This window comes from Pantherophis guttatus, chromosome 8, assembly GCF_059756535.1.
Source record: "Pantherophis guttatus breed Tessera chromosome 8, ASM5975653v1, whole genome shotgun sequence".
Taxonomy (NCBI): Eukaryota; Metazoa; Chordata; class Lepidosauria; order Squamata; family Colubridae; genus Pantherophis; species Pantherophis guttatus.
In genome coordinates, this window is record NC_142070.1 from 72,271,987 (window position 1) to 72,344,075 (window position 72,089).

General features: G+C 41.0%; 1 protein-coding gene across 1 annotated transcript; it reads right to left on the reverse strand.

The window, feature by feature from the left end:
* Nucleotides 1–17,497: 17,497 nt before the first annotated feature.
* CHIC2 (cysteine rich hydrophobic domain 2) lies at nucleotides 17,498–48,225 on the reverse strand. The gene is made up of 6 exons (XM_034411315.2): nucleotides 47,800–48,225; nucleotides 30,549–30,603; nucleotides 30,257–30,412; nucleotides 23,876–23,932; nucleotides 23,647–23,706; nucleotides 17,498–19,468 (listed from the first exon to the last, which is right to left on the reverse strand). The coding sequence occupies exons 1-6, from the start codon at nucleotides 47,916–47,918 to the stop codon at nucleotides 19,418–19,420; spliced, it is 498 nt and encodes a 165-aa protein (XP_034267206.1). The 5' UTR covers nucleotides 47,919–48,225; the 3' UTR covers nucleotides 17,498–19,417.
* Nucleotides 48,226–72,089: the final 23,864 nt, after the last annotated feature.

The following is a 72,089-nucleotide window of genomic DNA, read 5'->3' on the forward strand; positions in this document are numbered from 1 at the left end:
TTGGCCCCACCCACGCCCGGACGCTCCCCTCTCCCATCCGCTCGATATTCCACAGAATTCAATGTTAAATGCAGCAGAGAGAATGCTAACTTTTCTCCCTCCATTCAGAACGGAACTGCTGCAGCCTGTCCCTTTTAAGGTAGTCCCCAGGAGGGAGGGGCACAGGGGACGGGGAGCATCTGGAATGGAGCCATTTTTGTGAAAGGCAGGAAAATGGGGAAGGGGATTTTCCTGTCTGTCATCCATTCCTCAATCTCAGCACAGGCTGAGGGAAGAATGGTAGGTAGGAATATTCCCCTCCCCATTTTCCTGCCATTCGCGACAAGGAGTGGCGGGGAGGGGCCGATGAGGAGCCCCTCGATCTGATGCCGAGTTGGCCATGCCCACCCAGTCACATGACCTGGTGAGCCTGGTGGCGTAGCTGATTAAGCACTGTTACAGTGCACCAGCTGCCTGCAATTACTGCAAGTTCAAATCTCTCCAGGCTCAAGGTTGACTCAGCCTTCCATCCTTTCTAAGGTAGGTGAAATGAGGACCCAGTTTGTGGGGGCAATAAGCTGACTTTGTATAAATATACAAAAGTATGAAGGCTATTGCTTAACGCATTGTAAGCCGCCCTGAGTCTCCGGAGAAGGGCAGCATATAAATCAAAATAAAATAAAATTTTAAAAAATGAAAAGCAAGCCACGCCCACAGAACCGGTAGAGGAATTTTTTTAATTTCACCACTGACAGAATCAAGATGCCCTGTGCAAATAATATTAAGAGTCTGGATGAAGATGATCACTATAAATACCTGGGCATCCTTCAAGCTGACAACATCAAGTACCATGAAGTCACGAAAAAGATTAGAAGTGAATACATTGAGAAAATCCCAAAGGGAGGGAAGGAAGAACCTTCTCTCTTTTTGTCTTTTTCTCAGCTGACAAGGATGAATTCTCTTGAAGATGGGTAATGCAATGTTGTCTAAAATTAAATCTTGTTACGTACAAGAATGACGCATGCCTTTGCTTACGATTTCCCAGAAGTTTGAGAAAGCTGCCTGAAGCACAATGGTGCAAACGGTCTATTCATTTTTATTGACTCAACTGACTTTATCAAAATGCAGGACATCAATATACAAAAAATAAAATAAATGCAAATATACATATATATAATAGCAGTCTCTCCCCACACCCCACCAACTGTCTTTCTGGTTGTGCTGAGTTGCCACAACTTCAGCCAGCATGGATTTAGACCAGTCCTAGCTAAGAGATGGGGGAGGGATGGAAGCCTAATATGTTTGGAGGCACTGAGTTGGACAAGTTGTCCTACATTCAAAAAGCATTCCCAAGTGTGGAGAGCTTTGCTTCAAAGAATGGAGGCAATCAAGCACTTTCATTTTTAAAGTAACATAAGACTATCCAAAAGTGAAACCATAGAACATAGTTAGCAAAAAGAAAACATTTCAAAAGACGAACTTGCAAAAGGCCTTGTATTGTGGGATAAAACCACAAGGTGTTGTGGCCTGCCAGCAGCCTGCGCGGATCGTGGCTGATCCCGACGACAAGGAGGCTGGTGTGATGTCGCGCCAGTAGCCTGCGCAGCTGGCTGCTGGCGCGACACAGGGGGGGGGCGACACAGGAGGGGGGGGAGAGAAGAGTGTGTTGTGGCCCGCCAGTGGCCTGCGCGGATCGTGGCTGATCCCGACGACGAGGAGGCTGGTGTAGTGTCGTGCCAGCAGCCTCCGCAGCCGGTGCTCACGTCGGACAGCGAGGAGGCCGAAGAGGATGTGGTGCCAGAGGCAGAGACTCAGCCAGGGCCTTCAGAACCTCCAGAGGCTCCTTCAAGTGGAGAGAGCGAAGTGGAGGAGCCTCTCCTCAATACTCAGGCACGCAGGGCTGCCAAAAGGCAGGAGTGGCTACTTAGGAGGAGGAGGTCTCCTCGAGAGTAAGGCTTGAGGATAATTGGCCACTCCCTTAGCCTCTTTCAGTCACACGCCGTTAGTAACTTTCTTGCTAGAAGCAACTTGTAATTATCATCAGAGCATTTTTGGAAAAGTCTTGGTTTATTCTTGCTACTTAATAAATTTGATAAGGACCGTTGGTATGTGTCAATATCCTTGGAAATCCGGAGCTGGGGCAGAACCCAAGGCTTTTGAATTGGAAGAGCTAGGAAAAATGTTTAATCTTACAGAGTTGGCTCTGGAATAGTTCTGGAAAAGCATGCGAATGTTTTGTGATTCGCTAAGTGCCACCTATTTAAAATGATTATGTATCAGTACAGTTATGGCTTCCAAGGGTGGCTTATTCCAGCTTCTCATCCTCTTCTTCTCATTGCTTTCAATGGATAGTATGTATGTCGGACATTCCCACTGAGATACTAAGAGCTGCAATCCAGATTCGACCCTCCATTGCCCAACCGCCACTCCCTTTTGCTTGCTTTGTTTTTTTTCTAATGTCTTACAATGGTTGGAGTTTTTAAATGGCAATTGCTCGTTTGAAGAAAACCATTGAAATCTCCTGTAGTGGGTTGCAGGATCAGGACTTTTCTAGAGAGAGTAGAACAATTTATTTATATTATCAAAGTGTACCACAGACTTTGTTTCGTGTACTTTGAAAGCCATTCAGAAAGATTATCTCTGCATATGGAAGGGAAGGTCCTTAATTAATGCAATCAACATGCTAATGGAAAGGGTGGAATAAAGGCTGAGAATAAAAGCTAATGGTAAAATTATGTTGGCAGTGGTTTTTAATGGAACATTTACCTCCTTGCCTTTTGTTCAAATCAGATGAGTCATTTAAAATGACTACTTTCAGAAATTTATATATAGATAGTTAGCGTGATCTGTTGCCATTAAAGACTCACCTCCGAATTCTGGAAAGTCCAGATGTTACATTTCTTAACTAGAGCGTGGAAACTTCAGTGTGACACACACGCTAGAAAAGTAAGATTTGTAACTGAACAAGAGAACAAGAGCGGAGTTTGAAAAAAATCTTGCACAGATTGTAGAGAGTAATTTAGATGCTACCAGATTATTAAGAAAAAAAGATGTGTGACATTATAAGTGTCCCCTATGTATTGTATAGGGAGGCGGTGGCTCAGTGGCTAAGACACTGAGCTTGTCAATCGAAAGGTTGGCAGTTCAGTGGTTCAAATCTGTAGTGCCGTGTAATGGGGTGAGCTCCTGTTACTGGTCCCAGCTTCTGCCAACCTAGCAGTTCGAAAGCACGTTAAAAAATGCAAGTAGAAAAATAGGGACCACCTTTGGTGGGAAGGTAACAGCGTTCGGTGCACCTTTGGCATTTAGTCATGCCGGCCACATGACCACGGAGATGTCTTCGGACAGTGCTGGCTCTTCGGCTTTGAAACAGAGATGAGCACCGCCCCCTAGAGTCTGGAACGAGTAGCACATATGTGTGAGGGGAACCTTTACCTTATGTATTGTATCATGCACTGAATTCTCCATACAGTATTGGATGCTTTTCTGTCATACTGTAACTGTATTGTCTGAATTGCAAGAAATGTCAGTAAATTAGGTGGCTCAGGGTTTTTTTTTCCCCCCTGAAAAACAAATCCAGTTCCTGGATTTGCGAGAGGGCTCGCAATCTGGGTGTCCTCCTGGACGCACGGCTGTCTTTAGAAGAGCATATGACAGCCATGGCCAGGGGGGCCTTTTATCAGGTTCGCCTGATTTGCCAGTTGCAGCCCTTTCTGGACCGGGACGCCTTGCGCACGGTCACTCACGCCCTTATCTCCCAGCTGGACTATTGTAATGCTCTCTACATGGGGCTCCCCTTGAAAAGCACTCGGAGGCTCCAGCTGGTCCAGAATGCGGCCACACGGGTGGTTATGGGCGCAACCCGTTGTGCCCACGTGACACCCCTCCTGCGCGAGCTGCACTGGCTCCCAGTGGTCTTCTGGGTGCGATTCAAGGTGTTGGTCACCACCTTTAAAGCGCTCCATGGCACAGGACCCGGGTACGTTCGAGACCAACTTCTGCCACCAATAGCCTCCCACCGGCCAGTTCGCTCCCACAGAGAGGGTCTCCTCAGGGTGCCATCGGCCAAGTTATGTTGGCTGGCGACACCCAGGGGGAGGGCCTTCTCTGTGGGAGCCCCAGCCCTGTGGAACGAACTGCCCCCGGAAATACGTAAGATCTCCGACCTCCGGGTGTTTCGTTGTGCACTCAAGACCCTGTTGTTCCGCCAGGCTGGTCTATCAACATAACAATTTTAAATTGGGTTTTAAATTTCTGGAGTTTTAAATCGAGCCGAATTTATTTAATAATTTTAAACTATTTTAACTGATGTTGTCTTGTGTTTTTAATAGGCTGTACTCCGCCCTGAGTCCTTCGGGAGAAGGGCGGTATAGAAATAAAATTATTCTTATTCTTATTCTTAACCTTCTTTCAGGAAATATTTTTATAGACAAGGAAGAAAAAGCACTTTTGGAAAAAGGCCACAGGTGTGCTAGTTAGAAATACATCCATAAAAATCCTTTTTTAAAAAAACATAGCCGCGGAATTTTTCAGTGCTTAAAATCTTCTTTTCCCTGACAAATTAAGGTCCCTCTTCAACACCTGTTTCTTGGGTGGAGCCCCAAATAATAATTACTTCAAAGTACAGCCATGTTAATTTGAATGTGTTTAGGAGGAACCTAGTTGTAGAACTCAATCCCTTTTCTTAAATGCTTGTTTGGATTTTAATTTGCCAGACATATATTTAAAAAAATGTTGCCTGTTAGAATCATCTTCACTTCTTCTGGTAACTCATCTGGTTTCTGGCAGTCCCAAAGGTGCCTTTTCAAGAGGCAATTGGACTTTGTTTTCCTTTGAAGAGGTTTCACTTCTCATCCAAGAAGCTTCTTCAGCTCTGACTGGATGGTGGGAAATGGAAGGATTTATACTCCTTGCAGACCAACTGTCTGCAACTGGTTATTTGCATTCTTTTTAGAGAGCCGTTGAGGCCACTTGGACATTTGTGTCCTCAGGGTCTCCTGAGCGGTAAAAATGGGTGTGGAGCTTTCTTGGAACTGCTGAAAGGACTGTGTTGTAGACTGGAGTTAGATGATGTCATATCTCTCCACGCTGTTGAGAGAGGGCTGCTCGATTTTGATAGATGGCCTTTTTAACCCAGCGGTCCTCTTTCAAATCAGTGGTCCTCTGTCCAAAATGCAGACTTTGCTGTCTTCAAAAGACTGGCCTTTGTCTTTTAAATGCAGTAAATCTTGTCCTGATGGGTTTGTTCTCCTATGTTGGGCCATGCGATTATGAAGTGGTTGTTTTGTTTCCCCAATGTTCAGATCTGCACACGACTCACTGCATTGAACTGCATATACCTTGAAAAAGCATCTTTGGGACAACCATGACTTGGATCTCTGAGAATCTCCATAGACATCTGGTTTCTGGTAGTTTCAACCCACTGGTACTTCCAAACTCCATTCCCTCATCTACACAACCACCCTTTAGATAGATGAAGATTACAATCGTAATTCCTCTCAGTCCTCCTTTCTGAAAGCCAAACACAACCAACTCCTTTCATCATTGTTTATAGGACCCGATTCCTAGTCCTTCACTATTGAGGTAGTCCTATTGTATTTAAGGGACCAGTTTGAGATACTCTCCACCCCATCGCTAATAACTTTTCTACATTAGCTAGTCCAGGGCATGCTTTTCCTAGGCTGAATGGGAACATTCCCCCCCCATTAATCTGGATTTTATCCTCATTAATACACCCCCAAATTACCATTTTAGCAGCTGCGTCATGGCCTTAGCTCATGTGGTAAAATGTCGCCTGGAATATTTCATTATTTGAATGTATCGTATTTTTCAGAGTATAAGACACACCGGACTATAAAATGCACCTACTTTTTTTGGTGACGAAAACAAGAAAAAGAAATCTGCCTCTGCCTCCAAGCAATTTTGCCTCATTGCAGCAAACAGCCTGCTTTACTTTCATTTTCGTTTTCAGCATAGTTTGATTAGCACAAGGGGGGGGGGGGAAATCTGCTCCAGCAATTTACCTCCTTGCAGCAAGCAGCAGAGGCCCGGAAGGCTGATCCAATCAACTTGTGCTAATTAGGCTGTGCTGAAGCTGAAATGGGCTGTTTCTTCTTGCTGTTTGCTGCAAGGAGGTAACTGCTGGGAGGCAGAGACCAAAGGGTGGGGGCCAGTGGGTGGGCGGGGCTACATTTGGTGTATAAGATGCACCTAAATTTTCACCTTTTGGGGGGGGACAGATGTGTCTTATACGTCAAAAAATACGGTATGTTATTTTTACCCAAATAAACAAAAGATCCATTATCCCCAAATTTTTAATATGTCAACTGAAATACTCTAAAATAGTTTTAATATGGTGTTAAATCCAACTTCATACTCATCAAACTTCTACAAGGCGCATGTTGTGTAACTCCTTCCTTCTTCACACCACGTTAAGAATATTACAAATAGTGAATTTGCATGATCCCCTTTCCCCATCTGTTCTCTTTTTAGAAAAGATGTATGTTTCTTATGTATGTTCTGGCACAAATTACGTTTCCTGTGTCCCAGGTAGATTCCTGAAAGTGTTTATTTATTAAATTTATTTATTTATTTATTAAATTTTTATGCCGCCCTTCTCCCAAAGGACTCAGGGCGGTGCACAGCCAAAAAATAAAACCAACAAATATATAAAAGTTAAAAAAAAACAGTTTAAAAAACATATTAAATAATTTGGCCGCCACGTGTTAAAAACAGAAACAACCCGTTAAAATCTAATATTTAGGCCAGCCCAGTTTGATGAAATAATAGCGTCTTGAGGGCCCGGCGAAAGGTGCGTAGGTCAGGGATCATACGTTATCTCCGGGGGCAATTCATTCCAGAGGGCAGGTGCCCCCACAGAGAAGGTTCTCCCCCTGGGGGTCGCCAGTCGGCATTGTTTGACCGACGGCACCCAGAGGAGTCCCTCTCTGTGGGAGCGTATTGGCCGGTGGGAGGCTCTCGGTGGCAGAAGGCGATCTCGTAAGTACCCCGGTCCTAAGCCATGGAGCGCTTTAAAGATGGTAACCAGCACCTTGAATCGCACCCGGAAGACCACCGGAAGCCAGTGCAGTGTAGAACCAGGTCAATATTCTGACCTAAGCCTCCCAAGATCATGACGCAAACTCCTCGTCCCGATAAAACCTCCTTTATTTAGGTTAAAGGGAAATTCCTCTCCAGCAAAGTCCCGGCAAAAAGTCTTTCGTGAGATTTCACAACTACAGACCTTTATCAAGTTTGGAGAGTTGCCAGACCGATATCTTCGAAATGCCACGTTGTAGCAACAATTACTTGGCAAGAAGTCAGGAACAGATCTTCACCCTAATGAATCGAACTAATTGTCTCCTGGAAACTGCCCTCCCCTTCGCTCCTCTTTATTCCCTATGGGAAGGGCCATTCACTGTTGACCAGTGGTGAAATGTAAAATTGGTTACTATCGGTTGTCTGGGTGTGGCTTGGTTGGGGGAGGGGTTAATGTGACTGGGTGGGCATGGCCAACTTTTTTTTTTTTTAACTTTTAAAAGCATTTTTTTCTACAGCCTTAAGAGGTTGCAGAAAAAAATGCTTTTAAAAGCCTCTGACGATCAGGCAATTCAGCTGGGATCGCCAGAGGCTTTTAAAGGCATTTTTTTTCTACAAAAAAATGCTTTTAAAAGCCTCTGACGATCCCAGCTGAGCCACACGATTATCAGAGGCTTCTTCTTTTTTTTTTTTACTTTTAAAAGCATTTTTTCAGCAGAAGAGGTTCTGGAAAAAATGCTTTTAAAAGTTTTTTTAAAAAAACAGCCTCTGATGATTGTGCGACTCAGCTGGGCATGGCGGGGGGGCGCAGGGATTTTTTGCTACCGGTTCTCCGAACCACCCACCATCGCTACAGGATGAAATGATCCGGTCCTAACCGGGAGCATTTCATCCTTGCTGTCGACCTGTGCCTTTACTGTCGAGTCAGCCCTTGTTCCTTAGCTGTTCCCTTCTCCTGGCAGCTCTGCGCATGTGTACATCAGGAATCCGGCTCCAGCTATTCTTCTGCCTCACTGATATCTGACTCCGAAGGCAGCTGATAACTGTCGGACGGCCCTGGCCCCCTCTCTGCCTCCAACGCAGAGCCCTCATCAGAACCTTCCTCAGACTCCAGGACTGGCCCATGTTCCTCCCCAACCTCACTGCCTGAGTCTGCCACCAGCTCCACTGGCTGCTGGTGGGCCACAATAGAAAGTTACAACTGAGCTGTATTGACGCATAACAGGTACTCATTAACAATACAGGTAGTACTCGATTTAGGATGACAATTGAGCCCTACATTTCTGTTGCTAAGTGAAACAGTTATTAAGTGAGTTTTACCCTATCACAACCATCCTTGCCACCGTTGTTAAGTGAATGACTGCAGTTGTGAAGTCACTAACATGGTTGTTAAGGGAACACGGCTTCCCTATTGATTTTGCATATCAGAAAGTCGCAAAATGTGATCGTATGACAACGGGACACTTCAATTGTCATAAATACACACCAGTTCCCAAGCGTCCAGAATTTGATCACGTGATTCTGCAACAGTCGTGTGGAAAAGGAAAAAAAAGGTCTTGTCACTTTTTTTCAATGCTGTTGTAACTTCAGTCACTAAATGATTGATTGTAAGCCAAGGTCTATCTCAGGGATCCTCAAACTTGGCAGCTTTAAGACTTGTGGACTTCAACTCCCAGAATTCTCCAGCCAGCTATGCTATGGCTGGAGAATTCTGGGAGTTGAAGTCCACAAGTCTTAAAACTGCCAAGTTTGAAGACCTCTGGTCTACTTGTACAAACTTCTCTTCTAGATCGCAGACAATCTTCACAATCACAATGTTACCTAGCTAGGGTAATGAAATATGCAAGCTCAGAGAGCACCAAGGACCCCTCATTTCAACTCTGAGCTACAAATATTCTCCTTTATTAGAATCACAATCATTTTACCCATCTACCAAATGAAGGCAATAATTTACAAGCAAGTGTTCTCCAAAACTAACTGATTTTTTCCATTTTTAAAGGAGGGTTGAATTCAACCCGTGCTCCATATTCCCCTACCATCTTCTTGCTTCAAATGCTCTACTATCATCCCAGTGCCGAAGAAGCCCACACCAGAACAACTAGACACAAGGACAGTTTTTTCCCAAACACCATCACTCTGCTAAATAAATAATTCCCTCAACACTGTCAAACTATTTACTAAGTCTGCACTACTATTAATCTTCTCATCGTTCCCACCACCCATCTCCTTCCACTTATGACTGTAATTTTGTTGCTTGTATCCTTACGATTTATATTGATATTGTTTCCTGATTGCTTATTTGTACCCTATGGCTATCATTAAGTGTTGTACCTTATGATTCTTGACGAACGTATCTTTTCTTTTATGTACACTGAGAGCATATGCACCAAAGACAAATTCCTTGTCTGTCCAATCACACTTGGCCAATAAAAAAATCTATTCTATTCTATTCTATTCTATTCTATTCTATTCTATTCTATTCTATTCTATTCTATTCTATTCTATTCTATTCTATTCTTCTATTCTATTTCTATTCTATTCTATTCTTCACTACAGGTAGTCCTCAACAACTGCAATTGACCCCAAAATTCCTGTTACTAAGTGCATCTTGCCCCATTTCACGACTTTTCTTGACTTGGTGATTAAGTGAAATCACTGCAGTAGTTAAGTGAGTAACCTGGTTGTTAAGTGAATCCGGCATCCCCATTGACTTTGCTTGTCAGTCGGTCACAAAAGGGGATCTCGCATGAGCCCGGTATGCTGCAATATGACTCAGTTGCCAAGCATCTGAATTTTGATCGCGTGACAATGCTTCTGCAAACGGCCCGTAAATTCCACTTTTTCAGGGCCACCATTGAAACGGTTGCCAAACGAACTGCGTTGTAAGTCTAGCGTGCTAGTCCACACTTCTCAAGGATGGGCCTTCAGGGCTGAGCTGAAAAGCTCAACAGTCTTCCTTGGGAGGAAGAGGAAGGTGGAAGGCGGTAAGCTCTCCTCTCCTCTTTCCCAAGTTCCTACTCAGGCCGTTTGCTTTGTGAGCGTTTGTCTTCAAAACCAGTGAGGTAATCCACGGGAAAGCTGGCGCTTTGAGAAGTGGGTGGTCTCTGCAGATTGGAGGCACTCTCTCGTCACCCTGTGCATCTCTCACCCAAGTCCAAGCCAGATCCTGCAGCTGGAGCAAAGGCAGGCCAGACTGTCCCCGGCCCATTGCTTCATTTCTCACTTGAGTGGCCTTCTTTGGTTGCTTTTCAACTGGCCACTTTCTATCGGCTTCATTACACCACCGCTCCGTTTTGTCATGTAAATGGGGAAACTGGGGGGCGGGGGGGAAGTTTTTCTTTTGGCCTTGTCTACGGAAGAATGCCGAGAGGTATTCAAAACGTATTAACACAAATCAATGGCACCAATAAAAGCAAGATCTCCTTAGCAACATAATCTTGATTGCAAAGAGAGAACTGAGAGCATTTAGCAGAACAGTAGTCCGCACGGAATACGCATTTGTCTGGAAGAATGTGGCACAAAGCCTAAAAAGAGAGAGAGAGAGATGCTGGAGAAGAAGGGGAAAAAGAAACCCCCCGAAATTAACTCACACTGAACAGTTACTTTTTTTTTTTTTTAAAGAAGCGCACAATTGGCTACATTAAATCTATTCTGCTTAGCAACATTGTATCATACTGCTTTGCAAACCGAAAATTACAACACCCTGCACGGTTCAGGGTAGCTCCAGGGTATGGTTTTTTAATTATACATATAAAGAGACTGTTAGCTGGGTTTTCTTGCCGGTTCTTTTTTTTTTTTTTCTTTTTTAAAGGCAACATCTAAAGACCCTCTAAAAACCGTAACGTGCACACAAAGAGTTTAATGCTAGATTTTGGAAATGCTGAAGATAACTTAATTTCAGATGCCCTTGGACTTCTGCTAAGAGGAGATCCCTGTGTTTAAAAACATTCAAAGGTCTCAAGTTTTAGATAGTAACTGGCAGTAAAAGCTTTTGTTGAGGCTTGTGTTTGATTACGTACTTATTCACGTTTTCTAGCTTGGAAGTCAGAATTTGGCAAACTCTCACCTATGAATTAATTTTACCTGTCTTCTAAAAAAAATTTTCAACACAATTTTCCTGGCAGGATGGAGCAGCATGTGGCGAAACCTAGGTTTAAAAAAAAGAACAGGAAACTAAATGGTTCTTAGGAAAAGGAAGATACTTTCTTTTTTTAAAAAAAAAAATTACTTTCAAGGCCACCCAATCAGAATATCCTTCTTTGAATTTTTAACATACATTTTTCAAAATTGAAGATACTCACAGCCTTGCAGTATTAATGTACATTAAATTTAGTTCCATTAATGTGCATTAAATTTCGTCGCACACCATTATGTATGAATAAGTATGAGATAAGGGAATCCTCTGTGTATCTACTGACAATAACAGCCACTGAAATTCAGCAAGGCTCAGACCTCCATTCAAGTCGGTGAGGTATCTTTCTACCAGGAAAGGACCACAGCACGGTGGTAGAGCCTCTAATTTAATTTTTGGCATCTCATTAAGGTTGGGAAGCCATGCAGAGCTCCAGCCAGACTACACTGAATTATCTGGACTAAAGGCTTAGCTGAGAAGAAGGAAGCTTCCTATGTTCTAAAGAATAAAACTGTCGATTAAAAGCATTCTGGTGAAATCATGCAAAGTTCATTCAGTTAGGAAAGGAAAACAAGTCTTTGTAAGATAGCTTCACAATTTTATTCCTTTGTAACACATAGTTTTTCTCTCGAGAGATTTCGGACTGGAATACATTATTTAAGGCTGGGTCAGGTCAGGAAAAGATATTTGATAAAGAGACAAAAGTTATGAAATGTTGGCGAGTGGATAAACTTAAAACAACCATATCAGATTGGTTTTAAAGTGTATTTTGTGCGTTTTAAAAACCCACCCTATGAATCGTTCTTTCCATGTCTTTGAATATACATACATTATCAAATACATGTTTTAAAGTACTTTAAAAGCATTTTTTTTTCCAGGAGAAAGGAGATTAACCAATGCTCTTATTTTATTAAGACATCCGGTTTTATCAGACCTCTATATAATAAGCTGTAAATAAAATTGTATTTCAGCTAACATTGATTCACCTCCTATCTTTTACACGAAGCTTTTTATTGGCCAGGGATAGATGTATTTCATACTAATGCTCTAAAATATATTAGAATATTACGATTAATTCCAGATTGAAATGATTTTCCACAAATAGTCAAATGTGCCCTGTTTATTTAGAAAAATCAACAGTGACATACAATGAGGACCATCCAGAAGGCCACAAGTGTAGAGCTCCCATTAGCTGGGTTAAGCGGCATGGCTGAGATCCAGAAAAGAAAACCACCACTACACAAACACATGCCCTCTTTTAAAAAGTCCTCTCTGAATAGCAGACCACCAAACTGGATTAAGAAATGGTTTTTGAAATTCTACTTCCAAGTGTTTGCCATTTTGCATGAGATGGGAGGCTACTCTTGAATTGACAAGTTGGATTCTTTGAGAGTACTTATAATGAAATGAAACTACCTTTCATTCAGAAGGGCTTTCTGAATTGCATTAAAATCCAACTTTAAGCGGCCTAAAGATTTAATAGTCGATTCTGGGTTGGTTTATTCAGAAATAAGTCCTGCAGTGGATTGCTCTTCTGCTGAATGTACTTTAAAATAGAAGTATATTATCATAGTATATTTGACTGTTAACACTCCTATCTTCAGGAATTCTGCACCAACACTTCACTGCAACGAAGGTCTTAAATAGAAAGCCCTTTCCTAATTTATCCTTGTTACCAAGGTTTTCTTGCTTCTGTTCCTTTATTTCTATTCCAAGAACTACCCAAGTTCTTGCTTGCCACCTTTTGCCTACATCTAATTGGCAACTCACTCGGTTTCTTTGTCACAGGAATGCCTTCTGAGATTGCTAAGTGGCAGTTTTACCCGTGATATGCTGAATTAAAGGGTCTGCTTTCATGTGGAAGTATGAAGAGGAAAAAGAGCTGAAGGCAAGGATAACTGGGCCCTACAGTGCGGTGGAAAATTTAATCATGTAACAGCTGCATTTCCCAACCTGATGTCTTTCACAGAGGTTACAATACCCAGAGCTGTTGGGACGGCTACCTTGCCCTTTGATTCTTTTCCGAGAGGTAATGGGAAACAGCTTCTCATTCAACTGCTACAGGAACTGACATATCTAAGGATCAAGCTATTTGGTCCAGTTTACCTGTTGATAGGTAGGGGTGAGAGCAAATACAACATGGTAGTTCCAACTCGTATAGCATTTGCAACACAACCAAGTCCCAAAGGTGCTTTTTTTTTAAGGAGGCAACTGGACTTTCTTGTTTTTCTTTGAAAAGGCTTCACTTCTCATCCAAGAAGCTTCTTCAGCTCTGACTGGATGGTGAGGAATGACAACTATGACCTGGATGACTGAGAATCTCCAAATACAACCGAGACAAGCATTTGGCCGTGGGAATGCTGACCTCAGCAGTCAAGCTCAGTGTCAAGATCAGGTAGTCCACAGCATTTTTCCAAGTGATCCCATGACATTTCATCATTTTCCTTTATTTGGCCTGAATTGGTGCGTGCCTTCAGAACCTAGCAGTGCCAAACCAAAACTTCCTGGTCTAGATAACTCCGTATAAAATAGTTTCATTACAACCTTAGGATAAGAAGGTCTACAATGACCAGGAATAAAGTTATAATGTGGCAAGACCTGAGACTGTATGCTAAGAATCAGTTTTCAGCTTTACTGCAACTTTTTTTTTTTTTTTTTTTTTGGCCATATGACAAAAGTAATATAATTCATCAAAGGATGCTGGTGAAACTTCTGATATACAATTTTCTCAAAATGGTTAAGAACTATGGTCCCCCCAAACCTTGATGTCAAGCCAAAAGCCATATTGTGAAAAAAGATCTCTTACAAATACACTTTAACAAGCTAGGAATGTATCTTAATATCATTTTAACTATGTAACAATTGAGGAATTAATCAAGCAGTATACAATTCAGTTCCAGAGACATCTTCAAAGGACATTCTGTCAGTGTATTTGACAAAAGTATTAAGGCTGTATCTTTGTTTAAAGGTACATTTGAAATATGAGGTTAAATTCAAAATAAGCCAATGCAGATACCCAGAAACGAAGAATTATTTCAATTTTTTTTAAAAAAATGTTATTCACTACCTCCTTTATATAGACAAGGCAATTTTATTCAAAACTTAACATTTTTTTAGCAGAACATGCTCTTAGATTTCCTATCTAAGAGGAGCAATCTGGACAGCATTTAAAATTACTTTGGAAAGACGGACAGGTTACATTTAAAAAAAAAACAACTAAAAGCAGATCATGTGTGTAATGTAAAAGTTTGTTCATGTATTTGTTCGTGTAGCATTTGATCAACTTTTTGTGTGTATGTCTGTATATCATAGATTTCATGGTGCAGAATGGCATTCAGTCTCTGGACCAAATCAGCAGTTAGTGGACAAGAAACTTAAGGAAATACACATATACACATGCACGCACGCACACAAATGCTTGATTAGGCAGAGTTGTGTTTTCTTAATCCTCGAAAGAGGTTTTGATTTTCTTTATTAGCTGTCCAAATGGTTAGGGTTACATTACAGTCTTATGCTTTACTAAACATGTTCAAGACTGCTTACTCTTCAGTAAGATCACTCTTGGTACGTACAGTATAGCCTTAAACGTTTCGGGGATGATTTCCTAAAGAACATATATTTCTAAATGGAGACCTGCATAATTATAAAAGAGTTTCATTTTAAGGATTAAATTGTAAGGATTAAAGTATCAGTTCATGATACTGGGCCATCAAGGAGCCGGTGAAACACTTTTTCCTTACTTGTCTTATACCGTAAAACAAGGGTACTGACAAGCACTTAGTGGTTAGTGGGTTTCTTGCCACTGTTAGTACCTTGAGGTACATCTAGTTCAGAGGAAAATTACTTACAAGCTGGGAGAGCATCAAGTAATTTGCATATCGAAAGGCATGTGACCAGAGGATTATTTTAAACGAGCAATGTAAATGCAACATAATATTTTGAGGACCAACTGTAATTCTGTTACACTCATAAGTGACTAAATGTGAACTCTCTGAAAACTCTTTCCAAGGTTTTAGACAATAATATTATACTTTTTCTGGCCTCATTAGTCTTCATACTTCCAATATTTTTATTATCAGCTTTAATATGCATATTGCTACTGCCATGTGAGATGTAAATCTGTTATCTAATACATAGGCATGCATGAATAAATTAGCAATTTCTTAAGTTTTGTGCTTGCAACTCAAGTAAATCAACCCAGCCCACCACCCCCAGATTTCCTTAAAAATCCAGTACATACCAGTAGAGAAAAGACATGGTGGCAAATGTATATAAAGCAACCCAAATCAAAGGAGTGGACATGCTTTTTTAAAAAAATTGTTTTTGCCAAATTAACACAGTTGTATAAACAGTTATCAAGTCTACCAAGTGTATCCATGGGCGATCAGCCAACCTCAGTTGCTAAGTTCAGGGAAATCATTATTATGGAGAAGATCTACTTATTAGAGCATTTTTAAAAAGTAAGATTTTTTTCACAAGCTCACTTCGCCCTTCAATCTAAATTGAAATCCTACATCATTCTCGTGACTCTAAGCATCTGCAAAGTGAGCTTCAGCTCATGAGAATTTATGCTGTTTAACAAAACTTGTTAGCTGGACAAGATTTATTGGGTTATACCACCATCCAACAGATATTACCTGAGCTAGCTCAGACATATTATTTAACTAAGAGAGAAATATAATATTGGAGCAGTTCTCGTTTCATTAGTGACTTTATAACCCTAATGATAGTTGCCAAGCTATCCATGTAAAGTTCTGACTGACAAAAACTTTTGAGGAAGAAAATATTTATAAGCCAAGTTTTTCTAATGGAACAAATCAAACATTCAACCTACTCAGCAGTTATATCCATATACAGGAGCTCTAGAATGCAGGCCAAGCTTCTTGCACATGCAAGAAATTGCCAATTTCTTTCCCCAGGAAAACTAAATAATGCAAAACGGATCGTTGGAAAGAGGTCCTACCTTCACAGAAGTAAAGAGAGAGACCCAAGAAGCGAAGGGTGAATAGCAATTTTCTCTCCACTTTAGGGACAGAGGTGAATTTTACATCTTGTGTACTTAAGACCCCACGCCAACAACACAGATATAAGGACAATAAGCCCATTCAAATCAATAAGCACACTGTGTTGGAAAACTGCCCAAGCCATCATTATTAATATTTATGTTCTAAGACATTATGGAAATTTCACAGAAGAGGAGAAAATGCTTTATATGGTTTCTTTTGTTAAGGAAAAAAGCAGATCATGAATGATAGGAAATAGTTTTGGAATACCTGAATAAAACTATATACTGTATTTTTCAGAGTAGAAGACACACTTTTTCCCCTCCTAAAAGAGGCTGAAAATTTGGCTGCGTCTTATACTCTGAATATAGCTTTTTCAAAGCTATTTTTCGCTAGCGAGCTAAGCTTTTTTTCAGTGAAGTGATCCTGCTTTGCTTGCTCCCTCCGACTCTCAGCTGTGAAGTTTTTTTTCAGCCCTAACGAGGCGCTAGCGAGTCAAGCGATCTCCGTGGTTTGCCTGCTTTTCTCATTGCTTCTCTCTCCAAAGATCAGTTGTGCTTTAGAAGTTGTTTTTTATTCCCAAGCAGGGGATAAAAACCAGCAAAATAATGTGCTGAAGCTGACGAGACTAAGGACGCTCGCCAGATGAATACCTGGTAAGCAGATTTCTCCCCCCCCCCATTTTCCTCCCCAAAAACTAAGCTGCATCTTATACTCTGGTGCGTCTTATACTCCGAAAAATACGGTACATATTTTAAAGTTCTTTCATAGGCTGCATTCATGTATCCTAATCAACCATGGGATAAACTTAGTGTGATTTTTTAAAAATCAAGTTAGAATCAGTTTTGCAGATGGGCAAAGTACTTTTGGCTTTGGGCAAATTTAATTTGTTTTTCTTCTTTTTGGTTACCCTTCTTTCTGAGGCCCAGTTAAAGTGATCCTTGGTAGGGTACAGAATCAAACCAAAAGTCAACCAGAAAAGAATCCAACCCATACATATCTGTTCATTTTCCACATTAGCTCAATCAAGGTTGCAGTCAGCAAGCCAACAACAAACCATGGTTTCAAACCCTAGTTTAATGCCCTAAAATAAACCATGATTCATTCACGCAACACGCTCAGCCCCAAACAAGCAAACTCTATCATGGCTTAAAGTAATAAGGAACCTTATTACTTCATTTTAAAGAGAATCCGGGGGTACATATGTCAAGCAAAATGCATGCCATCTAATCAAAGCCAGTTGTATTGATTTCAGTAACAGAAGGGCCTACGCAAATGCTCCGTTTGTCCCCCATTGAGATTCTGAGATTCAGAAAGGCCAGACTCTGGATGAACCACAACAAGATTAGCCAATGAAAGTATATTGGAGCCACTATATGGTGTGATATGCAAGCAGAGCTTTAAATTGTCACAAAATATATTCAAAATATATTAGCAATCTGTTGTGAGTAGCGAACATTGGCAAATACACAATAAACGTATCTGTATATGACAATAAAGCAAAACACATATTTAAATGAAAAGGACTGATATTGTTGTAGTAGTGGGATAAACATTTCATTAATACAAATATTATGCAAACTGTATTTGTTGGCTATTCACATTATTGCTCTGCTACATGAAGAACAGGCCCTTAAAATATGTTATATTTCACCTACATTAAAATCCAGAAACAAATGTTTCAGAAGTAACTGCATACAACAGGCATTGAACTTAATACATGAAGATATGCGCAGCCAAGAAACTAAAAACTGGCCTGACCAAAGCATATTATTACATACTCATATTTTTTTTAAATGTTTCCTTGTGCAAACAATAAAATAAAACAGAAAGCTAACCATGTAAACATAAAATTTAAAAGTTAGAATGCAGTATTTACTCCAGACATTCAGTAAACTATTAATTCAAATAACCATTTTTTAAATTCATCCACCTGAAATACAGATGTAAAAATCAAGACATTAACGACACATCTAGCATCTGGTACAAATGCTGTTAATGTTTTACACACAAAGGCCCCAACCCAAGGGAAAGCTTCAAAATAAAGGAGAATATTAGTTGCACTTAAGTCCTAATGAAATAAATAGAACTTGAGAGCATTAGAAACCAATAAAGTAGGCCCAAGTGATTTTTATGGGATTTAAATATAGCTTTCTATGGGTTGGAGCCAAACACTGTAACATTCAATAACTCAAAACTACTGAAATATTTAACAAATATATTTCTGCCCATCTTGCATCCTCGTGTACTATTCAATCGGGTAAACAATAAGAAAGCTGTTACATGGCATGAACCACAATCCTTGCTGGCTTGCACGCCGACAGACATATCACTCACTCATTCACTCTCCCCTCTCTCACAAGCACCCACACAAACACATATGGAGTTGGTATAAACAAAATATCACTTTATTTTTTTTATTTTTTTCACCATGATTAAGAGATTAGGAGTAGAACCCTGGGTTCTCTTCAGTCACTTCGAATCTCTTAACCACAGGAAGATTATCTACCGTTGTCCATGCAGCAGCCCTCTTAGGAAATACTAGTCAATTTTACAGTCCTGAGCAGGATTAGCCATTAGACACCTGCAAATCTGCGACTTAAGTCTTCTAGTGGAGAAATAGCAATCCATGTTCAAGTTTCTGGAGGAGGAACATCTTCTGAGCAGACAGGATTTTTTTTTTTCCAAGATACAAGAAAAGGAATGGATGCTAGGGCTATGAAGGAATACTGCTTGTTGGCTCAGAAGAGACTGGTTTTACATCCCAGAGAGGAGGAGAGGGGGAAAAAAATCTGATACAAACAGATATTGTCATCAGCCAAATATGGTGAGATTTAGATGTAGAGATGCAAGTGCATAGGTTAAAAATGATTGCCAATTTTCATGTCTATCTTGGGGTTAGAATACTTATAGCTATTTTCATTTGTATATAATAGCTATGCATATATACATATAGACACACACACATGTATGTATGTGTGTGCATATTCAAACACATACCCACACATATTACCCATACCTCAAGACCAGGGTTCATTAACAGAAAGGGGGAAGGTAATAATTTAAATCACACAGAATGCTATGTGCCAAATTTGACAAAATGAACTTTGAACATGTTGTTCAAAAAAAAAAAAATCGGAAAGAAAAAGAACGAAGAACACCACAAGATCCTGTAGAACCAACTCTGTATCATTACGAGGAGAGCACCAAGGAAGGCACCATTGGAAATGAAACATACTCAGGAAGTCTCTAGGTAAAGCAAATGCTAATCTGGTTGGAAAATTGGTGTCTTTGGTAAAAATTCTATAAGAATGACCTGTTAAAACAGAAAGAGAAAGAAAAAATGAATTATGGACAGCATTGTTATTTTCAAAGTTTCTTAGCAGACGTTTTCAGCATGACAAGGCAATAACCCATAGCCAGGATCCAAATGACTATAGGCAAAGCCAAGAGAGCTTTTAATTTTGCTTTTATGCTGCTCCCTTATTGTACATAAGCAATTGTTTTTGAATTTCCTCCCGGTTTAAAAACATTTTTGCAACTGACATGTATATGGTCGGGAATAAAGGAAGTTACTTTTTCCTAAGTTAAATCTATTTGTTTAAGTACCTCATTTTTCGATCTATAAAACGCACTTTCCTCCCCCCCACAAAAGAGGGTGGAAATGTCTGTGCGTCTTATAAAGCAAATGTTGCCGAAGCCCCGCCCACCCACCGGCCCCCACCCTTCGGCCTCTGCCTCTCAGCAATTTACCTCTTTGCAGCAAACAGCCTGGTCAGCTTCAACACAGCCTGATTTAGCATGAGCATCTGATTGGCGGTTGGATCGGCCTCCTAGAATACCGCCAGGAGGTATTCCTGTTCCAGGCTGCGGAGATTACCGCTGCCTCTGCGCATCCCATTTTCAGCCTCCACGTGCCCCCCTTTCGGCCTCCACACATCCTGTTTTCGGCCTCCGTGTGTCCCATTTTTGGACCGTTCTAGGTGGTGAGGATCACCGCCGTCTATCGCCGCTTGGTGGTAATTCCCCCATCTGGAACGGGCCGAAAACAGGACACGGGGAGGCCAAAAACAGGATGTGCGGAGGTCAAAAATGGGGTGTGTGTAGGCGGCGATTGCCGCAGCCTGGAACAGCTGATCAGCAGTATTCCGGGAGGCCAATCCAACTGCCAATCAGCTGCTCGTGCTAAATCAGGCTGTGCTGAAGCTGACCAGGCTGTTTGCTGCAAGGAGGCAGAGGCAGATTTTTTTTTCGTTTTCCTCCCCAAAAGCTAGGAGCGTCTTATAGTGTGAAAAATACAGTAAGTAGTTTGCGTTTTTCTTCCTAGGGCTGAGAGTGAGTAGTCCAAAGTCAGCCAGCTGGCTTCGTGACTAAGGCAGGACTGGAACTCATGGTTTCTAGCCTGCTTTCTAGTCTGATGCCTTAACCACTACCCTGAACTGGATCTCCTATCTGTTTTAACTATCTCAGCATGTTTTCAGCTGCACAACATCTCTCCAAGGCCAATGAAATATATCTTACACATCGATTCTAGTGTGATAATTTTAGCTGGAAACAGGAAGAAGGAACCTGAGAACTCATGCATATAAAACACATCAGTTCTGCGACCCAGCTATTTTGTGCTTGCTGCTCACTTGGCAACTGTGATCCCCTCCCACTGGTTGCTTATGGTGGGTCAAATATTTCTCTTTTCTCAGTGTCCAGTGAAGAGAGGGGGATGATGGGAAGCTGAAATAATGGTAATCCTACAATTGTGAACTCCCTGAAAACATACATCTAAAGACTGAGAAACCCATATTCTATGTAATAAAGGCTGCAACAAGATAGGGCCTACTTAGAAAATGCAGGCTGTGTGTAAATGCCCATTTTATCATGCCTAAAGTCTCTTTGTTGAAGAGCAACTAACCATTTTGGCACAATTAATTCTGAAGGTTAACTAAGAGGAAGAAAAATGGCTCCAGTATAAATCTGTTACCATTCGACCCAAAGTAACTTCAATTACAACATCTTTCATCAATATTTTCATATTCCTCTTGGCTTCTCTTTCCCACTGGTCTCTAAAATCTACTAAGTTTCCAGTAGTAAGTTATTCATGGAAGAGGGAAAGGCAACTGATCTAAAAGAAATTCATTTTAAGAATTAGCTTGGATGGAGGGCAGCAAATATTACAACTTAGTTTAGCGAAAGTACTGCCTTATTAAAACGTATATCATCACATATAGGGGAATGTGTTCTGCAATATAAAAGAACTAAAATGAAATATTAATTTTAATTGTTAACAGTATTTATGTCTATCAGGGTAGTTAGTCTTCCTAGACAGGCCAAGTGAGCTGCTTCTTTCAGAGTATTTTATCTCCCAAGAAAATACAAATTCTGAAAATATTAAGGAATATTTGCCATATTGTTCTTGCAACAAGCATGCTCTTGTAAGACTCTTGTCTGACTGAAACGTTTACTACACCTGAAGAGATTGTCAAAGATTATGCTAAATTAAAAATGTTCAACTTCTGCATATCAATTTTATATCTGAGAATAATCTGCATAAGTATTACAATGCGACTGTACGATATTGAGAAATTGCAGAAATTTATAGATCACCTCCAGCCATCTACTGGATTAGAGGTTACCTAGAAACGGGCCCCACTGCAGTTTGGGGCTCCTTTTGCCATTCAAACATACCTTGGAGTACAAATATATGTGGCCACCAGTTAGGTATGCGTAGTAAAAGTGCAGTCTAAGTTATGCCAATATAAAAATCAATGAGTGGTGTCGTTCACTGTGTTCTCGTTTTTAATACTAAACACTGAAGTATTTTAATAGTAAATACTGGAGCTGGGCAGCATTTCATATTCAATGCTAAACTGGCACTTTGAATCAGGTAGTAGCCCTCTCATACCACCTACCAGCAACTGCTTAAAGCAGCTGCATCTTTTCTCAGGAATGGTGTGGCTGCCTCCACCACTGCAGCATGATCCTGTGAAAATAGGTATGTGGTTTATGGGAGCTGCCATCAGGGGCTGCGTGCATACTCAGGTGCCCCTCTTCAAATCTGAAAATTCTGCACAGGTGCTTTCTAAACTGACCTGAATTTTGTTGTGTGCATTACAATACTATTACAATAGGCTCAAAGGCTGGGATATTAACTTATTACCCTCTGAACATGTTACTGGAAAGCGGTAATTGTAATCAGAGTAGCTCTATATGAGCATGCAAAAAGTCTATTATTTTTTATTATGGTCTTATAAAGGCCAGAAGCTTGAAGTAATTATTAAAATAAAGTGCTGAATTCTTTACATAGCCAATCTTAAAAACCAGTGCCAAAAATTCTTTTCTTGCCTTCAATTATTGCAAAGTTATCATGTGTCTGCTATCATAAATTAACATGTTCGCTATAATAGATGATCATAAATTAACATGTTAAGTATAATAGATGTTAAAAAGAAACAGTTTGTTGAATAGAGCTACTCTGTAAAAAGGGCATTTTAGGCAGTCTTTTATGTTTTAGGCTAGATATAGGCCTTAGTATTTCCTCTTTTTCAGTGCTAACAGAAAAGATGATTTTAAGATAATTTGTAACTATTTAAGCACTGTTTTAAATCAATCTTCTAACATACTGTCTATAATGCGTGCATTGTGTTAAATAATAGACAAGATATATAATTAAAAGGCATGGATGTGTTAGAAATAGCTAAAGCAAGATACTTTTGCAGGTTCGTCTTAATTTTTTAACCCCTGCTTATATCTTAAATTTTCATAATGCTGGTATATTTTGCAATAGTATATTTGTTAGAGGGGGTTGATTTTATGACAGCCAATTCCCCTGTGTGCCCCAGAAAAATACAAAGAACAATAAAGCAGAACGATTTCGATTGCAAAGACTGCAAAAGGAAGAACTTCTGCATCTTCAGAAGGCTTTATAAAAAATATGCAAAGTTCTGTTTCAGAAGCAGGAAGAAGACCTAAACTTCCTTTCTTACAATCAAGGCTTTTAAAACATTAAAGAGTGAAGGCAGCATTTTCAGGGCTGCTGAGATATGGGAGCAGTTAAAATCTACAAAGTCTTTATAGAGTTCCTAAGCTCCAACCGCTCAGTTGAAAGGTCTTTTCCATACGCCAAGGCTTGATTAGCATTATATAAAACAGCCCACGTCTAATTCACTGCGTAACCAAAGTTGCAGTTATTCTTTTTATACAGCATTTGAAAATTTCACACCCCATCAGCACATGTGCAAGCCATTTTATCTTGGCAATTAATTTATTATTTTTTTTCCCCCTCCAAGGACACAGTGAAGCCTTGTTTTCAAGTCATTCATAACTTTATAAATCAGCCCTGCGCATGAAACCATGCATCTGTGAACCGTAGAAAATCCATGCCACTCAGGCGATTAAGCCTCCTGACACCTTTGCTGATTAATAATCGTGGAAAGAATAAGATCAGAAGCAAAATAAATGATCATTTAATAGAGAAACGCACAAAACAGCCCTTTAACTTACATATTCCATCATGTTATTCGATTCACATTTCCTTTTGCTTAGCCTCCAATGCAAGCACAGCTAGACAACGGAGAGAAAGGAGAAGAAGAAAAATGAGCGATGTTTTATTGCCGGCATTGAGACACCCCCGTTTGTCCACTTTTCATATTTGGCCTTCAACAAAAGCATCTGTTTCCATACTGAGCCACTCTAGCCCCAGCAGTACGAAGCTGCTCCCTGCAGTACTCACCTTGTGGTATAATCTATTGTTTTCCCATTCTAATAACTTCTCAATCGATCTTCGTGTCTAGAAGGCAAGTAAAAAGAATTTTTACTCCCGAGTTGCTTTAGGGGGGGGGGAAAAGAAAGTTTCTTTTGCAACCGCCTTTATGTGAAAATGTTTCGGCAGAAAAGAGACCCAGGAGGGGGAACTCAGTAATGGGTAGTTTGTTGTACTCTACTTTTACTTGCTGGGATCGTAGTAATAAGAGGTTATGTATGCTTATAAAGAGTAAAATGGAAGCAAAACAACTTTTAAGGAATATCCAAATAGTTGGAAAACTTATGAAGCTATGCATTAACAAAGGGTTTTTAGTCATTAATTCACAATCCACTGAATCTAATCTAATGGGATGCGTTTTTCAAGCAACCTACACAAGAACAAAAGGGATTTTCACATAAAACAGATACGAGTTGTAAATCTATGCTCTCTCATTTAACACATCGTGTAAAATTATGCAAAAGCATTTGATCCTTAAATCTCTTGCACCGAAATTCTCAGTTCTAAATGCAGGAATTAAATCTTCCTGCAAAACCCGCAACTTTAAACACTCGGTAAGCGTTCTGATTGAGTCGTAATAGAAATAGATCCTACTGTTTATAGTCATTTGATGGCCGTGCCATCAACCACACAACAATAAGACGGGGTTTATAGTCTTTATGCATAAGGAAGGATAAATCATGACACCAGGTGTTGAGATGAGACTAGTGTTGCAGGTGCAAAGGCATGGATCACTGAGCCTTGTGGCAAATTCAACTTTGTACAGCTGCAGTTTCCTTATAAGGCAAAGAGAAGGGGGGGGGGACTTGAGGGAGAGAGGGGGGTGGTGGAAAAGCATCTTGCACTTCAACTGAAACTAAACAAGAGGTGTTATAAATTGCATCCCTGAGTCCAGTAAGATTTTTTTAAAAAATTATTTAAACTTATTCTCCAAATTTACTGAGTGTTGTCAAAAAAAAAAAAAAAAAAAGCAGCAGAAAACAATATGTGAATTGTTCTATAGGCAAACATATTTGTGAGTGAACGTGTATACACACAAGTATGTATGGACTAATATTAAAGGGGGGGAGAGATTCTATGCATTTCCAAACAATACAAATGCACAAATCTTAGTTGTGCCTAGATGAAAGAATCAACTATTACAGTTGAATTGTAAGATTCTGTGCCATCTTTTTTTCCTAAAAAGAAGGGATTCCAGTCACCTTTTAATAGCGACGACTAAATTACCGCATTGTAGTTTTTGAAGTTCTGTTACTTTTGGCTAATACTTTTTATTTTATTTTATGAAAGACGGGGCCTGCCCTTTAACAATGATCAGCAGACCTCTCTTGTTTCTTTGTAAAGATAGCCTTTTAGAGCCTGCTCTCCTTTTAAATGAAAATAGGGCAGCAGTTATGGTCACACTTTTGTTAATTTAGTTGCCAGTCAGCTCCAAATCAAAAGAAAATAAGGCTGCAGAGTGTAATTAACATTCAGTTCAGTCGTTTTGTCCCTTGTCTAGCCCCCTAAGCTTTGTTAAAATTGCCATCTGAATGCTGAAGGCTGTAGGGAAATCGATTTGATTCTAATCGCACCATGAAAAGAACATGATCTAACTGCTTTCAGCCCTCAGTAAATCTGTACTAGGTCTTTAGCACAATGCAACTTCCAATTTAAAAAGCACTGAATGTCTCGTCAATGACTTTGTGAAGGAAAAAAAAGAACAAGGAGCAGACATAAAAATTCCAATAGTTGTTTAAGCATTAAAGCTCATTTGCATCACAGCAAACCTGAAAAGGGCTGACCTCTCAAACCGCCTCTCAGGTCTATGAAGTTGTAGCCTTGACAAGCTCACATTGACAGAGCTCATTGACTCTGAAAGGCTACTCTATCAATGGTGAAAAATGGCAATAGGTTCTCCTCCGAGAGGGCATCTGCCTGTGCCCACCCGCTGTTAAACCAATGGCAAAACCCGATTCAAAAAATGTGAAGCTACCTTGTAATCTTTCTTGCCAGAGCCTTTTAAATAATAGATTACGGCTGCTGTACAATTTAAATTTCATTGCTTGCATGGAGGGGAAGGAGAAAGGGTGGCAAAGAAACCAGCTTCCCAAATACTAGTACAATTAAACACTTTACATTATAAATAGGAAACTGAATACGGGAAGATTCAATGCAACCCTCCGAAGGAGCCTTCTGCAGATTAAAAAAAAAAAAAAATTAACATTTAATGACTGTTACTCTTAATTTGGAGGAAATCTTAAGCACAAATTGAACGGCATTCTGATTTAAGGCAACATAAAAACCCATTTTTTAAAAAGAAAATTAAAAACAATATTAAACAAACAACATGCATGTGGGAAACAAGCTTTGTTTTTATACTTTTATGACAATTTATCCGGTCCTAAGGTTCAATGTAGATACCACTGATGTTCCCCTCTATAAAAAATATTCCAGTTTTGTAAATCATTTCATCGTTACTTAAATGCTGCCAAGTATTTAAATCTGCTCAACTCCTGGCCACTAAACAAAACGGGAATGAACGTTTAAATGAAACATTAGCAAGTACCTCAGAAGGCCGAGGAAGAAAAGGGGACTTTAAAGAGCATCACTCAATTCTTAGATCAAGCTTGCTTTCCTCTCTATTTGCCAGGTGAAAAAAGAGACTGGCATGTGCAGTTTAATTAATCATGATACTTGACAGCTCAGTGATTTACAGTGAGGAGCAGGTGAGGACATTCACAGCTCAAGAGGGGCTCTTGATCTGAGAGCAAGACTGGAGATTTTCAATCACAGCCATACAGAAAACTTTCTAAGAACATTTGATAACGCAAAACAAAACTAAAAGGGCAAAAGACATTAGGAAGATTTTGAACACTAATTATCACTATGTGTTTTTCTTTAAAACCAGATTAATACTTATTATCTGGGAATAAGGTATGATTATTTATGGAAACCACTTCAATCTAATAGTTCTTAAATAAATAAAAGGGCCACAGTGGGTCATAAGACTGAAGCCATTTTATCCTATGTGGGTTTACTGAGGAGTAATGGAAGTGACCCCCCCTTTGTGTACGATGGACCACTTTCAAATTTTTTCTATTACTTAGAGAAGCTTAATGAAATAGTTCTAAAATTAAACAATACAAATTTTAAGTACTGGTTTTAATGTAATCCTATCATGAAGATGATCCTTAAATAAAAGATAAATTTTAAGTTGTCAATTTGGGACATCTTTGATGGTCTACAACACATTATTCAAAAAAAGATCTGGGTCTGAAAGACCAAGGGAAATTATGGCCATATGAGGATAAACACAATCCATAAAATTGCACAACAGTTTTACTAACAATAGGAATAACTATACATGTACTGCAATTTTATTTTAAGCATACGAATTATTTCTCCATCAGAAAATCCTGAACATAGAAAGCCCTCATTTTGCTACTCTGAAAAGAGTTTTAACTAAATCGGGGAGAGAGGATTTCTTGTAAATTTAAAAGGAGTAATGTGCTAGGAAGACTTTTTGACTATTTTTGTAATTCATTGTTTAAATTAAAGGCAGCATCTTTTTGGAAATGTTTAAAGCAACAACTCCTGCTGTGCCTTTACAATTGGAGTCAAATTATCCCTCAGAATGGAGATCATGGTACTCTTTCCATGGGCTGTACTAAAAAAAGGGGAAAAAAAGATGTTCTCCTTTCTAATATTTTAGAAAATAATTTTAAAAAAAATATTTAAAACCCCATGGACCATCAGGTATTAATTTAGCTTAATTACAAAATGGAACTTAGTCTGAAAATGTTGTATTTCTCACTGGTTGAACAAGTTATGAACAAGGCAAAATTAGCTCACTCATCAATAGCACCATCAATTACAGAAATAAACACAATGCTTTATTTACTACATTGTATAACAATTAAATGTTCTGCATTAGTTTAGTCCATTTTCTTAATATACCTTCAGTATATGAAGTACTAGGGGATCCTAGAAAACAGAGGCAGTGGGCATGCAGAGGAAGACTGAGGAATGTCTACTAATCCACTGGAGGTATATTCAGGCATTATGTTCTCAACTTTATCTCTGCCGCCCACAATTTGACATATTTGTAATCAGCAGTAAAACAAGAGTCCCAAACTTCAATCTGAACATTAAAACCTGATATTATGGAAAAATGAGACAAGGCACCATGAAACACTAAGGAAGCATAATTTGAGAAAGTACCGAGTTTGCCTGAAAATAAGATCCAATTGGAAAATAAACCCTAGCGTTTTTCCAGATGCTCATATTATAAGCCCTACCCCAAATATAAGCCCAAGTTAAGATTGTCAGCCAGAGAGTTGCATTTAGTACCATATTTGCCCAAAAATAAACATCACCTGAAAATAAACCCTAATATATCTTTTGGAGCAAAAATTAATATAAGACCCAGTCTTATTTTGGGGAAAACATGGATATAACTTTAGGACATTGTGCTGCAAATTTTAGGTAACATATTTTGCACACTGTACGTGAATTAATTTTACAATAACAAGTGATAAGAAGAACTATATTTTATGCCATTTAAAAGGTGGTCTCACAGCCATTACAACAGGATGGTAAATATTACAAAATAATCATGATTCTTATTGCTAAGCACAGAGAGCAGTAGCCAGCCAAAGGAAGGGGATCACCAAAATGGGCATGGTAGTCAAAAATTGCCTTGCCAATAATTGCACAGTACAACAACTTTAGTGCTACATGAGAAAAATTTGTGTGTGTCTAGTGTATGCAATGGGAAGTACGTATGTGTGTGTGTATCTGTTCATAAAATAATCTTGACATACGGATGAAGGAGATGTCACACATCTGAGTATTTGTGTGCATCTCTATGTGCACAAGGAAGTGAGACTGGAAGTGCATGAATTATTCTTAGATGTACCACTGAAGGTCTGAGTTAATATATCGCACAAAAGCTTGCCTTTGCCCGTTTGCGAGAATTTGTTCCTGAAAACTGACTTTGCTATGTCTGTGCCTATGTGAAATTATTACTAAAGTTATACTCTTGGTAAGATAATATCCTGGGAGTTTCTTCTGCTGCATTTACCAACGGGATGGCTGACAACTATGCTTTATTGTTAATTCTGATCATTGTTCCTGTTTACCTTAAGAACAGTGCTTCCTGTATGGCTGGAAAAATTTAGTAAATAGGAAATGGTGTCAGGAAAATTTTACTGGATCCTCAGTATATTTGCTAGGAATAAATTTAATATTAGACTGCAACCCAGGGATATGGTATACATAATATTCTTACACTTCACCAAAGAAGATAAGGCAAGGTTCAGACCACACTAGATATTTCACAAAAACATACTGTAACTCTGAAGTACAATACTCTTTAGAAGGGGGATTTAAAAGTCTAGGTTGCTTTTGTTACCGCTTCAGGTAGTCCTCGACTTACAACAGTTCATTTAGTGACCATTCAAAGTTACAATGGAATTGAAAAAAGTGACTTAGGACCGTTTTTCACACTTATGACCGTTGTAGCATCCCCATGGTCACGTCATCAAAATTCAGATGCTTAGCGACTGACTCATAACTATGATGGTTACAGTGTCCTGGGGTCATGTGACCTCCTTTTGTGACCTTCTGACAAGCAAAGTCAATGGGGAAGCCGGATTCACTTAACAACCAGGTTACTCACTTAACAACTTCAGTGATTCACTTGACAACTGTGGCAAGAAAAGTCGTAAAATGAGGCAAAACTTACTTAACAAAAGTTTCAGTTAACAACTGAAATGTTGGGCTCAGTTGTGGTCATAAGTTGAGGACTACCTGTATTGTAGATCCCAGCTTCAGAAACATTAACCATATACAGTATTAAGTAAATCTATTTTTATTTAGGAATTTTCCCTGCAAAAAAAAAAGGGGGGGGGAAGGATGCAGAAGATACTAGTAACAAAATTTCAACTCATTAGGGTAAGGGTTCTCAAACTGCATCCTCCTAAAATGATATTATGTGAACCCTTCCCCAAGAAAACTAAACATTTCACGGCAGGGTTAGTCAAGACGTAAATATACTATTTACTTTTAATGATTAGATTTTAAATTATATCAATTGTAATGGTATTTCAATGCTCCCTGCACTGTAGACAGGCAGGGCTTGGAGCAAAGCCAGAAACACATTTTTGCAATGCTCACACTCTGCCTATGCAAGGTTGATTGGGATTTAAATAACCAACAACCACACACACACACACACGCCAAGTGCGTGCGTGCGTACACACACACACACACACACACACAAACACACAGAGTTGCTGATGGCCTCCCAGGCATTAAGGCAATCATATGTTCTAGAGCATTTATGATAATAAGTGGGATCTAACTTACTCTTTTACTGAGGCAAATCACGGGCCACATACTACAGCCTAAGGTACAACAGCAGCAAAGGCAGCCGCAGAGTAACCACCGGACATTAACTGGAAGATTCTTCTTAAGACAGCTATTCACTCGGCTGATGCTGGCTTTGAACTCTTCAGGTGCAACCTTCAAGAATGAACCCAGAAAGCAAGATGGTAAATATATTTCTAAGACTTGATATGCATTAAGAAACCCATTTTCCTGCAACGTGTAGTAATGTGTTAGGAGTTTTATTAACTTCACTTGCTTTCAAGATACTTACTTTTCCTGTCAATGAGGAAGGGAACTCTGCTTCAAATTTGTTGCTCAGCCCAAACCTACAAAAAAAATAAAGACATTTTTTTCACTCAACGAATTAGGACAAAGAGATTCTTAATGTTTTGTTAGCATAAAGGCATTTATGGCAATGCCCAAGACATGTTCAGAAAACATTTGCTAAAGAACTACATTCTATAAACTGTTGCCCAAACAGGAGGCCAAGGGAAGACATTTGCCTTCTCTCACATTAGACATATCTTAGCGCAGCAAGTGCAATTATAAAACACAACTCATGCATAAAATTGTGAAGCAATTCTAAATGGAATGTCTTCTCAAGAATCCATTTGAAAAGCATACTTCCAGCTGTTTTAAAGATTTCAGTATCTTGTGTGGCTTCACAAAACTAAGATACACACAGACACACACACACAACCTAAGGGGTTTTGCTAAATTTCAGCTAATGCACCAACTAATCTGTTACGGACAAATCTAAAAATGGTCCAAAATGTATTAGATATATCTTGACTGAATTACTTATAATATAGTCTGTTGCTGCTTATCTTTAGATTGGGTACAAGCACTAAAATCATATTATATACCCATATCAGATGCAGGAACTCTCATTCAATTTTTTTCAGAGTGCAATACGGTATTTTTTTTAAACATGAGATTGGTATTTTTTTTCCTCTTAAAATATGGAATAGTTTGGTTACTTAACTGAATGATTTAGTTATTAAAGGACCACTTATTCTCATGTGGATTACTCTGTCCTTTAAGATCAGTGGTTAGATTCCTGATGGCAGTATCTGAGAGCTATTCCAGTAGAATAGATCAGTGCTTCATTTTATGCTGGCTCCAATCAGTTGCTGAAGAATTATTCTTCAGCAACCAGTTTTTTATTTACAGATCATTAGACCATTAGTTTTCAAAATTAGTTGTCAAAATAGACAGCATCATACATGTCAATATATACCATGTGCACAGAGAGAAGTGGGGTTGAATGAAACGTAATGCTTCCATCGTCATATTTAGTTCCGCCGGGAATTAAAAACTTGGCTTTTCAAATCCCTTGACCTGGTCTGATGACGGGGTTTTAGGGTTTTAATGGGTTAATTTTAAATTTTTTAGATTTTAGTCTCTATTTTTATTGTGGCTTTATTGTGGCTTTATTGTGTTTTATTGTTGTGAGCCGCCCTGAGTCCATTGTGAGATAGGGCGGCATATAAGCCGAATAAAATAAATAAATAAAATAAATAAAATAGTTATATTTAATGTAAATAAAAGTATTTCAATGAATTGAAATGAAAATTTAGGTCATCTGTATTTCTTTCTACCCATAATCATCACCATTTTCCACACAATTTTGCCAATGCTGGACAGATTTCTTAAGAGGCATCATGAAAGAACTTCATATTTTTGTTCCTTCAACCAGGTCAACCATTTCAGTCAAACAAATGCCCTTGAAGGCGTTCTTCCAATTCTGGAAAAGGGTAGAAAATCCATGTGGCTAAGGATAGACTTGTGTGGTAAGAGGATGAGATTCAACCTGGTTCATGAGGTCTGAGGCCTAGCATTACCACGTTGCAGCAAAGTTTTCTTCTTGTGCCTCAAAATTATCCTTAGTCATTGTTTCAAAGTTTTGAGTGTTGAGGTATGATGCTCTGAGCTGCCAGGTTCAAGAACATCCCAGGTTTTGAATCTTTTTCTACAGAGGAAACTTTGCGATGATATTCCAAGGGCAGGCACTTAGTTTCTGGATGGTAATGATTTCCCATCTTCATTCTCATAAATGTGACAACTGATGGCAAATTCCAGCTCTTGAGGGTTTCGTTTCTGCCATCAGTATGTGAGGAGCCCATCTTGCCCAAGCCTTCTGATGCTGAAGATCAATAATGTTACCCATACATTCTTGTGAAATGCCAAACTTGACAACAATGACCCTTTGCTGAATTGCACTTAGCCTCTGCCTCAATCTTTCTTATGTGCAACTCGTTGCCGCTTCGTTCTTGATCACATCAAGCAAGCTCTTCCCAGTTCTCATGTTTACATCAAGACTCACGTCAACACAATCATTACCATAAACCATATGTATCTGGCAGTGAATTCTAATTCAGCAGTCAAGAATTACATCACAGTGTGTTGCTTAAAGCAGAATAATGCGTACTCATAGCAGGATTCCATTTCATGAACAATCGTCGCATAACCATTTCTCACAGCAACTTCCCACTAACTGAAGTCAAGGAATATATAAGATATAAGATGTCAGAACCTCTGTAGAGCTTCAGGACTTCCATCTGTTGGAAAGTAATGTTTTCATCCAAACCTCATCCTTGCAGGGATGCTGTTATATGTCCCTTTACTCATAAATAACTTTCCATATTCCACCAAATTATGTGGCGATTTGAAATCTCATCCAGCCAGCTACATTTCTAATTACTAAGTTTGCCTGGGTTTGCTGCACCTGTCTCAACAGGTGGATGCACCTAGTCAACCTTGCACAATCTTGGCAACTAAGCAGTTTTCGGTCTGGTTAAGTCTGTGGACGGGAAATCAAAACAGAGTAACAGGGCTGTAGGAAGGAGAGGAACAGGACAACTTGGCGCAGCTAACTCGCTGTGACCAACTCATCATGGCCATCTTGCCGCAGCCAACTCACCGCAGGACAAGACATTGTGGAACAATTCAACAATTCAATTTAAGTATTTAAAATTATTTTAACATTATTTTAATTTTTATCATTCAGAGTTCATTTTGTCCCTCTTTTTGCATCCTTTAATGATTCTATTCCACCATTTCTTTGATATTAGTGTAACTCTTGTCCCGCGGTGAGTTGGCCATGGCAATTCCTTTTGTTGTTGTTGTTAGTTGTGAAACTGTGTCTGACCATCACAACCCCATAGACAACATTCCTCCAGGCCTTCCTGTCCTCTACCATCCTCTGGAGTCCATTTAAGCTCATGCCGACTGCTTCAGTGACTCCATCCAGCCACCTCGTTCTCTGCCATCCCCTTCTTCTTTTGCCCTCAATCTTTCCTAGCATGAGGCTCTTCTCCAGTGAGTCCTTCCTTCTCATTAGGTGGTCAAAATATTTGAGTTTCATCTTCAGGATCTGGCCTTCTAAAGAGCAGTCAGGGTTGACCGGTTGGATCGCCTTGCTGTCCAAGGGACTCACAGGAGTCTTCTTCAGCACTCCCACACCACTCAAACAGTGTTCATCCCAAATTGTATAGCTAAAAGTTTGTAGGAATAGCTTTCCAGAGAAAAAATTGCAGATTACGGGAACCAGGAGCACCATTCAGGTGACCCTGAGGACACAGATAAATCTCCAAGTGCTCAACAACCCTCTAAAAGGATGCAAATGACCAGCTGTCTGCAAGGAATATAAATCCTTCCATTCCCCACTATCCTGTCAGAGCTGAAGAAGCTTCTTGGATGAGAAGCGAAACATCTTTAAAAAAAACTCAAGAAAGTCCAGTTGCCTCCTGAAAAAGCACCTTTGGGACATCCAGAGTAAAGCTCAAATTGAAAATACTTTTTTCCTCACCACCTCAACAGATATATAATCTTACTGATTGAAAGAGTTGAGCCTTGAGCAATAGTCTCAAGCAAAGCAGTAACCAGCAGGATGGAGGAGGCAGCTATATGATGACCATGTTTTTCTGGTAGCATCTATTCTATAGAATAGCCTTCTACCAAAAATCTGGATGGTCCCATCATTGCTCGCCTCTAGGAAAGCAATAGAAACAGTTACTCAAGCAGGTCCTTTTGTTAAGATCGGGCCATTAAGGATGCCTAACGGCCAGGAATCAACAATGGTTTAAATTAATGGCTTTACTGGCTTTAATATAGCTGCATTTGCTCGATGATGTTTTGATGCTACGCTAAAATGTTATACATCTACCAATATACACTGCTACACTTCACAAGCACTTCTATAAATATGTAGAGTGCCTTTGATTTATTTACTTTTGTAGTGCTGCATTCTACGACGATGCACCACAAAGAAGAAAGCAGAAATAAATGATTTAAGCCATTCTATAAAAGGAACATTGGATAAGAAATCTTGCTTCGCTAAGCATGTGATCAACACCTGCTAACTTAAGTACAATTTCCCAACATGTGCCTAGCATACTTGTGTTGACAAAACAGGCTTCTCCACTGAGAAGGAAACCAGGAGTACTTGCAACTCCATTTTCTATCCAATTTTTATTAGCTTGAAGTCCCGCTCAGAATACAGCTCTATCTCCTTTATAACTTTCAGAAGTCTGGGATTATTGTATGTCTCAGATTAGCTCACCCAAAAATATTCCCATACGTACCTATAAATACAGGTAGTCCTCCATTTCCAACAGTTCGTTTAGTGACCATTCAAAGTTACGACGGCACTGAAAAAGTTGACTTATGACCATTTGTCACTTATGACTGTTGCAGTGTCCCCATGGTCATGTGATGCAAATTCAGACACAGCAAGTGACTCACATTTATGACAGTTGACATGTCTCGGGGTCATGTGATCCCCTTTTGCGAACTTCTGACAAGCAAAGTCAATGGGGAAGCCAGATTCACTTAACAACGGTGTTATTAATTTAACAACTGCAGTGATTTACTTAACAAATGTGGCAAGAAAAGTTGTAAAATGGGGCAAAATTCACTTAGCCAATTTCTCACTTAGCAACATAAATTCTGGGCTCCGTTGTGGTCGTAAATGGAGGACAACCTGTAATCTAAAGTTCTCCTGGGTATTTTATTCCCGAATAATAGTACACTTAGATGGTTGAGTCCTAATATACAGGGAGTCCTTAACTTACAATCATTCATTTAGTGACTGTTCAAAGTTACTACGGCACTGATAAATGTGTGGGAACATTTCTTTTCATTGCCCACCCACAGCTGTCCTTCACCTTTATAATTTTTATGGGGTAGACACAGACAAGGAAGAATCTTTAAAATGTTAAGATGAAAAGTGTTACAATTGGAACTGTACAGTTTATATTCCTTTCAAAACTCCATAAAGTAAACCCAATTTTAAATAATATCCATCCACTCAGGCTGTTAACCAGACTTATGAAGGAAGTGTCTAAAGAAGAGAAGAAGGAAACCCAGGAACTTCAGGAGAGGTTCTGGAAGTAATCATGTCATCCTTAACCCAAAGTGACTCAGCAAGGTCAAGCGACTTCATTCCAAGTATCTTAAGCTTTTGGGGCATGTGTTATTCTCTCATCTTGACCTCCCTTTTTCTAGTAGGCAAAAAAGGCTGACCTTTTGCTCCCATGAACACAATTAACTGTGGAGAAGAGATTATACCATAATAAAAGATTCATAATGAACCATGATGGCCTGATAATTAGCCACTAATAAGTCCCGTGCTGAGAATAAGAACATAGGAACGATGATAAGTACTTTACAAAACCCGAAAATATGAGCGCAAGGCTTCAGGAACTGGGGCTGCATTTACCATGTCATTATTTTTATTATGATTTTTGTTTTCATCTTCAGACTCCCTGTGTAACTACTGCTCTTAAGGACAATAAGCAATTTCATGCTGTAAGAACTGAGGCTCAGGTGCCTTCCAAGTTTTGAATATATGGTGCAACTCATGTGTCACTAATGAAGTATTAAAAGCTTCTACAGTAGGTACTACCGCGTTTCCCTGAAAAAAAGACCCTGTCTTATATTTTTTTGAACCCTGAAATAAGCGCTTGGCCTTATTGCCATGCGCTCAAAAGCCTGATTGGGCTTATTATCAGGGGATGTCTTATTTTGGGGGAAACAGGGTAATATACATCAATCAGTTTAAAAACCCCTATTTTTCATTTTAAAAAAGATGTATGTGTTTAAAAGGCTAACTGGTCTTAAAATAAACTTGAAATGCAATGCAATGCAATTATGTATGTATGTATGTATGTATGTATGTATGTATGTATGTATGTATGTATGTATCTATCTATCTATCTATCTATCTATCTATCTATCTATCTATCTATCTATCTATCTATCTATGTATTCTATTTCTTAACCACCCATCTCCCTCCAAGATCTATTCAACATCTGTTGAATATTCTATCTTTTTAAAATTCAGTCTACATATTTGACACAAGTAATTTATGGTATATTCCCCAATCTTCACACAGATGCAACCTGGATGATTAGATTGAACATTGTATTTTCTATTCCCTATTATTGAGTTTACTAGCTGAACACCCGTGCTCCGCTATGAAACTATGTGACTGGGCTTGATAAATCGACACTTACAGCTTGAAAATTAATGAGTAGTTATGATCGGCCTCTCCTCTCCCCTTCTTTCCCTCAGCCTTGTCCCACAGAAGCCTATCCTATCCTATCCCCCTTCTCTCCCTCAGCCTTGCCCTACAGAAACGTCTTCTATCCTATTCCCTTCTCTCCCTCAGGCTTGCCCCACAGAAGACTCCCCTACCCTATCCTATCCTCTGCTTGCTGCTGTGAAAGTAAAACTGAAATTGAAACTCCTCTCCTCTGTTTGTGTTTTGCATTTGGAACATATTTCTTTTCAGGTGGGGAGAGGAAGTAGAACTCCTTAGCAGGGAGCTGTTTGGAAAGTGAAACAGTATTTGCTGTGTGAGCAAGAACAGACAGGAAGGAGCTTGGCAGTGGCTTAGCTCAACTGTTCTGTAGTAAAGCTGCTTGCTGCTGTGAAAGTAAAACTGAAACTGAAACTCCTCTCCTCTGCTTGTGTTTTGCATTAATCTGTTAATCATAATATAGGAAATACAAATGCTCTGATTGTCATTTCAAAAAATCCTTTCTTAATGAGCACCTAGAAGCCAAGAGGAACATACGTGGCAAATTTCAAGTTTGTAGGCTTTAAAATTCTGGAGATTTTGTGATGATGGTGAGTGGTATTTCCCTTTTATTTATTTATATGAAGATGTGATTCCAGTGTTATCCATCCAGTGATGTGTAAGGCCTGCAAGTACGTTGCTCACAGCATTGGCAAAAAAGATCTTACTACCTTATTTCCTGCATTAAACTTATATGAAAGAGAACCTGAGAGAATATGGAATAGATAACAGTTCTGCATGGAAAAACTCAAAAGCAGGAGATGAGATAACTGCTAGCATTGCAAAGGAGAAGAGATTCAAATGCTTTCAAAGCAAGCTGTCATGCTACCCAGGGAAAGGTAGAGGACAATAGCCTTTGGCAATAAGAGGCATGTATGATGACTCAACCCAGAGTTCCATAATCAAATAGGAAAAGACCGTAAAAAAAATTTCAGTCCAGAATGTTAGCAAATAATAAGAAAAAAAAATAAGATCTATTTTTAATCCGAAATGAGAACTTCCAAGCAAGCTAGAAATAATCAAAGGTAACAATGAATTGGATATGATAGAAACAAATGAGACTAAAAGAAAAGGAATCGGAAACTGAAGAGAGATGCAAAACACTATGCAGATTGTTTAAGAATTGCACTGATTCCTCTCTTACAAGAAGTTGTGTTGAAGACCTTACAAAGAACTGAAGAGTCAGGTTTCAGAATAAGTACACAGAGGTACACACAACCATGAACTTTCAGAAAGAGGCTTTAGCTACTGTGGTCACTCCTTCATAAAAACATCCACATAGATCATTTGTTGTCACTGTTATATAGAGTATGAAAGAAGAACAGCCAAAGAGCACATGAGTTCAGAAAGCCAAACTGAATGACAGAGCTGTGTAGCATCCTTCAGAAAGATATTATAATTATGCTTTACTGTTAGTTTTCCAGTCTCTTGCAAACACCTGTCTATCTCCCATTTCTCTTGCTTTTTTTTTTAGATTACCGTAATTCAGTCTGAATGAATTCGAGGAAAGGGGGAGGGGGGGTTTGAGGAAAAAAAGAAAGGAGAAAAGTCAAATAAACTGCATTCTTTGAAACATTTGACCAAGATCTACTTCAGAAATAATTTGTGCTTGAGAGGAAGAAGAATGAATGAGGCATGTGAATGAGAGAAATGGAGTTCTCAGGATCTTATTACTGCCGCTCCATCCATTGTCCCCTCGCAAATTGTTCTAACCCCCATCTACTTTTTCCCACTGCAGCCAACAATAGAATAAGCTGCGGAGTTTGATTGAAAGGAATTATCCCCAAGTAAATGAAACTGTTTACATGAATTCCCAATCACTAATTTCATAATTGCTTTACTTTCACAAAGCATTTAGAGCTGTATACTAACAAAAGATTTTGATTTATTTGCTTTCATCCCACCTTTTATTTTTTTTATAAATAACTCAAGTCAAGTACACTTAATATCCCTTCTTATTTTCCTCCCAACAACTCTGTGAGGTAGGTTGAGCTGAGGGAGACTGAGCCAAAATCACTCATCTGGCTTTCATACCTAAGGGACTAAAACTCACAATCTCCCAATTTCTTGGCTGGTGCCTTAACCACTAGTTCAAATTGGCTAGGGAGGCTACATTATTTGCACAGCAATATTTTACTCATTCAGTAAACGTACATTGTAATTTAGTGCTATGCGATCATGCTATAAAATATACGCTCGTGTACGTTGTTCCTGGTTTTATCCAATTCCTGTTCATGTTCTTTAATGTTTTCGTATTTGGACTTTTATTATATTGTAAGCCACCCAGATTCGCTTTGGACAATGGGATGGATGGATGGATGGATGGATGGATGGATGGATGGATGGATAAATAGATAGATAGATAGATAGATAGATAGATAGATAGATAGATAGATAGATAGATAGATAAATAGATAGATAGATCTTTTCATAAAACAAAACACTGTCCCTAAGCCAATCAAAGATATAAGCTATTACAAATTCTAAGGATAGATGATGGGACACAGTGAAGTGATAGTCAAATTAAGATTGATTCTTGTCTCCACATTCATATCACATTGGGTGCTATGAACAACAATATTTATTTTATTACAAAGTTCACTCAATTTGAGAGCAGATTAGTAAATCACTGAATCCAATAGTCCTATACATCAAAGCTAACAAGCACTAAATGATCATGTTTAGTTTCTTTTTTCCCGCTTATCAGGGGCACATCATGCTGCATTTCTATATAGTACATTAAGCTTTCAAGTAACTTATTATCAAAGGGTAAGATTGACAACTCTATTACCGTCCACTGAGTTAACAATCACTCCAAATTGTGCCATTTTGTTTTCGGTTTGTGCTGAATAACAGTACAGCCTTACTTCCTACATTACAAGCACTATTAACTCCATGTTACAAGCCCACAATGTTATTTTTCTGCTTATGTTTCATACCTTATGGTAAAAAAAATTCTAAAAAGCAATTGCATCTAAAGGAAAGCTACATATGCTTTAATGAACTTAGTATGACTTACTTTTCAGTGAACATCTATATGATTGTACAGCATCTTAATCAAATTTATCCAATTCACATCTTCATAAAAGGTTTACCATGATTTATTCAACTGTAACTTGGCCTAACATTTCAACAGTGGAACAACTTTCCAATCTATGAATCTAGTCTATAAAGGGACCCTCCCCCATTCTAGCTACAAACAAGCACACACATACAGTCTTAAGTGTTGTGGCTTGCCAGCTGCCAGCAAAACTGGCAGCAGACTCGGATGATGAGGAGGTTAGGGAGGAACTTGGGCCAGTTCTGGAGTCTGGGGAAGGTCTGATGGATGCTATATTTCTTTTATTTTTTGTTCAAGCATTTTTAATGCATTTCCCCTTTTCTTTGTTAATTTATGTGTCTCCATCATGTTTTCTTCTTTTTTTTCTTTTAATTAAAAAGCAATAAGCATGAAATTTTAAAAAATTATTTTGAAGTAAATTATCAGAAGTAATTCTAATAGTTACCGGGTATAATTTTAACCTATATGTAGTGCTATACATATAACACATGCAGTTATATTTCTTATTTACTTTTGTTTCTTTGAACTGTGTTATCTGTTAACAAACTCCTATTCTGCAAAAGGATCTCCATTGAAAGGGGGAAAAGCCATTTTCTTGCCATACATGTTAAAGTAACATTAGACAGCTAGAAAAATGTAATGTGGCCAAGATTACTATTGTATGTGCTTGCTGCACTTATTTCACACACGTTTGAGCTTCGCAAAACTGTCTTGCAGACTAAACAGCATGGCTCAAAGGCATGAAATATGAAACATTCCACAGCTTCTGGTGTATGTGTGTAAACTTTTGCCAGATGAAAACAAAACCTCTATTTTCATGAGGTGGACTGCAGTCCCCAAAAGTCCCCAATTTGCAATTTTTTTATATGTTGCAAGATACATGTATGCATACTTTACTTCCAGTAAGCCTTTACCATTACCTTTCTAGAATCTGCTAAAATGGTACAATTTATACTGCAAGAAGAGGGTACAAGGACTAAGCCATAACAGGAGACACTGCGAATTTGAGTAAGACCTTGCTTATAGAAAATTACAGCAGCACTGTGATGCAGAATGCTAAGCAATCGAAGAGGTTAAGCAGACTTGGTGATAAAACCTTGCAGCTGCTAATCTACGAGGCTGCAATAAGGGAAACTGTGCCACCGTATACCAGTCTTACAGAGCAGCCAGCTCCTCTCCAGCAACAGTCTCCTGGCAGCCGCCACGTCATAAAGCTTTACCGGAGGGAGGATAGGAAAAAAGGAGGACTGCCTGCACTGCGAGACCAGAGCCAGGCCGCTTAAGCTGATTGCTACAAGAACTTGGTAACTAAAAACATTGCCGCCTTCTCTTCCTTCTCGGTGCCTTTTAAAGTTTTCACCGGTCATCTTGGCTGTAAGGTTGAGGGAAAAGATGTCATCATTACAGGTCATTCTGGAGAAACTTTTTCAATCGAAAGTTGTTAAAGAAATAAATAAGCCCAAAGGATATCCCAACAATTTATAAGGAACCGTTTAGTTTATAAATGACTTTTAAAAGATATCCTAAGGACAAATCCCCCTGAAGACAAATGTTACATTTTATATCAACAGCGAAGTACACAACTAGCATATGCTTACAGTTTATACCTATTCTCAGCCAACGCTGAAACTCGATTCTAGGGATGACCTGGTTCCGATAATCTTATAATTCAAAATTTCCTTACCCACTAAAAACAAGCATCATGATTAATTATACAACATTAGTAATAGAAAATCTTATATGAAAAATGGTATGTGATATCTATTCTTAAGAAAATTGAAGTAGGGCTTCAATTAAAAAAGTATTTTTCAGGTCTTCAATATATTTTCCTCCATGGCAACTTCAAAGAATCAAGACATATATTTGTTGGAGAAAAAATAAGAAATATTTATATACCCAATTAGTGTTGGACAGAACAGTACAAATGCATAACATGGATACAGTACAAAACCTTTATATTGTTTATATTCACTTCTCTTTATATTTCCTTTTTGCAGGAAGAATTTGTGGCAAGCTTTATCATTCCTTTTGACCAAATGTCCAGAAGATAACCATGCTATGGAACAGTATAAGAGAATTTCTCTGGTATCTATTTGCATCCCATGGAGACGTAAGAATAGTTAAGTGTCACATAAACAAACAGTTGTGCTCCAAGACAATAAAGCAGTGATAGGGTAGTAAAAGGAAGGGGCTATTATGTCAAATATAGTAAATACAAGTTTAAAAAAAGATCCTGGTTTGCAATACACTTTGCAAAAATTATCAGGGTAGATAAAAAGAGCAAGTATTCTAGTAATAGATATTTAGGATATTTAAGCATTTCCACCCCTAGAAAGTTGGACAACTACTCAACTACAAAACACATATAATCAAGGATTTTATTCAGCTCAACAAACAGTACATCCAAAATAATAAAAACTGTCCACTTCAAATGTGAAAGAGCAGGGCTTCAAACCCATAATGATTATAAGCCACCTAGTGAGATGGATGACATATAAGTTGAATAAATACATAAATAAATTCTAACTTATAAATATCTGCTTGAACAGCCTGAACCAGACAATTATTGCTAAAGAATGTCATCAAGAACTAGTAGTCTATTCTTCCCATTTTTCACAAGCTACCAAGTGTATCCAGGATCTGAATAATTTCTGGCATCAACAAAAGATGCTGTGGCTAACAGACCAAACTTTTTGTGGAAACTGAATCAGAGAACAGTATTTCAGACTTTTTAAATTGGGGTAGCATTCCCTTTGAAAACACACTTGCAATAAGTTAATTTTTTTGAAATTAAGTTTCAGGTATTAACCTTAGGAAGGTATGTTGAATATATTTATTCTTCATAAGGCTGACACAGTTAAGTGACATGAACCTGAGTTATCTCAAAGTCAGACTACTATCATGAACACTTTTTTGGCTTGCAAAACACTGCAACAAAAATTCCTATGACTGGGTCTCTGGCAAAGTGAGTTCTTTTCTAACTACAAATAAACGCATTTTGGAGTTTATGTTAGAAACCCAAAATGACACCTGGAAGACTTACTTTAAATGTGTTTCTATTTGTAATTCTAGTCAGTGGCCATAGTAAAAAAACATTCTATTCACTTGGAAAACCTGTCTTCCTATCTGCTCTCATTGCTTGTCTTTGAATCAATAGAAAAAAGCTGCTGGGATGCAGGAGAGGCTTCCTGGCCAGTTGCATCCAAGTAATATACCGTATTTTTAGCATTATAAGACGCACTTTTCTCCCCCCCAAAAGTGGGTAGAAATGTGTGTGTGTCTTATAGATTGAATGCTTGGGGGGGTGGAATGTTGCTGTGGTGGCGGCATTTGCTGCCGCTGCCTGGCACCACTGCCGCTTCGGGGAATGCTGGAGCCTTTGCTGCCGAGTAGCTGATTGGCGGTTGGATTGGCCTCCCAGAATACCGCCAATCAGCTGTTCTAGGGGGCGGCAGCGATCCCCGCCCCCTAGAACATCTGATCGGCAGTATTCCGGGAGGCCAATCCAACCGCCAATCAGCTGCTCGGCAGCAAAGGTTCCAGTGTTCCCCGCCGGCAGCGGCAGCAGCTCAGTTCAGTTGACCAGTGGTGGGCGCAACAGAGCGGAGCCCTGATGAGCCACGTGCTAGGGCTGCAATAATGTGCTGAAGCTAACTAGGCTGTTTGCTGCAAGGACACTAGCCAGATAAATACCGGATGGATGCTGGGAGGCAGAGGCAGATTTTTTTCTCTCTTGTTTTCCTCCTCTAAAGCTAATGTGCATCTTATGGTCCGGTGCATCTTATAGTGCGAAAAATACGGTAATTTTAACCTTAAACTTCCTTCACATAATTTTGTGACTCTATTAAGATGGTTTTTTTTTTATTTCAGCGAGCATTCGAGCAAACTATTTTATTATTACTGGGTATTCTTACTTCTTCATTAAAAAAATGATTTCCCCATTTTCACTATTAACCTCCTTGTACATTTTGAAAAACTGAAATTATATAATTCACATTCTCTTTGCCCACTGTCTTGTCAGCCCAGTAACTTCCAGTTTGAAGTTAGTAGCAGATAACTTAGTTTTGGAATATATTACTCAAAATTTTTATTACCATTGTTTTCAGTGTTATCATTCCCTAAGAACTGAACTCTCACATGAAATATCATATTGCATATAAACCATGTATTTTTCTGGACTTTTAATAAATGAATTAGATAAAGATATATGTTACTAGTCACTGAATATATACCCAGCAAAACAGAAAATCATTTTAAGGTAATCCCTCAAACTCACTTTCACAAATATTTTACACAACAGGTAAATGGGCTGCTTACAATGTTTACTATGCTCCTAGATATTAAGAGCATATTTAGTTGCAAGATATTGTACTTTATTTGCAATAACTGTCAAGTACTGCAAATATGATTTAAATCAATAATTTAAATTAGTCATTTTCCAGAATAATTTCAAACAATTCACACTAAATCTATAATTTTGCACTATTTCTTACACTGATTAATTTCCTGAAAGTATTTCAGCTAAGGATCATGAGAAACAATATTAATAAAGCCACAAGAAATAAGTCCAAGTTCATAAGAAAAAACAGATTCCATATAATGAGGGCAATCATGTTGAAATAACCAAGCATGTCCTATTTAGAAGCTATATATTAAAGGGAATTCTTCATGCCTTACAAAAAAGGTCAAACTTGTTATTACATGAGTAGGTCAAGGCTGTGATTAACAGAAGCATTAAGTTTTTACTATAGTAAAGCTATAGTATTGCTGTTGCTATATATTCCAAGCATTCTTTTACCTGACAAGTCCTAATTATGTTGTTTTAATTCTTTATATGCTGCCTTAGTCATCCCTTACTGACCCAGACACTATGATTTCTTGTTTGCTTGTTTGTTTTCTTTTCTTTATATCCTGCTATTATTATTTTTACAAATAAGTCCACACAATGAACATACACAACATACCAAAACCCCAAAAAGGAATTCAATTTACAAGCATAGTAGTAGTGTATAATCTAATATTCCCTTGGCCTGAACTAAACAATCAGACAAATCATATGGTCACTCTTAAAGCTTTGCAGAGGATAATTTGAATGCAAGTGTATATGGGTATATGTAATATATACTCTGAATCTTAAACAAAATGACTCAAATCATTTTAAGTAAAGTTTCCTTCAAGATAAATTCAACATGGACAGATTCAGCAATACAGAAGACATTTACTTCTGCATTGCCTTCTTTTTTTTTTTTTTTTTTTAAACTTTTTAATCTACAACTCTGAAATTCATAATGGTCTTTATCCAAGTACTAGCCCAGTCTGACCCTACTGAGCTTTTTCGGTATCAGCCCAGGTAAGTTAGATCCTGTAATCTACTACATGAGTCTTCACTAGCTATATGAAATAATGTTTTGTATACAATAGCAAAATTGTATACGCTTATCTGCAATTTCTTAAACCAAACACTCTTTTTCCAGGATTTTAAGATAGCATATAGCAAAGGATCTTTTGCCTTCAGGTCGTGAGATTTAATATACTACTGAAGAGTACAGTTAGTGTGTGACTTATGAGGATAATGGAGCCTGGAATTTTCATCATATGTCATGACTGTTATCGGTCAAGACACCTATGTGATTGACATGATCTTACGTTTTTTGCGGCAATTTTTAAGCCAATGAAGCTGTTGTTAAGCAAACGCATTGTCTATAATGGCCTCTTTTTTTTTGCCAAAACTAGAAGTAAATGTCAGTTTCCAGCAAGAAAAAAAAATCATAAATCATAGTCACATGACCGCAGGGCACATGGTCATGAGGACCCATTGCTGAGTTCTCCAAATGTGGTTGCATTACTGTAGGGAGAGGGAAAGCATTGGAACTTCGAATCTAGTTTGCAAGTACCATTTGGGGGGAGGGGTGTCTGTTTTAACTTCGAATGGTTGTTAAATTACTGGTTTTAAGTCGAGGACTATCTGTACTCCAAAACATCCCTACAAGAAATATGAAAAATGTAAGTCCTATGCCAACTAACAATTCTCTATATTTGTGCATCACAATGCACTTGAATAAATTGCCAATTGCCAATTGCATATGGAGCAAATACAATACTCAGTATTTTGATCTAATCTGATTTACCTGCTCTAAAACCAAAGGAGAGGAAAAGTGGAAGACAGGAACAGATAAAGATTCAGCAAATTCTAATTACAGTATTTTATGTTTGATTTTAGTAATTCAAAAGAAGAGATGGAGAAAAATGAGCAAACATGAAGTTTAGGAAGAAAATAATGGAGAAAAATTACACTTTTATATAGGATGAAGCAAGAAGAATGTATGTATGCGGGGATGCTGACATGAGCATTCTATTCCCAGATGTTGAACAACTGACTCACATTTATGACGGTTGCACTATCCCAGAATGTGATCCCCTTTTGCGACCTTCTGACCAACAAAGTCAATGGGGAAGCCAGATTCACTTAATAACCATGTTACTAACTTAACAACTGAAGTGATTCACTTAACAAACATGGCAAGATAAGACAAGAACAACTTTATTGTCATTTTTTTTCCTGTGGTCCCTCTGGCACCCATTGAAAATGAAATTCTGTCGCCTGCTCTCAAAAGTGCACACACACATAACACACCTGTAGACACGCTACATACAGACACATACAACTACCTACACCCTAACGTACAAAGAAAAGCTGTAAAATGGGTCAACACACATGTAGGCATGCTTCATACATATATATCTCCCTACGCCCTAACGTACAAAGAAAAGCTGTAAAATGGGTCAACACACCTGTAGACACGCTACATACATACACATATATCTACCTACACCCTAACGTACAAAGAAAAGTTGTAAAATGGGTCAATACACATGCACACACTACATACATACACATATATCTCCCTACACCTTAACATAGAAAGAAGTTGTAAAATGGGTCAACTCACAAGTAGACACGCTTCATACATACACATGTATCTACCTACATCCTAACGTACATAGAAAAGTTGTAAAATGGGTCAACACATACATCCACACTACATACATACACATATACCTACCTACGCCCTAATGTACAAAGAAAAATCATAACATGGGTCAACACACATGCACACACTACATACATACACATATATCTCCCTACACCTTAACATAGAAAGAAGTTGTAAAATGGGTCAACACACATGTAGGCATGCTTCATAGATACACATATATCTGCCCACACCCTAATGTACATAGAAAAGTTGTAAAATGGGTCAACACACATGTAGGGAAAAATCATAACATGGGGCAGCAGACATGTAGACACGCTTCAAACACACACATATATATCTCCCTACACCCTAAGGTAGGGGGGGGAAAAAGGCGTCACGCGGGGCAAAAACCTCCCTTCCGTCTCCCTTAGCAACAGAAACTTTGGGGCTCCGCTGGGGTCGCAAGTCGAGGACTACCCGCATACAAGGAACAAACAGCCCAAAGAATCAATCCGCTTTCGTGGAGGAATCGTTAAAAGCGGCGGAGGGAAAAAAGGGGGAAGAAGAGGAAGAAAAACAACAACAACAACAACAACATCGCTTGGCAAAAACATGAGGGAAATTCTGGAATGCAGAGGTTTTTTTCCTCTCTCTCTCTCTCTCCTTCTCCGGGGGCTTTTGTAACGGAATGAAGAGCCTTTTTAGCGGGCGGTCCTTCACTACGGATGGCCTTGTGTGGAAAGGAGAGGCCGGTTTCCTCAAACCGGATTAAAAGAAGCCGCATGAAAGGTCGGCTGGGGATGAGGATGAGGAGGAGCAGCAGCAGCCCCGGGAAGGCTCGCCCGCCCGGCCTTCTAGCGCCCGCCGCCCTCTTCGCCCTTCTCCGCGGCCCTTGCTTACACGGTCACATGGCCCGAGCCGCGCACCACCACCGGGTCCGGCGAGTGCTTCAGCAGCTGCTCCTCCAAGGCCCGCTCCTCGTCTTCCTCTTCCTCGTAAATCTCGTCGAAGTCCGCCATGACCGAGGCCGGGCCACCGTGACTCTTCCCGAGGCCCCTTCGGAGGAGAGACAGAGAGCCGGGAAGCCAAGCGAGGGAGACGGTCAGCCCAAGCGGCCACCACAACCGCCGCCGCCGCCGCTGCCCGGGCCCCGAAAAAAAGAAGAAAAAAAAAGAAAAAGACTCGCTGAAATCTTTTCCCTCAGAACCGCCGGGAGGAAGCGCCCGTCGAGCTCCCCCGGAAGGGGAGGGACAGGAACAGTCACAATCACAACATCCGGTCGTCGGAAGCCTCGGCAGCTACTGGCTGGAGGAGTCGAGAAGCCCCGCCTCTCTCGCCGGCCTGCGCGAGAGAGCCCCTGCACGCATGCGCTGGCTGCCGCGTCCGTTGGGCTGAGTGTCTTATAGCAGAGGTCTCCAAACTGGGCAGCTTTAAGGCTTGTGGACTTCAACTCCCAGAATCCTCCAGCCAGCATGAGAGAAAAATCTGTAATTTGCGAGGCAAAGGGGCAGCTGAATGTGGGCATGGAAACCACTTTGGGCAGAAAATTCTCACCGTGGCCTGAGATACTGAAATCATTAACCATGTCCATGATGTATAGACTCTAGAAACTAGAGTGCAGAGAAGAGCAGCCAAGATGTTTAGGGGCAGTGGTGGAATTCAATTTTTTTTTAAACTACCGGTTCTGTGGGCGTGGCATAGCTTGGTGGGCGTGGCTTGGTGGGGGAAGGATACTGTAAAATCTCCATTCCCACCCCGTTCCAGGGAAAGGATACTGTAAAATCTCCATTCCCACCCCGTTCCAGGGGAAGGATAGTGCAAAATCCCCATTCCCTCCCCACTCCAGAGGAAGGATACTGTAAAATCCCCATTCCCTCCCCACTCCAGAGGAAGGATACTGTAAAATCCCCATTCCCTCCCCATTCCAGGGGAAGGATAGTGCAAAATCCCCATTCCCTCCCCGCTCCAAAGGAAGGATACTGTAAAATCCCCATTCCCTCCCCACTCCAGAGGAAGGATACTGTAAAATCTCCATTCCCACCCACCCCACTCTAGGGAAAGGATACTGTAAAATATCCATTCCCACCCACCCCACTCCAGGGAAAGGTTACTGCAAAACCCCCATTCCCTCCCCACTCCAGTGGAAGGATACTGTAAAATCCCCATTCCCTCACCACTCCAGAGGAAGAATACTGTAAAATCTCCATTCCCACTCACCCCACTCCAGGGAAAGGATACTGTAAAATCCCCATTTCCTCCCAATCAACTGGGATTTGGGAGGCAGAGAATAGATGGGGGTGGGGCCATCAGAATTTTTACTACCGGTTCTCCAAACTACTCAAAATTTTCGCTACCGGTTCTCCAGAACTGGTTAGAGCCTGCTGAAACCCACCTCTCATTAGGGGACTGATCATGGCTAGTCTAGTGAAGAGAAGGACCAGGGGAGACATGATATCATTGTTCAAAAACTCGAGGAGCTGTCACAAAGTGGAGGAGGGGTCAAACTATTTTCCAAAGCACCTGAAGGTCAGACAAGGAATAATGGATGGAAACTGAACAAGGAGAGAGAAATTTTCTGACAGTGAGAACAATCAGCCCATGGAACAGAAGTTGCGGGAGCATCATCACTGGAGGCTTTCAAGGAGACTGCCATCTGTCAGAAATAGTGTAGGGCAGGGGTGAAATCCAGCAGGTTCAAACAGGTTCTGGAGATCCAGTAGCGGGAATTTTGAGTAGTTTGGAGAACTGGCAAATACCACCTCTGGCTGGCTCCAAAGTGGGGTGGGAATGGAGATTTTGCAATATCCTTCCCCCTGGGGAAGGAAGGATATTGCAGAATCTCCATTCCCACCCCACTCGGGGGCCAGCCAAAGGTTGCATTTGCCGGTTCTCCGAACTGCTCAAAATTTCTGCTACCGGTTCTCCAGAACCTATCAGAACCTGCTGGATTTCACCCCTGCCTGAAGCCCTGTAACTTCATATTCTCCAGTCCTCCTTAAAATAACAAGAAGACTCATTTTCAAATATTGTAGGACAATTTCCCATCACCATTCTGTAATCACACAAACTCACAATTCCTCTTGATAGCCCATCCTATATTGGTGATATCAAACGTTACAAAGGAAACAAGAAGAATGAACTTTGTCCTAACATGTATGTTATTAGCCGGTCAGAGACAAATTAAGAAATCTTAAAACTAAGAAATCTTGCCTCAGTATATATATTTCACTTCTGCAGAAGCAACTGCACAACTCAGCCAAGTTTATAATACACAATATTCTTTATTGGCCAAGTGTAATTGGACACACAAGGAATTTGTCTCTGGTGCATAAACTCTAAGTGTACATATAAACAACAAACAACAAAGTAATCTTAATCGTAAGATACCAATAGGAGAAGATAATAGGAAAGGATAATAGCAATGCAGCCCTACTACATGGATAAACATCCTTAGTGCTGTGGGAATTAGGTGTTCAGCGGAGTCATGGCACGAGGGAAAAAACTGTCCCTGTGTCTAGTTGTTTTGGCTTGCAACGCTCTGTAGTGGCGCCCTGAAGGGAGGAGTTGAAACAGTTTGTGTCTCGGATGTGAGGGGTCTGTAGATATTTTTTCAGCCCTCTTTCTGGCTTGTGCAGTGTACAGATCCTCAATGGAAGGCAGGCTGGTTGCAGTTGGTTTTTCTTGAAGTCTGTACTGGTCCTGTTTGGGACAGGTACCAAACCAGACAGTTAAAGAGGTATAAATCAGAATAGAGCTGGAAGGGACCTTGGAGGTCTTCTAGTCCATCCCCCTGCTCGAGCAGGAGATCCTATACCAGTGATGGTGAACCTATGGCACACGTGCCACAGGTGGCACGTGTAGCCATATCAGTGGGCATGCCAGCTCAGCTCTGGTGTGCATGCGCGCGCCAGCCAGCTGATTTTCGGGCCTTCTGGGCCCACCAGAAGTAGGGAAACAGGCTGTTTCCTGCCTCCGGAGGGCCTGGAGTGGGTGGGGAAGGCCTGTTTTTCTTCCTCACCTGGCTCTAGATCCTCTCTATGCATCTGGGGAGGGCGAAAACAGCCTTCCCCACTCCCTCGGAGGCCCTCTGGAGGCCTGAAACGGCCCATTTCCCAACTCCCGGTGGGACAGGAAGTGACGTTTTTTGCCCAGCCTCCAGAGACTCCTAGATGGTCGGTGGCCGGAGCCTCCCGCCGGTTTTACTACCAGTTCTATAGAACTGGTGCGAACCAGGGGCAACCCACCATTGATCATGTCCCCCCCTAGTTCTTCTTTTCTCTAGACTAAAGATAAAGGTAAAGGTTCGCCTCGCACATACATGCTAGTCGTTCCTGACTCTAGGGGGTGGTGTTTCAAAGCCAGCGCTGTCAGAAGACGTCTCCGTGGTCATTTGGCCGGCAGGACTAAATACCAAAGGCGCACAGAATGCTGTTACCTTCCCACCAAAGGTTCTGACAGGTTCTGGAAAACCGGCAAATACCACCTCTGGTTGGCCCCCGAGTCAGGTAGGAATGGAGATTTTGCAATATCCTCAGGAGTGGGGAGGGAATGGGGATTTTGCAGTATCCTTCCCCTGCCACACCCACCAAGCCACGCCCACCAAGCCACGTCCACAAAACCGGTAGTAAAAAAAAATTGGATTTCACCCCTGCCCCATTTACTAAAATATTAACTGCAATGGGAAGAAAATAAGGGAGAAAAATTGCATTTTTATATAGGATGAGGCAAGAAGAATGTCTGTATGAGGGGATGCTGACATGAGCATTCTATTCCCAGCCTTTTCAGTCTTTAAAAGGCCCTGTTTAAGAGATAGTTTTTGTTAGTGCTTCATAATACAGGTAGTCCTCGACTTACAACACTTCATTTAGTGACGGTTCAAAGTTACAACGGCGCTGAAAAAAAGTGACATGATCATGTTTCACACTTACGGCCGTTGCAGCATCCCCATGGTCATGTGATTTACGCTCAGATGCTTAACAACTGACTCATATTTACGAACGTTGTACTATCCCGGAATCATCCCTTTTGCGACCATCTGACCAGCAAAGTCGACGGGGAAACCAGATTCGCTCCACAACCACGTTGCCAACTTAACGACCGCAGTGGTTCACTTAACAACGGTGGCAATAAAAGTTATCAAACATTGTTGAAGCCCTTGGAGGTTTTATCTGTGTCCTCGGGGTCTCCTGAGTAATGAGTAGTAGTAGACCCTGAGGAGACAGATAAACCTCCAAGGGCTTCAAGGACCCTCTAAAACAGTGATGGCTAACCTTTTTGCCGTCGTGTGCCAAAAGCGGTGGGGAGTATTGGGCGGGGTCACGTGCCCATGTGCCCACACCCATAATTCAATGCATCCCCCCCATTCATGCACACGTGAACCCCCCCTCCGCTTCCCCCGCCTTTGGCACACGATGGCACAGTGGGCCCGGTAGGCCTGTTTTTTTGCCCTCCCCAGGCTCCAGAGGCTTTTTTGGAGCCTGGGGAGGGCGAAAACAGTCTTTCCCATCCCCCTGGAGGCCCTCTGGAGGCCGGAAACGGCCTGTTTCCCGACTTCTGGAGGGCCCAGAAGGCCTGAAAATCAGCTGGCCAGCACATGCATGTGCTCTGGAGCTGAGCTAGGGGCAACGCTCGCGTGCCCATAGACATTGCTCCACATGCCACCTGTGGCACGCATGCCATAGGTTTGCCATCACAGCTCTAAAAGGATGCAAATTATCATCTGTCTGCAAGGAGTATAAATCCTTTTATTCCCCACCATCCCCTCAGAACTGAAGCTGCTTCTTCTTCTTCTTCTTCTTCTTCTTCTTCTTCTTCTTCTTCTTCTTCTTCTTCTTCTTCTTCTTCTTCTTCTTCTTCTTCTTCTTCTTCTTCTTCTTCTTCTTTTTTTTTTTGCTTTAATTTATATGCCGCCGTTCTCCGGAGACTCAGGGCGGCTTACAAGGCGTTAAGCAATAGCCTTCATACTTTTGTATATTTTTACAAAGTCAGCTTATTGCCCCCACAATCTGGGTCCTCATTTCACCTACCTTTGAAAGGATGGAAGGCTGAGTCGACCTTGAGCCTGGTGAGATTTGAACTTGCAGTAATTGCAAGCAGCAGATGTTAATCACAGTGCTTTAGTCCACTGTACTACAAGCTCTTCTTTGATAAGAAGTGAAACGTCTTCAAAAGAAAAAAAGCAAGAAAGTCCAGTTGCCTCCTGAAAAAAAAGCACTTTTTATTTTATTTTATTATATTTTATTTCGAATTTATATACCGCAACTTCTCCCGAGGGACTCAGGGCGGTGTACAACCAGATAAAAACATACAATACAAACATTAAAAAAACAGTTAAAAGGATATATATTAATTTGGCCCCAATTTAAGATAACAAACCAATTAAAAATTAAAAATATGTTTAAAAATATATTAAGCCAGCCCGGCTTGCTGAAAAAAGAAAGTTTTAAGGGCACGGCGGAAGGCACCGAGGTCTTGGATTCTCCTTATCTCTGGGAGATAACCCAGGTTGTCTTTTGGGACAGCCATGATCTGGATGACTGAGAATCTCTACAGACTTTTAGCTATACAATTTGGGATGGGCACCCTTTGAATGGTGTGGGAGTAGGAATTAATTTCCAGAGGTGGGGGCGGAAATTGCAGACTACAGGAACCAGGAGTAAGCTACTCAGGTGACCTGGAGGACACAGATAAACCTCCAAGTGCTTCATGGACCTTCTAAAGAACGGATGCAAATGACCAGCTGTCTGCAAGGAATATAAATCCTTCCATTCCCCACCATCCCGTCAGAGCTGAAGAAGCTTCTTGGATAAGAAGTGAAACGTCTTCAAAAGAAAAAAAACCCAGAAATTCCAGTTGCCTCCTGAAAAAGCACCTTTGGGACAACCATGACCTGGGTGACTGAGAATCTCTACAGACTAAAGAATTGGTTTGATCCAAAGTAAATCTCTCTCTCTCTCTGTTCTGCCCCAGCTCCGGATTCCCGAGGATATAGACACACACCAACGGTCCTTATCAAATTTATTAAGTAGCAAGAATAAACCAAAGTCTGGCAAAGGTTGGCAACCAGCCCAGAAAACAAGATACGATAAGACTTTTCCAAAAATGCTCTGATGATAATTACAAGTTGTTTCCAGCAAGAAACTTACTAACGGCGTGCGACTTAAATAGGCTAAGGGAGTGGCCAATTATCCTCAAGCCTTACTCTCAAGGAGACCTCCTCCTCCTGAGTAGCCACTCCTGCCTTTTGGCAGCCCTGCGTGCCCGAGCATTGAGAAGAGGCTCCTCCACTTCGCTCTCTCCACTTGAAGGAGCCTCTGGAGGTTCTGAAGGCCCTGGCTGAGTCTCTGCCTCTGGCACCACATCCTCTACAGCCTCCTCGCTGTCCGACGCGAGCTCCGGCTGCGCAGGCTGCCGGCGCGACACCACATCAGCCTCCTCGTCGTCGGGATCAGCCACGATCCGCGCAGGCCGCTGGCGGGCCACAACTCACTCACTCTCTCTCTCTCTCTCTCTCTCTCTCTCTCTCTCTCTCTCTCTCTCTCTCTCTCCCTCTCCCTCTCCCTCTCTCTCTCTCTCTCTCTCTCTTTTTAAGTGAGAGAAAAAAGAGTTGTGATTAACATTGTCATTCTCATTCCCTCCCCGAAACCTTAAAGCTTCCGACTATTTCTTCAGCGTCAGCCGTGTAGTTTTCAGCCCCTGAAACGGTGGCTTCTCTCTGAAGCCCAAAATCTGTGATGATTCAAATGTTGGGAGTGCTGTGAGGAGGGAGAGACAACACTTTGAAAAGCAAGGAAGAAAGCGAGAAAATTAATATTGCAGCTGTTCTTCTGATTAATGAGAGATAATTGCTCTTGAAAAGTCACCCCTGTGGCATTTTGTTGTCTCCTGGATCTTTGTTCTTTTCCCTACTATTATTGAGGACTTTCTGGAAGACTAAGCGGTTCTTTTCAATTTTGGGGTATTCAGAAAGTGTTGCCTGGTTACAGGGGGGGGGAAATGGAGTAATCGGGGGATAGATTGGGAAGAGGTGCCACAGCAGCCATCTCACAATGCCACGCTTAGGGAAAAAAAAGGATGGCTACAAGTCAACGAAGAGTTTTCAATAAAACATTCTGGGGGCTTCTTCACGCTTGGAGAATGGCCTCATGGAAGGGAGGTGGAGCAAGCTGCTGCACAGGCGTGTGTACACGCACACACACACACACAAAAATACACACACACTACACATCAGGGGAATGTACAGTGCAATGAAGAAGAGACAACTACTGGCTTGCAAACTTTCTGGAAAAAAAAATAAAAATAAAACCACCACTATTTTTCCCCGCCGCCACCTTCCGGGAATACAGGTGGTCCTCAGCTTACGACCATAGTTGAGCCCAGAATTTCAGTTGCTCAGCGAGACGTTGGTTAAGTGAGCGTTGACCCCCATTTTTTACGACTTTTCTCGCCCACGTTTGCGAAGTGAATCCCTGCAGTTCGTAAGTCACTAAGAAGGTTGTTATGTGAATCTGGCTTCCCCACTGACCTTGCTCTGAGAGAAGGTCGCAAGAGGGGATCACGTGAGACACCCCCCCGCCCGCCCCCCAGCAATCGTCATAAACAGGAGTCGGTTGCCAAGCATTTGAGTTTTACGCAGCGGTCCTAAGTTTGAAAAGTGGTCCTGTCCCTTTGAAGTTGTAACTTCAAACGGTCACTAAATGAACTGTCGTAGGTCGAGAACTATCTATATGAGCAGCAGGGTCTCCTAGGGTGCATCAACCTTGGCTCTTGGAATCATCTAACTTGGATAGTTTGCAGACCACAGGCAAGCCTGACCGGTTAACCCCAAAATCTTTGGCACCTGAGTCGGTGAGGGATGAGAGTCATAGGGTTTGAAGGATCTTGGATGGGATCTTTGAGGATCTTCTTCAGTCCTATCTTACAATTGTCTCTCTCTTTTTTTTTTTATTTGATTTATATGCCGCCCTTCTCCGAAGACTCAGGGCGGCTTACAATGTGCTCAGCAATAGCCTTCATCCTTTTGTATATTTATACAAAGTCAGCTTATTGCCCCCACAAACTGGGTCCTCAATTTACCTACCTTAGAAAGGATGGAAGGCTGAGTCAACCTTGAGCCTTGGCGAGATTCGAACCTGCAGTAATTGCAGGCAGCTGGTCTTAATAACCAGCTTAATAACAGGGTGCCTTAGACCACTATACTACCAAGGCTCTTACTGCAAGTAAGAGAGACTTCTTACAAGTCTCTTACTGCAGCACTTCCAATAGGTAGCTATTCTGGGAGGTTCCAGAGAGATGATGCCAACGTTTAACCAGTTCTCTCAACTCCTTACTTACAACTAAGTTCCAAATTAGAGTTGGTGACTCTAATGGACTCTGGTGGTCCAGTTTCTTGTTTGAAAAATGTTCATTTGTATCTATCAGGTCAAATTTTGCCGTATGGAAACACGATTTCAGTGAGAGACAAAGCTTTCTCCGCTTTGAACACTCTAATTTAAGAGATACTTAAATTAGAGTGATTAGACAATGATGGCTAACCTTTTTGCCATCGTGTGCCAAAAGCGGACAGAGCAGGGGGGGTCGCGCACGTGTGTGCCTACACCCATAATTCAATGTCCCCCCCGTACCCTGCACATGTGCGCGTGACCCCCCCCATGCGCCGTCCGCTTTTGGCACACGATGGCCAAAAAGTTACCGGTGGGCCCAGTAGGCCTGTTTTCCGCCCTCCCCAGGCTCCAGAGGCTTTCTTGGAGCCTGGGGAGGGTGAAAAAGGTCCCTCCCCCCCCCGGAGGCCCTCTGGAGGCTGGAAGTGGCCCATTTCCCCACTTCCGGTGGGACCGGAAGGCCCGTTTTTCACTCTCCCCAGCAGGGATGGGTTCTAACCGGCTTTACTACCAGTTCTCTTTGTGCGTGCGCTTCGAAGAACGGCAGCAATTGTCCCAAATCACAAAGAGGAGGGGGACCTCCTTCAAAGGCCATTTCCTCACTAGAAATGGGTAGCATCTTATAAGTGGGGCATCCTAAAAGACAAAATATCACACCATTTCTATACCGTGCAAAGATACTTATCCCTGCAAATCACCAGGAAGTCAAACTTGAGGGAAATTTATGTTTAGATAAATGAGGACAGATTTTGTTGTTGTTGTTGTTAGTTGTGAAGTCGTGTCTGACCCATTGTGACCCCATGGACAACGTTCCTCCAGGCCTTCCTGTCCTCTACCATCCTCTGGAGCCCATTTAAGCTCACGCCGACTGCTTCAGTGACTCCATCCAGCCACCTCGTTCTCTGTTGTCCCCTTCTTCTTTTGCCCTCAACTGTTCCCAGCATTAGGGTCTTCTCCAGCGAGTCCTTCCTTCTTATTAGGTGGCCAAAGTATTTGAGTTTCATCTTCAGGATCTGGCCTTCTAAAGAGCAGCCAGGGTTGATCTCCTCTAGGACTGACCGGTTGGATCGCCTTGCAGTCCAAGGGACTCGCAGGAGTCTTCTCCAGCACCAGAGTTCAAAGGCCTCCATTCTTTGGCGCTCAGCCTTTATAGCATCACAATGAAATTTAAGCCCACCACCAAGACTCAAAGAGCCTCCAGCTGTCCTGGAGTTGGCCGAAAACAATACTTATGGATTACTTAATGGATAATGAAATTTTACCGGACAGAATTCTTCCAAAATAAAAATACCCTTGGCAATCTCTTCCCTGTTCCTGTTGCCAAGTTCTCTGACTTCCCTCTAAGATAACAGTGACAAAGCCCATCTATCTTTATCCATCAACAGGTTATCTTTGGATGATATCACCATGAGAACAAAATGTTCCTCCAACATAGGTACAGTTAAGGCTGATTTAAGTCACAAGAGGCGAATAAAGTGAAAGCGGTGGGAAAATGTAGAACCAGGTTGTCAGCAAGGCATGTTTGTGCCAAGGTTAGGTTAGACTCCTGAATCTCAAATCTTGACAGGAATAGAATAGAATAGAATAGAATAGAATAGAATAGAATAGAATAGAATAGAATAGAATAGAATAGAATAGAATAGAATAGAATATTGGAATGAAGAATAGAATAGAACGGAATATTGGAATGAAGAATAGAATAGAATAGAATAGAATAGAATAGAATAGAATAGAATAGAATAGAATAGAATAGAATATTGGAATGAAGAATGGAATAGAATAGAATAGAATAGAATAGAATAGAATAGAATAGAATAGAATAGAATAGAATAGAATAGAATAGAATAGAATAGAATATTGGAATGAAGAATAGAATAGAACGGAATATTGGAATGAAGAATAGAATAGAATAGAATAGAATAGAATAGAATAGAATAGAATAGAATAGAATAGAATAGAATAGAATAGAATAGAATATTGGAATGAAGAATAGAATAGAATAGAATAGAATAGAATAGAATAGAATAGAATAGAATAGAATAGAATAGAATAGAAATCTGGAAGGTACCTTGGAGGTCTTCTAGTCCAGCCCACTGCTCAAACAGGAGAACCCATACCATTTCAGACAAGTGACTGTCTAGTCTCTTCTTAAAAGCTTCCAGTGATGGGAGCGCCCACGATTTCTGGTGGCAAGCTGTTCCACTGGTTAACGTCCTCACTGTTAGGAAGTTTCTCCTTAATTCCAGGTTGCTTCCCTCTTTGATCAGTTTCCAACCGTTGTTTCTTGTCCTGCCCTCCAATGCTTTGGAGAATAATTTGACTCCCTCTTCTTTTGTGGCAGCCCCTCAAATACTGAAACACTGCTATCATGTCACCCCCTAATTCTTATTTTCTTTAGACCAGCCAAACCCAAATCCTGCTCATCCGGTCCTCATCCGGTTTAGCCTTTGATCATCTTAGTTGCTCTTCTCTGAACTTTTTCCAAACTCTCAACTTCTTCTTCTTCTTCTTCTTCTTTTTTGGGTAGCGTGGTGACCAAAATTGGTTGCAGTATTCCAGGTATGTGGACTTCAACTCGCAGAATTTCCTGGGGAATTCTGGGAGTAGAAGTCCATACATCTTAAAGTTGCCAAGGTTGAGAAACTCTGGGTTATACTGAGATGGGAACAGCCCTCAAAACCGAATCCTAGTGAGTTCTAAAAAATAAATCACTTTCATACATGCCTGTTGGCTTATGTTTGCTTTCTTTTTGGGAGGGGGACCCGGGGGGGGAACCATGATTTGTGTGAATGAGGCAATGCAGGAAATTGCTGATGTTCCTTTTAAAAACTCTGGCTCTTTTTTTTCCCCTCCCCTTTTCTTCTCCTTTCTCCTTTTAGTGATTTAAAAAAAGAGGAGAGGTTTTGTTACATTCTCATTTGTTACACCGTCTTGAACTGAAAGCAGACAAAGCTAGATTCTGTCACCCCCGAGCAGGATGAAGGGGAATCAAAGGATTTTCCCTTAAAAGGACTAATTTTCTCCTTGAATTATGAAAGTAATGGCGAGGTAACAACCCAAGCTCTGTACCCAACTGCCTTAATACCTTCTAAATCCTTCCACGTGGCTCAACTAGTCGTAGCAATTAGAGCTCATTATAGGCTCATTTCAGGGATTTACTTAATGGACAATGAAATTTTTATCGGACAGAATTCTTGGAAAAATAAAAATGCCAGGAAGGCCAGTGTGATTGTGGGCGCACGCCTTGCATCATTCCGCCTGGGTTGGAAATACCTTGGGCCGGTTCCTATTTTCTCTTTGGCTCCCTACATTTGATTTGTCAAAGCAATTACCCCCTTCAAATGCTGATGATCCCAATTTCTTACGGCCTTTGAGAAGTCTTTAAGGGAAAGGACACCCTCTCTGCTGATCTGCCTGAATTCAGTTTATTACAGATACATTTCAACTGTAAGTTAAATGTCAGTTTTGAAGTATTTCTAGCAAGGACTACCAGATTCTGGAACAGCTTTGTTCCTTATGCCATCCGTCTGGTAAACTCACAAGATTTGTTTCTCTCGCCATGTACATGTATACATCTGAAATAGACTGTGTTGTTTCTCTGTGGCATATAATATATGTGGGTATGTACATAATTTTGTATTTAATTATTTATCTTGTCATGTTTATGTAGTGTAAAATTGGAGGTGGTGACCCTTTAAGAGCCGTATGCAACGAAATCTCATTTTTAATGTATGCCAATTAGTGTACATTCAGAGTGACGATAAAGTTTATTCTATTCTATTCTATTCTATTCTATTCTATTCTATTCTATTCTATTCTATTCTATTCTATTCAAATTCTATTCTATTCTATTCTATTCTATTCTATTCTATTCTATTCTATTCTATTCTATTCTATTCTATTCTATTCTATTCTATTCTATTCAAATTCTATTCTATTCTATTCTATTCTATTCTATTCTATTCTATTCTATTCTATTCTATTCGAATTCTATTCTATTCTATTCTATTCTATTCTATTCTATTCTATTCTATTCTATTCTATTCAAATTCTATTCTATTCTATTCTATTCTATTCGAATTCTATTCTATTCTATTCTATTCTATTCTATTCTATTCTATTCTATTCTATTCTATTCGAATTCTATTCTATTCTATTCTACTCTACTCTACTCTACTCTACTCTACTCTACTCTACTCTACTCTACTCTACTCTACTCTACTCTACTCTACTCTACTCTACTCTATTCATGACGATTTAAAGCAGACCAGCCTCTGTAAGGCCGTGGACCAGGATGAGTTAGCAGCGTTATTGCCTCTTTACGACTGAGGATGAGTCAGCAGGGTTATTGCCGTTTTAAGAAGATGTCTATATAAGGGAGGCCATGAGCGGGCGTATCTCTCTCTCCTCGTGCATCACTCTCCTTGTTATGTTCTATCTGCATTGTAGTTCTCTGTGTAGAGTTGAAGATTGATTGATTGCCTGGTATGTGCCTACCACGTGTATGTATGTATATAGAAGTCTTGTATATAAACCACTGTTTGTAAGACAAACCTCTGTGTTCTGTATTTTGCTCCTGGGGTGTCTCAAAATAGTAGTCACTCTGTAAACACTCTGACATATTGTATTGTATTGTATTGTATTGTATTGTATTGTATTGTATTGTATTGTATTGTATTGTATTGTATTGTATTGTATTGTATTGTATTGTATTGTGTTCTCTTCTCTTCTAATTCTTCATTCTTCTATTCTATTCTATTCTATTCTAATTCTAATTCTAATTCTAATTCTAATTCTAACTCTAACTCTAACTCTAACTCTAACTCTAACTCTAACTCTAACTCTAATTCTAATTCTAATTCTAATTCTATTCTCCTCTCTCCCCAGGTGTTATGCCTAGCAGAATATATTCTGGGGTAAACCAAGTGAAGAAACACCACATTACAAAAACTGAAAATGCTATTCAAACCAGAAGGCCTAAAAGCATTCTTATGGAATTGGGTAGTTTTTGTTTTCGTTTTTATTGTATAAAGAATTCAGTAGGTGAGTCTAGAGTAGGGACCAGAAATGGAAGACAGCAGCTGCTGGGACCTGTTTCACAAACCACCCTGAACTATTTACTCGACCCAATAGGTCTGAGGAAAGGTATTTAGCTTTGGAAGATCCAAAGGGAGCGGGACCGCAGAAACTGAATGTCTGAATCTGTATTAAAAAGACTCAGGATTCAGAAAGAGCCCTATTCCAGTTGGGGCTTGGCATTGTCAATTTGGCTGAACCTGCAAGGATCAAACCAGTCTTATAAGATGGAGGGGCTCTGTACATCTGAATGCATTGCGCTCAGATCTGAATTCCTTAAAGGAATATCAGTGAGGCTGACCTGCTCATCAAAACCTGAGTGCAATATGGCCAACTTTACCCCAGCTTGTTGTTGTTAGTTGCGAAGTCGTGTCCGACCCATCACAACCCCATGGACAATGTTCCTCTAGGCCTTCCTGTCCTCTAACCATCCTCTGGAGCCCATTTAAGCTCATGCCTACTGATTCAGTGACTCCATCCAGCCACCTCGTTCTCTGCCGTCCCATTCTTCCTTTGCCCTCCATCGTTCCCAACATTAGGCTCTTCTCCAGTGAGTCCTTCCTTCTCATTAGGTGGCCAAAGTATTTGAGTTTCATCTTCAGGATCTGGCCCTCTAAAGAGCAGTCAGGATTGATCTCCTCTAGGACTGACCGGTTGGATCACCTTGCAGTCCAAGGGACTCGCAGGAGTCTTCTCCAGCACCAGAGCTCAAAGGCCTCAATTCTTTGGCGCTCAGCCTTCCTTATGGTCCAACTTTCCCAGCCATACATTGCAACTGGGAAAACCATAGCCTTGACTATACGCCCTTTTGTTGGCAGGAAGGAGCCTAAATAGAGACAGAAGACCTCCTTCCGCTGCTGCTTTGTCTCACATGGGCTTTGCCAGCCATAACTAGGCTCTCCCCGGCTGATCCGTGCTGCTGGGTTGGCCTGATGGTTGTCATAAGACCTGGGATTAGCGCATTTCTGAAATAGCTGCCTGTTTACCCTCCCGGGACCCCTCCGTCCAGGAAACTTTTTCTAATTGAATCCTAATCGCCTTCGAATAGCGGTCTGGCATCCAGCTTTGATTGCCACCCATAAATCGTTCAGTGACCCAGCTTTCCTTTTCTTTTGTGCGAGCAAGTGAAGCGATCGCCCAGGTGCGGGATGGTCGAGAGTTTCCAGAATAGTTTTGAAACCGGCTGCGTGTGTTGTAACGGGGCCTAAGAGGCTGGGAGTAAGATCCCAGGAACCCAAGATCTGGGATCACTTGTTCCTGTGATGCTGAACAACTCTCTGATAAATTGTTTGGAGAATGCAGTCAGCAATGGATTGATTTTCATCTGGCCCTACTTTAGATAGAGATCATCCCAAAGGATAAGGATTTGCATTTATCTTCTGTCTTTCTTTTTGGGGCTCATATTAGGCTGGAGCTCCTGAGCTTTTAAGATGGGGTGTTCAATCTAACAGCCTCCCCAGAACCTTTTCTGCCCTTCCCAACAGTTTTCATACTTCCCCATTGAGGTGAACTCCTCCTCGGACGTCAGGGAGCAAAAACTAATATGCAACATTTACTTCCCAGTGGTGGGTTTCAAATTTTTTTTACTACTGGTTCTGTGGGTGTGGCTTGGTGGGCGTGGCAGGGGAAGGATACTGTAAAATCTCCATTCCTACCCCACTCCAAGGGAAGGATACTGTAAAATCTCCATTCCCATCCCACTCCAGGGGAAGGATACTATAAAATCTCCATTCCCACCCCACTCCAGGGGAAGGATACTGTATAAAATCTCCACTCCCACCCCACTCCAGGGGAAGGATACTGTATAAAATCTCCACTCCCACCCCACTCCAGGGGAAGGATACTGTAAACTCTCCATTCCCACCCCACTCCAGGGGAAGGATACTGTAAAATCTCCATTCCCACCCCACTCCAGGGGAAGGATACTATAAAATCTCCATTCCCACCCCACTCCAGGGGAAGGACACTGTAAAATCTCCATTCCCACCCCAGTCCAGGGGAAGGATACTGTATAAAATCTCCATTCCCACCCCACTCCAGGGGAAGGATACTGTAAAATCTCCACTCCCACCCCACTCCAGGGGAAGGACGCTGTAAAATCTCCATTCCCACCCCACTCCAGGGGAAGGGTACTGTAAAATCTCCATTCCCACCCCACGTCAGGGGAAGGATACTGTATAAAATCTCCATTCCCACCCCACTCCAGGGGAAGGACACTGTAAAATCTCCATTCCCACCCCACTCCAGGGGAAGGATACTGTATAAAATCTCCACTCACACCCCACTCCAGGGGAAGGATACTGTAAAATCTCCATTCCCACCCCACTCCAGGGGAAGGACACTGTAAAATCTATATTCCCACCCCACTCCAGGGGAAGGATACTGTAAAATCTCCATTCCCACCCCACTCCAGGGGAAGGATACTGTATAAAATCTCCATTTCCACCCCACTCCAAGGGAAGGACGCTGTAAAATCTCCATTCCCACCCCACTCCAGAGAAAGGATACTGTATAAAATCTCCACTCCCATCCCACTCCAGGAGAAGGATACTGTAAAATCTCCATTCCCACCCCACTCCAAGGGAAGGATACTGTAAAATCTCCATTCCCACCCCACTCCAGGGGAAGGATACTGTAAAATCGCCATTCCCACCCCATGTCAGGGGAAGGATACTGCAAAATCCCCATTTCCTCCCGATCAGCTGGGACTTGGGAGGCAGAGAATAGATGGGGGTGGGACCAGTCAGAATTTAATTTCTGCTACCGGTTCTCCAGAACTGGTCAGAACCTGATGAAACCCACCTCTGCCTCATTCCTTCTATAAAGGACATTTGGCTCTGCTTCATTCACACATGGGCTTCTCCTTCAGATATGAATGACAAATTGACCACCCACAAACACACAAACACACACACAAAACTTCTGTTCCTATTACCTACTTATCCATGAATAAATGAAGCACCTTTTGCTCCCTTAACCCAATTTTCTGAGTTTGCAGAATAAACTACTGTAATTTCATTGGCTGGGTATGCACCACCCAGTAAGCTAAAATCTATTTAGCCTATTAGTGATTTATTTTATTTATTTATTTATTTATTTATTTATTTAGTCATATTTCTATGCCGCCCGCTCTCCGAGGACTCTGGGCGGCTTACACCAAAGACAGTATACTAAATAGCATATTGCCCCCAACAATCTGGGTCCTCATTTTACCCACCTCGGAAGGATGGAAGGCTGAGTCAACCTTGAGCCGGTGAGATTTGATCCGTTGATCTGCTGAACTAGCAGTCAGCTGAAGTGATGTAGTTTCTCCTGTGGATCCAGCTACCATTCTCACTCTTAAGATATAATGGTATGACCCAGTGACTTAAATAGACTTATTCTCAGAATTCTCAAATACATAAGATAGCAGCGGTTTGAGTTTTATTCGATCCCTATGTCCCAAAGGTGTTTTTTTCCAAGAGTCAACTGGATTTTCTGTTTTGTTTTTTTTTTCTTTGAAGACGTTTCGCTTTTCATCCAAGGAGCTTCTTCACTTTCGGATTTCACTGGAAGTCAGAGCTGAAGAAGCTCCTTGGATGAGAAGCAAAATGTCTTCAGAGAAAAAACAAGGAAGTCCAGTTGCCTCTTGAGAAAAGCACCTTTGAGACAACCAGGACCTGGATGACTGAGAATCTCCGTAGATATTCTATCCCTTTATTTTTTAGCTTCAGGTCATTTCCCATTTGTATCTAACCATGGGACTCCTCTGTCCTGACAACTTTTTCTTGTGATGTGTTTCAGAAGGTTGCATTCTTCTCATCCTCTGAGCCATAAGGGAGACACTGATGATGTTACTTAGTTAGTTTGGGTAATGAAACATCTGCAAGAAAACGAGCAGAGAGCACCAAGGAGCCCTCATACGGGAGAGAGTCTTAAGCCATCCTTAGCTCCATTGGTATTGAAGTACGTAGATCTCCCCCCACACTTTCTCTCAAACAGTCCAAGGATACCCTCAAGGCAGGGGTGAAATGCTCCCGGTTTGGACCGGATCACCCGATCCGGTAGCGATGGAGGTGGGTGGTTCGGAGAACTGGTAGCAAAAATCCCTGCCCCCCCTTCCCCATGCCCAGCTGAGCCACGCTATCATCAGAGGCTTTTTTTAAAAAATACTTTTAAAAGCATTTTTTCTACAACCTCTTCGGCCGAAAAAATGCTTTTAAAAGTATTTTTTAAAAAAAGCCTCTGATGATCACTAGCTGGGCTCAGCTGGGATCATCAAAGGCTTTTAAAAGAAAAAAAAACCCCTTTTTTTCTTTTAAATGCCTCTGACGATCCAAGCTGAGTTGCCTGATCGTCAGAGGCATTTAAAAGGAAAAAAAAGTCTCTGCCGATCAGGCAACTCAGCTAGGATCGTCAGAGCCTTTTGAAAGCATTTTTTTTACAACCTCTTCGCCGAAGAGGTTGTAGAAAAAATGGTTTTAAAAGTTAAAAAAAAATTGGCCACGCCCACCGAGTCACATTAAACTCCTCCCCCCATCAAGCCACACCCACAGAACCGGTAGTAACAAATTTTAGATTTCACTACTGCCTTAAGGTGGCTCTATAAGGGTAGGCTTTGTCATTTAAGTGAATTTAGGGGATTGCAGTGGGTGCACTAATTGAGAATTCCAACAAGATGCATATATTGCAATGGGTAGTCCTCAGATTCAGGAATCGGGAATTTATTTATTTATTTATTTATTTATTTATTTATTTATTTATTTATTTATTTATTTATTTATTTATTGGTTTGATTTATATGCCGCCCTTCTCCGGAGACTCAGGGTGGCTTACAATGCATTAAGCAATAGCCTTCATACTTTTGTATATTTATACAAAGTCAGCTTATTGCCCCCACAAACTGGCTCCTCATTTTACCTACCTTAAAAAGGATGGAAGGCTGAGTCAACCTTGAGCCTGGCAAGATTCGAACTTACTTTAATTGCAGATAGCTGATGTTAAATTACAGTGCCTTTGTCTGCAGAGCTATCCAGGCTCCTTATTGATTGATTGATTGATTGATTGATTGATTGATTGATTGATTGATTGATTGGTTCGATTGATATGCCGCCCTTCTCCGGAGACTCAGGGCGACTTACAATGCGTTAAGCAATAGCCTTCATACTTTTGTATATACCTGCTTAGTAGGGCTTTCGCCCCCCCCAAAGCGGTGTTCTTTTTTTATACAAAGTCAGCTTATTGCCCCCACAAACTGGGTCCTCATTTTACCTACTTCGAAAGGATAGAAGGCTGAGTCAACCTTGAGCCTGGTGAGATTTGAACTTGCAGTAATTGCAGGCAGCTGGTGTCACTTAACATCGCTTTAGTCTGCTGCGCCACCAAGGCTCTTTATTTACTTGACCCAAAGTAAGTTGTACTTCCACTCAAAGAACAGGTGTGAAGCTTGAGGGGGGGGGTTGCCTCTAGAGCCGTGATGGCGAACCTATGGCATGCGTGCCAAAGATGGCGTGCAGCGTCCTCTCTGATGGCACGCGAGCCGTCGGCTCAGCTCCGCTGTGCATGCGCGCGTGCCTCCCGCCAGCCAGCTGGTCTTCGGGTCTCTGGAGGCGTGTGCATGCACGGGGCAGGCTGCATGCATGGGGCCACATGCGCATTGCATTTTGGGTGTTCAGGCACGTGTGTGCACATTCGCGCACGTGCTTTGGTCAGTCGGTCCAGAAAAGATTAGCCATCACTGCTCTAGCGTCATCACCGCTATAAAAGCCTAAGTGATTTTCATGGTGTGTTGACGGCAATGGCAACTCTGTTTTTGTTTACTTTTAAAAAAATAATAATAAGAAGAAGACTTGAATCTGCAAATCCGCTAGAGGAGGAGACTAATCGATCTCATTTTGATGTAATTGTACAACTCAAAGAAGAGAAACATCCCAGCTAAGAACTGAGCTGCAGTTCTAAGTTTGATAGCCTCCATTAAAATACGGTTCACCCATTGTCATTCTACATGCATTTATCTAGGAAAAGACCAACAGCCTTTGGGTAGATTCACACGACATGCTACACTAAGCCCAAATGGCTTTAGGCAATCTGTGGTTCAGCATATGCAGGCAAACCCTATCATTGGTTTAGCCTGTCATTGTTGTGGCTCCGTTATCTGAGCCTGTGTCGTCGGCAGGAGAGGACTCCGAGAGTGAAGGAGAGGAGTTGGCAAGGCCTCCCTCTCTGGAACCCTCCTCTCTGGCAATGCCTTTGGTGTCCGCCAAAGGGCAAGAGATAGGGCCGGGGCCAAGCACGTCCACGCAGCCACAGATGGACAGTGATGAGGGTAATGAGTCTTGGCTGGATCCACGCCAGCGTCGCAGAGATAAGTGCACGCAACAGAAGAAAAGGCGTGCCCGAGATTAGGCTGAGTCACTGGACCATACCCCACAGGATATAAAAGGGAGCGTGGTGGCCAGTCAAACCTTGTGACGAACAAAGCTGAAAGCTTCCACGCCATTCTGCATTGCTGGACTTTTGGCTATAGACTTTGCTGGATTATCTCTGGAGTTGATTGACTCCGTAATTATTGAGCTGTTTCTTTTGATGTATCAGAAGTGGGGAGAAGTTATCTCTCTTCTTTGTAAATAATAAACTTTTGGCAGGCAGCCACTAGTTTGTTGCCAAGTTCCATTATCATAAGGAAAAGGATTTTGCCGGCTGGTTTGGTCTTTAACTCTTGAATGTCTGTTGGTGTATGTGCGTGTGGTTGGGGACAGAACACAGCCCATCCTGCAACTAGGTTAATCCAGTAAATCACAGTTCAGTTAGCATGGGTAACAAATGGTGATGACTTCAAAGTGATGACATGTGAATGTGACACAATGAGGAAACGATACAACTTTTTACTTGCGACACATCGTCTGACACAGTAATGCATGTTAGTTGCATCAGAAGCTCATGGCACACGTGTTGCTGGTTCCCCCCACCAAAGACCTCTGTGTTGGGTGAACACAATCAGTGGAATGTACTTCTGAATAAACTAATGTAGGACTTAGTGGTATAAGTACGTAAGTTTTGACTTTGGATTTAAAGGGGACCCAACTTTGAGACAGCCTTTTATAAGTATCCTTTCAACAGCCAGAATATACAATTAGTCCTCAATTTACAACAGTTCATTTAGTGACCATTTCAAAGTTACAATGGCACTAAAAAAGCGACTTAAGACCATTTTTCACACTTGATGATCGTTGCAGCATCCCCGTGGTCACGTGATCAAAATTTGGATGCTTGGCAACTGATTCATACTTATGACGGTCGCAGTGTCCCGGGGTCATGTCATCCCCTTTGGCGACTTTCTGACAAGCTAAGTCAATGGGGAAGCCAGGTTCACTCAACAACCGTGTTACTAACTTAACAATTGCAGTGACTCACTTAACAGATGCGGCAAGAAAAGTCGTAAAATGGGGCAAAACTCACATAACAAATTTCTTATTCTCGCGACATAAATGTTGGACTCAATTGGGGTCGTTCAGTCAAGGTTTACCTGTATAGGGCTTGGTTGAAACAAAGAATACGATAATTAAACATTTACATTCAGTTGATCAGACAGATATGAGGCTGGATTATTTGATGTAGCCCCATAACTCTAGTTCTGAGGTCATTTGCTCCTCACTAAACTGCAGAGGCCAGTGCGGCCCTTGACCTAAGCTTAAAGGTCCAGGCGTTGGATAAATCACCTGTTGCCCAGAAGACTATGACTATCACTGAGTGTTGTATCTGTGATTTATGATTATTGTATTTTATGATTATCACTTGTTGCTTGTATGTACGCTGAGAGCTTATGCACTGGAGACAAATTCGTTGTGTGTGTCCAATCACATTTGGCTGATAAAGAATTCTATTCTATTCTATTCTATTCTATTCTATTCTATTCTATTCTATTCTATTCTACTCTACTCTACTCTACTCTACTCTACTCTACTCTACTCTACTCTACTCTACTCTACTCTACTCTACTCTGTTCTACCCTATTCTGTTCTATTCTATTCTATTCTATTCTGTTCTACTCTACTCTATTCTATTCTATTCTAAACCCTCACCCACCTACTCTACTCTACTCTACTCTACTCTACTCTACTCTACTCTACTCTACTCTATTCTATTCTATTCTATTCTATTCTATTCTATTCTATTCTATTCTATTCTAAACCCTCACCCACCTGATGACAATTAACCATAAAACTGATTGGCTTCATATCATCCTGGGATCACACAATTCCTTGTGTGTCCAATCACACTTGGCCAATAAAGAATTCTCTTCTCTTCTCTTCTCTTCTCTTCTCTTCTCTTCTCTTCCATTCCACTCCACTCCACTCCACTCCACTCCACTCCACTCCACTCCACTCCACTCCACTCCACTCTACTCTATTCTGCTTTAATTCTACTCTACTCTACTCTACTCTACTCTACTCTACCTGGAAAGGATGGAAGGCTGAGTCAACCTTGAGCCTGGTGAGATTTGAACTTGCAGTAATTGCAGGCAGCTGGTGCTACTTAACAGCACTTTAGTCTGCTGCGCCACCAAGGTAAACACCCTCGCTTTGCTGTCTTCAACAGTGAAGGGACCCAGGGCAGACAACATCCCGCAGAAAGCACAGCTCCCAACTTCTCAATGACTCAGGCGACCCCCCCCCCGCACAGATTAAAACCTCCAAGTGATCTCAACGACCCTCTAAAAAGAATGCAAATGACCAGCTGTGTACCAGGAATATAAATCCTTCCATTCTCCACCATCCAGTCAGAGCTGAAGAAGCTGCTTGGATGAGAAGCGAAAGGTCTTCAAAGAAAAAACAGAAAGTCCAAGTCACCTCTTTGTGGGGGGGGGAGAGCACCTTTGGGACCCTTTCCTCAACTCCACTGGCTTCTCCGCCCTTTTGCCAACCTGCTTGTGGATCGCGGGGAATCTCCTAGGAATCTTTATTTCGAAAAGGGCATGTTTAGGTGGTCCTTTTCTGCTCGCGAGGCTTTCCTTTTAGAGGAAAGTTGTTCAATTTAGAGCTGCAAACCGGCAAAAGTGGCAAAATGCAAAAAAACAAACAAACCCAAAAAACCTTGAACCGCGCAAGCAAAATTATACTAAAAGAGAAACGTATTTTAAGCAGCTTCCACCAGACCTGCTCGCTTGTTCCCGGCTTACAGCCTTTCAATGAGGATGGAAGCCAACTCTACATCTCCCCATCTCCACCCACCCACCCCACTTCAACAGCTCGCACACCCTCCTCCAGTCGAGTTTGGACTTTGAGGCTAAGCAAGGCTGAATTTAGGATGGGAGACCGCGTGGAAATCTGGAGCGCAAGGCTGGAGAACGCCTCTTCCAGCTCTGTTATTCTGTAATGTGACAGTGGCAGCCACTTGCGCACGGCTGGCACGAAAACTATCGGATTGCATTCAAGTACTCCGTGGAAATCCAGAGGTTCCAGAGGAGTTCCTCCTGCTGATTTTACTCAACTCAACTTTTACCCGTTTTTTTAAAAAAATGTGATTTATATGCCGCCCTTCTCCGGAGACTCAGGGCGGCTTACAATGCGTTAAGCAATAGCCTTCATCCTTTTGTATATTTATACAAAGTCAGCTTATTGCCCCCACAAACTGGGTCCTCATTTCACCTACCTTAGAAAGGATGGAAGGCTGAGTCAACCTTGAGCCTGGCGAGATTCGAACCTGCAGTAATTGCAGGCAGCTGGTGTTAATCACAATGCTATCAGTCAACCAGGCCCGTTGAAGTCAATTGTCCACTAAAGGTCCCAAAGGTGTTTTTTTTTTTTTTTTCAAGAGCAACTGCGCTTTCTGGTTTTTCTCTGAAGACCTTTCGCTTCTCATCCAAGAAGCTTCTTCAGCTCTGAAGCTTCTTGGATGAGAAGCGTTCGGAGAAAAACGAGAAAGTGCAGTTGCCTCTTGAAAGAAAAAGAAAGAAAGAAAGAAAGAAAGAAAGAGAGAGAGAGAGAGAGAGAGAGAGAAAGAAAGAAAGAAAGAAAGAAAGAAAGAAAGAAAGAAAGAAAGAAAGAAAGAAAGAAAGAAAGAAAGAAAGAAAGAAAGAAAGAAAGAAAGAAAGAAAGAAAGAAAAGCACTTTTGGGACAACCACGATCTGGATGACTGAGAATCTCCCATAGACATTTCCAGTAAACGGGAGGTGAGAAATCCTACACACTGAAATAATCCTTGGGATTATACTTCCATTGTGAAAGGCCTCCTCCTCCTCCTCTTTCCTTTTGGCCTTGAATGAAAAACAGCGACCCCCGCTTGATCGTTTCAACCAACGGAACCTAGTCGAGGTTGATCGCCCCCCCCCCCCCAATTTTCTCAGAGGTAAGGCTCGGTGTAACCGGGATTCGCTCCAAAGTTAAAAAAAAAAAAGGAATAAGATTCCACCTTTGCACCGAATACACGAGAGCTAAGCGCGACACGAAAGAAAAATCAGAAAAATTAGGAAAGGGAGAAAGGCGCTCTTTGGCGCCTACCTCGCTCGTGAACTCTGTGTGTGTGTGTGTGAACGCGTGCCAAGACGAGCAAAGGAGCTTCCGAATTACCTGAAGGAGGAGGAAAAAAAACGGTGATCCCTTTTACCTTCAGCGGCAGAAGATCTAAAAGATCACCGCTACTTTTGTATCCTATTCCGCTCTACCCATGGAAACGTGCAGCCTTGAATCCGCAAAGCCGATCCTATTTTACTCGGGAAGTAACTCCCATTGAAATCAAAAAAGGGCTTTTGTTCC

Excerpts from the sequence above, each read along its gene's own strand:
- CHIC2 (XM_034411315.2), bottom strand. The coding sequence starts at position 47,918 with ATGGCGGACTTCGACGAGATTTACGAGGAAGAGGAAGACGAGGAGCGG. Across the intron at positions 30,604-47,799 it reads GGCTCGGGCCATGTGACCGT|GTTTGGGCTGAGCAACAAAT; the intron begins GTAAGCAAGGGC and ends TTTTTTTTGTAG. Across the intron at positions 30,413-30,548 it reads CTTCCTCATTGACAGGAAAA|GTTGCACCTGAAGAGTTCAA; the intron begins GTAAGTATCTTG and ends TCATTCTTGAAG.